This window comes from Plectropomus leopardus, chromosome 9, assembly GCF_026936395.1.
Source record: "Plectropomus leopardus strain MGB_pleo_1.0 chromosome 9, ASM2693639v1, whole genome shotgun sequence".
In the NCBI taxonomy this organism is placed as follows: Eukaryota; Metazoa; Chordata; class Actinopteri; order Perciformes; family Serranidae; genus Plectropomus; species Plectropomus leopardus.
The window spans coordinates 29,363,067-29,430,500 of record NC_142184.1 but is presented as its reverse complement, the minus strand read 5'-3'; the positions used below and the strand labels follow the sequence as shown (position 1 = coordinate 29,430,500).

Below are 67,434 nucleotides of genomic sequence, written 5' to 3'. Positions count from 1 at the left end.
AGCTTTATGTCAGACAGTGGTTACCAATGCAAAAAATAAGTTGCTGTAAACAATGGGTCTACCACTGCATCAATCAGTTAGCTTGTGTTATTTTGGCTTTAAAATGTTATGTTGGGATTCAGCAAAGTCATACTAAAACACAAACTAACAGACTGATCAGAACAGAAGCATTAGTAGGCAAGCAGCTCCAGTGTTCAACACACTAAAATCGTGTTTTTTTCTGAAAGGAGTGGTGGCTTTGATGAGAGCATAGCTGGAGAACTGTAGCCATTAAAAGCTTCCCTGCTGAATCAAAATGTCTGAGGGAAAGATGAAGCGGTGAAAATACTTTTAATAGAGTGTACACTTAAACTAATATGGATTTTTTTTAGGTAGGATATGTTTTGGGTGGTTAAAATATTTTTGTGGCTGAACCCATCCGAAGTGTTGGACTCCAGTCTGCTTCTCCAAACTTGTGGCATGCTGACTGCCATCTATGTTATACACTGACAGCGGATAAGCACCCATCATTTCACAAATTTCTTTGACAAGGTAATGTACCAGCTGACATTTTCATTCATATAAACAATGGTATTCTTTGAAAAAATCTATGTATATATTAAAAATACTAAGATTATTGGGGAAAATGACAGCAGTATGATCCTTCAGTGCCTAGATGAATGAGGGTCAGAGGAGACAAGGATTTCTCAGATCACTGCATCAGCCAGAATGCTGACCAGCTGCTGCTTTGTCATCAAAAGATCATTTCTGCTTTCAACAAATAGGATTTCTTATTAGAATCTTACAAATTCAACAAAACAACACAATGCATACACCCTCTGGTCATGCTAGGCCTCATGGGCCACTTCCATGAAGAAGTGGCACCTGAGACTTAATGAAAACATTACCTCTTTGACTTACAAATCACTGTATCTATTTAAGCTTCAGCCACACATCAGACTTAAATCCGACATCATGATCCCTCAGCAAGGCCTCTGACAGCAAGCCTGGGCATGATGTTTACATATCATACAAGGGCTGCTGCTTACAAATTAGTCCCTTTGGTAGTATCGTTGGCTCTGTGATCTCAGTGGCCCTTGGCTAACTCCTGACTAAACATGTGAGGCTCTAGCAGGTCTGTGGCTCTCTTAAAAGCAGCACCAGTGTGTCTGTCAGTCCCTTACGGATGGCTTTACTCATGTTAACATTTGTAGAGAGCAGCTGCTTTCTCCCCATGTCTCGACCACTGGGGGGAAATGTTAAGTGTATTAAGTATGCACAAGTAATTATAGAGAATGTTCAAGTGCATGGAGATGAAACTGTATTCGAAATGTTCAGAGCAGAGCCAGAGTGTTTTTGGCTTTGTGTGGTAAATGCCGAGAAAGTTCACAACAGTGCAATAATAATAATTCAACAAACTAAAATATAGAAAATAAAAATAATCAGAAAGCTATAAATTGCATTGTTAAAAATAAGACCAGCAGGGAATTGCAAGCAATTTTGAGTCCCTCCACAAATGATGTCTTGTGAAGAAAACGGCTTATTGTGCTGTGTATCAAACTATATATGACATATATAACATACAGTTTGATACTCAACATCTAAGCCATTTCCAAAACTCTTAGGCATCATCAGACACAAGTACAGGATAAGTCTTTTAAGTATTTACACAAAGAATCTAATATGTATGTATATAAGTGCTGTTAACACAAGGGACACAATGCCACATTATACAGTAATTGCAACATAGCTTATGCTATGATGCACTGACTGAATTTAATTCTGAAGTTAATGAAATACAATATACATCATCTTTACAAGAACTTAAAAAAGAAAAGCAAATTATATAACACACCATGAAAGAGATCATATAAAGATTTTTTTTTGTTTTGTTTTTGTATGGTTGAATTAAGTTAAATGAACAACACATACGCTTTTGTTGAAAACACTAACAATTAAAAAAACAACAACATTGAAATTATGACATTTTTGCATGTTATATAAGAAGATGATAACAATCTTATATCTGTGTGGTAAATATAAAGTTGCAGCAGTACTGGGAGATAGTTAGCTTATCCCAGCACCAAAGGTGGGACCAAGTCATTGTTTTGCAAGTCACTTGTAAGTTTCAAGTCTTTTTACTCAACTCTGGGTCTCGAGTCAACCCCGGAGACTTTAACTCTGGGCTTAAAAAAGTCATAATGTAACCATCAAACGTAATGCCCTTTTAACAACAAAGTGACAATATATTAATTTTACAAAACTCGTCATTACTTTCTAAAATTTGTATTTATTTGTTAAAACAAGCTTGTTAAAAAGTAATTTACCTATTAAGCTAGTGTTAGCTAAGTATTTGCTTTTAAACAATTTTATTAGCCTTAACTTCCTGTTGTTAATGCATTAGTCATCCTCTGAAAACCTGCACAATTTACTTTCTCATTTCCAGTCTTTATGCTAACTATGCTAACCAGCTGCTTGCTGTAGCTTCATATTTTCCATACAGATGTGAGAGTATTGTTCTTCTCACTGAACATTCTGCAACAATTCAATTCAGTTCTGCAAAGTTATACATTCTCACAAAGGCTATAAACTTAAAAAATATACAATGTAACCATGTGTAAGTAAGACTTAAGATTGCTATATCAGCTGTGTTGATTTGTTTAACATTTATTTCATTTCTGCTGTCTCTGTGCTTTATGGAGCTTATTTATGCTCTCACAGGCCTTTTTCGTAGATGATTGCAGCTGATAACTGACAAACTACTGCAAAATCAAATTTCATAAAAAATATTGCATAAGTCACAGAGGCTCAGCTACTGTATATACACATCGGATTAAAAAAAAACATATGATTATAAAACATTCTGCACATATTTCATTCAAGCCATGAAATCAACAGCAGGCAGTAGAATTTTAGAACAAAAAATAAAAGAAAGAGAAAGCAAAAAAAAAAAAGTTATTTTATCCCCCTTGGTTTCTATCACTCTAATTTTGTACATTTGCAGAGACAGGACCATTTACTTCCTGTGAACACTTTTGAGGCCAACACTTTTGATAATAAACACTTTTGTATAATCAGTGATATAACAAATTTAATGGCACTGAAAGGATCACAAATCAGCAGTGCGCCTTCAAGTTGTGTATACCATACATAGAGGGAACTTCTCAGACTCTGAAGCATGTCCTTTTTTTGTGCAATCTTGTCTGATATGAAATGGTCATTACTTCAGATTATGCAGAACTATTGTGTTATTTTTTTGCATTGTAATTCAATCATTGATTGATTGATTGATTTTTGAGGATGTCAGAGTAATTTTGAGCTAGGTTGTGGGGAGTACTGCTTTGCCAGACTGGAATTAATATCAGTTGAACCCAGTTTTGGCTCACCCATCTTGGCCTGGGACCAGGTAGTCATCATCCCCCTCCACTAAATCTGGAGGTGGTGCTGTGTCGCTTTCAGGTGCTGTTTGTGGACTTTGGTGGATTTCAGCTTCAGTCTGAGTGATTTCAGGGCCAGCTTCAATGTCATCATAATTCTCCAGTGGGTCATCCACCTCGTAGGTCACCCCATCTGTTAAAAAAACAAAACAAAAACAAAAACAGTTGCATATTAAAAGTTTGCCTTGTCAGATTACTGTCAATGATAATTTGTCAAAGTAGTTGCATGGGAGAGTGAAAAAGATTTGATTCTGCTGGTTCAAGACTTTCCTTCGCTTTGATCGAGGGCAGCCTCACGGACGTTGTCTCCTGAAGCACCAGCTGTGGCAGCCTTAGAGGTCAGCGGGTGAGTCTCAAGCATGCCATCAATATCGTCGTAAGAAAGAGAGGAAGAGCTCTGCGCGCCGTTCTCCATGATGACTTCAGACTCTGATATGAATTCTGCATGAACAAATGTGCAAAAGAAATCCAGTAGTGCAACTCTGGCAGCTACATAGTGTGCTATATGTAATATGAATAATATTTATGTAATGTTAATTTTTTTTTTAATGTTCCTGTGCAAATTCCACATGTGCAATATTTTACCATTTATTGTGCAATATCTATATAATTATGTTACTACAATAAAAATACTTTGCACCATGTGTGAATTACTGTTATCCTGTGCAACTATCAATGGTAACCTCGTAAACATACAGTGTCTATGAGTGAAATGTGTGTATAGCAATTTTATATATATATATATATATATTTTTTTTTTGTAATATGTTTTTATCCATTTAGCGCTCAATAACTGTTTTTGTTTTTCTTTTTTTTCTCTTTTCTCTTATATAGATGATAATAATATGATATAACCTAAATATATCAATATAAATACAACCGGAGCAATATAGTTGCAATGTAGTATCATCCTATTATAGTAATTAAAATGGGATAATGAAATGTAAAATAAAATACTGTTATATGTAAGTAATACTAGTGATATAAAATTGAGGTGCAGCCTGCAGATAGGATTCACTCTTCCACAGGACATCACAAAAAAAAAAGAAATTCAAAAAGTATAGAAATAAATGCATAAATAAATAAACGCAAATAAAATGAAAATGTATGACTATGTGAATATATGAAAAATGAATATATTTTGAGACTCACTGCTTCGGTTCAAGTCTTCCATTTCATTTGCTTTGCTCGTTACATCCTCGTAGTCGCCACTCTCAAACTCTACTTCTTTTCTTGAGAACATTCTCACTACATAAAAAGCAGAGCATTAGACATCTGCTGGAACATGACAGCTAAAGGGATAGAGAACAGCACACGAGCAGGAAAAATAGTACAAAGCACATGCATACATTACACTCTTAAGATTGTGTTCCAGTTTTGTACATGCATTTTTTTTATGTAATTATTGGTCGGTGGCACTGATGTACTGTTACTGAAATTTCAGAAGCTTCAAAGCTGTGATATAAATGCTGGACAAAAGCATCAAATATATTTTATATTATATATATAATATATTATTATTATATATTATCTATATTTTTACTCAGCAGAAAGACTGACCTCTTGTGGCAAAAGGCTCCTGTACACCTTTTCATTACACTATGATGATCTGGATGGTAAGGAACTGTACTTTATTTTATCAAAGTAGCAGGGTTGGGTTTTTTTTAATGGATTAATGAATTTTTTTTTAATACCATGACCCTCCCAAAGCTACAAATATTTTTTCCTTGAGCCTCCCCGAATGACTGGAGTAAATACATGATGACACATCCTCTACCATAACTTATGATATTTCAGAGTTTCTGTCTATGATAAGTGGTCTGATGTTGTCATTGAAGTCATGTTGTTTTTAAAGACAACATGACTTCAAGGTTTGGGGGGTTTTCAGGATATTTAAAATAAATTAAGTCAAATGTCCCTCCCCTAAGCCAAATTGAAAACAGAAGTCCTTCCCTAGCGCTTAAAAAAATACTGCCTCCACCATTTTGTACCACCCTAATCTGCTCTTATAAATAATAAACAGTCCCTTAAATTGATTGTGTTTTGTTTTCAGTCTGGTGGAATACCAGACTGTTTCAATGCAACTTATTAGAATTAAATCAAAGTATCAACCAGTATTTAATGTTTAAACGAAGCGGTAGCAACAAGCAGAGGATGGGCGTAATGTAATAGAATACTCACATGAGGCGTTCTTGGCTCTCCTGGTTTTCTTGACGATGCAGATTCGAATAAGTAGAACAATCACTATCACCAGAACCAGAAAAAAGCCAACTCCCAGGATGATAGGCACTATGAAGCTCTTATCGGTAATTGTGACCTCCACATACTCTGGAATCAAACACAGCCACATTGCCTTATCTGCATTAACTCACGCTCTGGGATCATATTCTGTGCCACGTTAATCAAATTAGAAAATGGTTTCATTGTAAATATGTTCAAATTTGACAGAATACAAAAAGCTGATTCCCAAGCAAAACAACTGAATGAACATTTTGGGAACCAGCCTGACCTATTGGGAACAGAATCATAGTTTTGGTTACTTTCACAGTAGATCTCAGCGGCACGGGTTTTTTCACAAGACTTGTACTTGACACAGTAATTGATGTCCTGAGTTTCTTCTGCACACTCCAGTGTTATGTTCCACTTGTCCTAGAAATTTAAATGTAAACTTGTCTATATAGTGACACCCTTTTTCATGCAGCCAAACAAAAGAATAGAAAGTGCAACAGCTAAACATGAGGACTGAAGGACTTATTAAGACAGCATTTAATACCACAGAAAAAGAGCCAGAAAAAACACAAACAAACAAAAAATTTCATCCAAAGACTTACCTTAGGTACATCTTTAGCTGCCTCTATGTTACTATTGTAAGTACCACAGTTGAGCTTGTTACACAGGTCTTCCCTAAATCTCTGGGTAAATGACTGTGAAAAACACACTTTTTCCCAAACACCTTGATAGTTGACTTCAATCTGACCTCCACAATAGCTTGTGGTATTGAAATTGACACCATCTGTAAACACAACAAAAACAGTGTATATATATATATATATTAAACTTATTCAGCTTCACCATAATGTATGCGTGTAAAAATGATGGCCCATTCTTACAGTACTCCAAAATACAACAAAACACCGTAAAGTTTGACATCAGCTTACATAAACCATAGATTGTTAGTGATTTTACCACATTATTCAGATGTCACACACCAAGTGCGGAGAGGCAGGCTGAAGTCTGACACAGAAGCTTTGCAATGTATTGTTGTGGAAGGGCAACAAAACGTATTTTAGCCACCTAAAAAAAGTTACGTGCGAAGTGTATGCTAAATACTGAACATTTCCACTGCTCTAACTTAATTTCAGATAGCGATGAATGTAAAAATGAAGCTGTTAAATCATTCTCTCAGAAAAACAAAAAAAAAAAGATTTAACATTGCTGAACACAGGAGTTGCTGGTCTACCACTTCCTTCTGACAGTTCGTTTTTTTTGGTCCAAAGTCACACAGTAATACAAAATAGCTCACTGATCAAAGCAGAAGTAGAGCAGCAGCGCCCGTGTATAGGGAGCTGAAATGACTGTTTTTCCCGATGAAGTCTGGTGGCTTAATGAGCACATAGATGGAGATCTGTAGTGGTTAAGAGCTTATCTGTTGTGCTGCCTGAAGGAAAGGTAAAGCAGTGAAAATACTCTCAATATACCATACGCTTGAAATGATATTGATTTTTTAAGTGGGATATTTTTTAGGTGGCTAAAATACATTTGATGTTGCTGCCATCTACAGCAGTACATTTCTTAGTTTCAGTGTCAGACTCTAACCGGCTTCTCTACATTAGGGGCATGCTGACTCACATCTACTGTATGTAATATACTGACAATAGCTGAAAACCCCATACAACTAAAAAAAAAAAAACCCCAAAAAAACTGAACAATCCCTTTAATATGCCTCCTTTTTTGGACATATTTCCATTTATTTTCATTCAAAATATGATGATAATGAGTTCCTGACAAAGGGTTACAGGAGGATTAGATGAATTCTGTGCATTTTCAGCAACACAAATATCAAATACATGTATATACTTACTAACACAGGAAACAGACACCAAATTTCCCTTGCACTTTTCCTCATATCTCTTGCACTGGCCAAGTTCATAATGGTTTTCCTCACACTTGACATTGTAGTAGTCCACAGATCGGTCAGCTTTTGTAACACTGGGGACACCATCAATAGCGTTGCCACACTTCTTTTGCTGGCAAACCAACTTTGTATTGATGTCTTTCCAGTGACTCGCACACACCTTAGTGCCATTTATGCTTACTTCACCTCGACAGTAATTTGAAAGGGTGATGTTGGGCTCACCTAGAAAGAAAAGCAACAAAATAACAAAGACAAAGTTGTGGTTTTCTGGAGAGCTTTGTGCTGGAATATTGAGTTATATATATTTGGGAGCATAATTCTGTTCCCAGGTTCCTGTTTTTTGCAGCTCAATATCCTCTTTATATGACTCATTAAAGGTAACTTTAAGGATTGTTTTTCGTTGTTGTTGTTGTTGTTGTTGTTGTTGTTGTTGTTGTTGTTGTTGTTGTTGTTGTTGTGAGCAATGCTTTTTTTCCCCCTTGGTCAAATATTTAGTGTGTGTTTCCTTTGGTGAAAATGTTGATTTCACCCACATACCAACAGTTATGACTTTTTCTTTGTCTAGGCAAATTTGTCATAATTTATCATCTGTCATTCTATTTTTTTTATTTTTGATAATAAGACATAGCATGCCATTTTCATTCAATAAGTTTCCATTATAAATTATTAATATCCAGACCAAGCTTATAGATTTTGCTTTTTGAAGCAGTTGTGTCATGTCATTTGCTTAAGCACCGCAAGGCACCAATGGAGTGTGCATTTTCACACATGGTAAAATTGTTTAAAGGATATGTGATCACTGTTCCTACATATGTTAACATACATTATAAAACAATGTTTTGCTACCTTTTTATCGGGTAAATTATAACTGACAAAAAAATAATTGAACTCACCATGCTGCCATCAGCAACTTTTAAGCTGGAATGTTTTCTTGTGTGTTAACCACTGCATTGAACCTACACACTTAAAATGTTTTACTGTCTCCCATGTATTTCAAAAAGGTGAATGAATTTACATTTCCTAGGAGAGCAAAGTTACGACCTTCCCTCCCCTCCCTTGGATTGGCTAGTACTCATTACCTTGGATGGTTGGGTTGGTTAGGTTTCGGCAAAGACCGTGAAATTGGTTAGGGTAAGACTGTCAGGGTAAGCCAATCAGACACAAAGTAATTCAAAGTTGGGCAGGTCGTGTCTTCATCATCCAAATTCACTCAAACAGCACTACACCTGTTTATAAGGGCAGGGAGAGGAGAGAGTAACAGGGATACTAACCGTGCAAAGAAATTTTGGATTCCTTGTGACATTTTGCATTGGTATGTAGTGATACAGCCTACCAATGCGGTAGCATATATCAGGTAAACAATGAGGTCATGCACACGAGATAGAAGATAAGGCAAGACAATAGCTAATTTATATGCACATGCCACCAACTGTCAAGCTTCTTGAAAGTTACTGTACATTGTGTTTCTAATATGTTGATGGACAGCCTTCAGATTTTTTGAAACTCAAAATTCTGTCAGTGATTAATGCCATCTACAATTTATAGCCTACTTACTAACCCCTTGAAACCTATAACATTTGCATGATTTTTAACATTGATACCTCCATAGTGGAGATGACAGTGATGACAATGTAACTTTATATATGGAGGCATAAATAGATACTTGTAAATCTTTTAAATTACTAGGAAAATAAAGGTGGGGGTTATGTATTATATCTTAAGGAAATATAGAGTTGGGGAACATAGGGGTGACCCCCAAAAGGTCTATGTCATAACAGCCCAGAAATTATTATCAGGGAATTAATGAGCTTTAGAGGTGTGGCAGTAGATTTTGTCACCGTGTCTTCAATAAGAAGGATCCTGATGCAAATTTTATGATCACTTGACTGTAGTCTCTGGGATAAAGATTTTACCGTCACATTCAATGATGAGCTGATCCACCTCTCTCTCATTTGGGGGTGGCTTCTCACATGTCCAGATGTTTTGCTGATTCTCAAATGTACCGTTACAGTTGAAGTGTGAGGTCCATGGAGAGGAGGGTAAGGATGGAATCGAGAGTGTCTTGTTTCGGGCTATTACGTATTTGCCGCAGTTTAGATCCCGACAAAGTATTTTCCCTTCATTTTCGCCCCAGCCTTTGCGGGAGACAGGTCTTTTTTGCTCCTGCTGTGAGTGAACAGACACAGCTCCGCTACAGGCCTTGCCGGCTCCTGTTAGCTCAATCTTCTGCCAGCCTAAAATAAACATCGGAAAAGAGTTGAAAGAGTCAGCATATACAACACTTGTAACTAGCAGGAACTCAAACATGCAGATTAGATGATGTGGGCAAAAAGTGAACTTACGCTGTCATCCTCAATTCAGTTCAATTTCACAATGACTCTGTGTTAATGTTTTAAATGTTGGGCAAACAAAATGACCTTGATTAACATTTGCATTGATGTTAGAGGAATGGTTCAGCATTTGGGAAAACATGTTTTTTTGCTTTCTTAGTGATAGTTGGGAACAAAATCAAGAGTGGTGCAGGAGGAATGATTTGTAAAACATAGAATTGACTTAACATTTTAGCACTCCTGGTTTCCTTGTCTCATAGTCAGTGAGTTCTCTGAATGGGTTTTTGGTTAGATGCCCTAAATAAGTTCTGTTGTTAACAAATGCATATGAGGTTTTCATCATTTGGTCTTCAACATAATCTACGCCATCAAACACCCCATTCATATATTTGGAAGGCTTTTTTTAAATCGTTAAATGAGACAGAAATATAGATGATCAACACGTGAACATGGTTGTAGTTTGTTTACAGTTAGCTGACGTTAACATTAGCTTTTTACTTCTGGTGATTGTATTTACTTTTCAAAAATCATCAAAGTAGCGTTCATTGGGAAGATGTTTTGCTGAACATAATGTAAATATCTTAAACTTTTGTTTGAAAAAAAAAGACTTTTTGACAAGGGAACCAGGGCAACAATAGCTTCCGGGTTGGCCTACAACTTCATCTTTGCAACAACGCATACCACACACATCTTTATGTTTATTGGAAGCTATGTTCAGAAAACAGTTAGCTTAGCTTAGCGCAAAGGCTTTGACTTGAAGACTACAAAACCAAGAAGAAAACTGTCAATTAATTCGTGAGTTTTAGAGTTGGTGGAAGGAATACTTTTTTAATTGTTGGATGGAGCAATTCTTGCTGTTTATGTTGTTTTTATACTAAGTTGAGCTGACATTCGTCTGGCGAAAGCTTCAAATTTTCTTACATATATGAGAGTGGCATCTAACTCTGACCAAGAAAGTGAATAAGCATTTTACAAATATTCCCAGCTGGAATGCTGAAAGAAAAACTTCATATGTATTTTGCCTGTCCTCTATTCTGACCATACATCCTGACTTTTCCAGCATGAAAAGATTAAATAGAGAAAATAAGACAAGATACAGGCTGTTGTTTGACAAAGATACAGTTTAAGGGTAATGATGACATTTGGAAAGTTTGGAAAGTCAATTCAAGACATTACACTTACCGGAGCATTGGAGGCCAACAGGATTACAGTCGTCTGGAGGAGTAGCAGGAGTGATCTCACATGCCTTTAATGAGCCATTGGCACTTGGACAGTTGATTTCTGAGATGACATGACTTTCTTGTGACTTTGGTCCAAAGTAGTTAATAAGTTTGTCAGCTGTACCACAGCCCAGCTCCTGACAGATGATGCTTTGTATTTTGCTGTTTTCAAGGGCTTTTCTGCAAACTGGCAGCAACTTGCCTTCATACAATACCCTAACATTTCCAGAACATTTGTCTCTTGAAAGGTCCATTTTGAACACGACACTACCTGCAACACATCAATGAAAAGCACAGAGTTTGAATGTCATGCTATTTATGCCATTGGTTGCTTTAATATAACTAACAAGACTTGTATAATCTGGATCAAAATACATGTGGATGGGGAATATTGTTATCTTAGTATGTAGAACAAATAAATTTTAAGACAGATTTTACTGGTGTCTTGGATATTTTCAGATAGCTACCCTGCAAACAGATAAACTGCAAGATAACACTAAAGATATCACCTCTTTGGTAAAGGTAATACAAGCAAAATCAACTGAAATTTGGAAACAGAAAACATTACCCTTCAATTCAGATCACAATTTACATATTCTTTGGAATATATTAATTTAAAACAATCCATTACCTGAACAAACAGCATAGGCTGGTTTACACTCGATATCAGTGTCATTATTAATGATGAAGTTGCACTGGGTCAGGTTGGCCATCTTGTTTGAACCGTGCACACTTTTGAACATCACTTTGCTTTCAGGGGGTTTAGAGATAGATTTTAATGCTTTGTCCCCACAGCCCAGTTCTCTACACAGCATGCCAGACTTTGCAGGTGTCCAGGTGTCTTTACACACTCCTCCACATTTTGTGCCCACGCAAAATTCTACAATCCCCCAACAGCCATTGGACAGATTCGCTTTGACTTCTCCTGTATTGGGAACCGAAAAATATATACAGTGTATGTAAAATAAATATTGAAACAGAAAAGAACATGTTTTCAACTAGAGTTCAATATTTCAATAAAAAGTCACTATACCGGTGCATTTCACAAAGGCAATGGGGTCACCACTCTTGTATTGCAGTGGGGGTTTTTCTTCACACTCAAACAGAGATGAGTAATTGGATGAGCATTTGTAAGATTGGATCTGGGGGCCTTTCTTTTTATCAGCCTTAATTTTACGTGTGCCATGGTCCTTCATGGTTCCACATTGCATCTGCTGACACACTGTGTTTGCCGCGTCACTGGTCCATGTCTCATTAGACCCAGAGAGCCAGTAGTTTTTTTCACCTTCTGCTATCCTCACCATGCCAGAGCAGGGTTTATCTCCCACTAGAAATATGTCCCTATGGCCTAACAGGAACAAAAAAAAAGACAGATACACAGTTAGGATGATATTGTGATTGACTGGCAACTTGTCCCAGGGTACCCCATCTTCCTCTACAATGCATGCTAAGACAAGCTCCACACAAGCTGGTTACCAAGCAGGTTACTTCTGCTTAAGAATCCTTAAAACAGTGATTCCGAAAATATCTGTTCTGAAAAACAAAACACATAGGCACGTGGCAGATTTTATATATATAGATTCTTCCTGCTGTGGCGTGCAATAGCTATGTTAATGATCTTTTGTCCTTCTTTTTTTTTTTTTACCTTTCCTCTCAAACCTCAAACAGTGGGAGGACAGATTTGGGTTCACTTGAGTGCCTTCTTACACACAACTCTAAGTGACAGTATGTATACAAGACACCGTCAAAGAGAAAAATTAAATAAACACTCACCCTCACAGGTTATTCCCTTTGCTCCCTGTGGCTGCCGGGTAGTGGCATCTTTGAAACATTCAGCTATGTCATTGCTGTCATCCTGGCAGTTTATTCTTTTTGACAGAAATTCACCTGAACCCTGGCTGAATTTCTCAGGAGTGGCAAGTTTTCTATTTTTTCCACAACCCATTTGTTTGCAAACAATGTCTGAATTGGTATCTGTCCATTCAGCTTCACCAACTCTTTGCCATTTGCCTTCATACTGGATCTCCACTCTCCCAGCACATTTTCCAAGTCCATCTCTCAAGGTCACATTCACACTATCTGTTCCATGACAGCAAAAGAATTGTCAAATGTATGATATTATTGCAAACATTTGGGCAGAAATATACAACATTTCACATCACAAAATGGTATCACACGACTGTCGTGCTGTTGCTTCCACCATAATGTCAAAGTTAAAAAAATAAAATAACTGGAATAAAGAGCACCATTTGATTCCTGCCATATCTCACCTGAACAGACTACGTAGGCGATTGAAGAACACTGTGGAGGCTCATGCCTGGCTCTACAGTGCCACAGTGAGGATTCTTTGCCTGAGCATTCCACGTCGTCCATTATCCCTTTAACCCGCTCTGTCCTGCTCTCTTTACTAACCACCTAGAAGAAAGCATTTGTTACCATTTGGATATCGTGTCATTCATTTGTGTCAAACAAAGGATGTTGACTTACTCAAAAAGAACAGTACATCACAAAGATAATGAAAAAAAAAATAATAATAATAATAATAAAAGTCATAAGCACTCGTGGATAAGGGACTTAAAGGAAATTTGCTGAAATTTTGGGCAATAAGCTTATTTGCTTTATTGTTAAAAGGCTAGATAAGAAAATGGAGAACCACTTTTATCTCTTTGATCAATTTGAAGCTACAGCCAGGAGACAGCTAGCTTAGCTTAGCAGGAAGACTGGAAACATGTTATATCCAAAGGTCAAGGGTCAACTAAAACATGGTTTCCCAGATGACACATGGATGGAGGGATTTATGTGGGTATGGACTAACAGACAACCAGAAAACACAATGCCTCCATCCTAACTGTTGCTGGTATGGAGGCATGATAATCTTCTCCCTTTGTTTTCTTTTTTCTTTTCTAAGCTAAGATACTATAAATAATCTTCTTGAAAAATTAGGGAGGGAAAAAATGTCAAAGAAAAGAAAAAAAGCTAGGGAAAACTGTATGTATAATTAATATAATTACAGACTTGAAATTTCTTAAAAAATCAAATCAGGTCACTTTCTTGTAATTTCCATTTTGTTGCTTCTTTTGTCTTCTTCTTTCTCCTCATGTTTTTAAAGAAATCAAGCCAGCCAAGTTACTCTGGTTTCAAAGGGTTAATGTGGCTAATGTTTGGCAATATTAGCAAACTTAGGACATTTTCGTGTAACTAACTTGATGGGGTCAGTTTGTTGATTTTATGACTCTTTGTTTACTTGTGCCACTGATACATTTTGGCATTTTCCTGTAATTGTCAAAGTTATATCGACTTCTTTCATTTGTTCAACTGAAATATGATACTGAAAACTTACTTTCCCGCAATTAAGAGCGCTACAAACCACTTGAGCGTCTTTTAGTTCCCAAGAGGAGGCACACACGGGATGACTTTTATTATTCACTTCGACATACACTTTACCATAGCACTCGCTGGATTCATTGTTGTCCATCAGAACCACTCTGACATTGTCTGTGGGAAATAAAAATGATGGAAGTTGTTCTCATTTTCATGATTTTGATTTTTCAAGTGGCTCAACTTAGTGGGTGAGTGAAAAAGAAAGACTCTTTTGATCAATAACTTTGACCACTGAAAAAATGATCCGTAAGACAAAACAAGATCATGATTAAAAGAGTTCTTTTGATCTGACAATACAACAAAATAGTTACTTTAAAGTTGCTTAGTATGGAAAATATGGTTGAATATTAATTAGCTGACTTACCTGAGCAGTTCAGTATGCCATTGTCAGATAAACTGACTTCTTTACCACAGTGCATATTCTGGCACATATCAAGACTGGTTTTGTTTTTTGTAACATTTTTCCATTCGAGACCCTCCTCTTCTTGCAGCTGCCCAGAACACACGTTGGAATTGTCTCCTTGGAGTTGCAGTCTCTTATACTCTGTTTATGAACCATTTTCTTAAGTCACTGATGTGTTCAAACACTTGAGTAAACTTTGTGACCATATGCATGTGAAGATGTGTTTTACCTTTGCATGTGACAGAAGCAGGACTTCGGCATTGTTCTGATAACCCGGTGACACACTGCCACAGATGATTTACTCGTTTAATGCCATTACACTTGACCTTCATCTTGTCTGAGTCTTTGAAACGAGTCAGTACTGTAGAATCCAGTTTGGGTTTGTTGGATATGGACTCACCACACCCAAGATTTTTACACAATTGATTGGCTTCAGTATCATCTTAATATGAAAGGAATCAAATATGCATTGTTTAATAATCATCATCATAGTACTAAACATGTCATAATACATGATAAAAATGTTAGCAAATACAAAACAATTAAAATGCATTATTAAATGCAATACAAAATCAAAAGCACAGTAATGCTGCTTTAAACATTTGGTAACTTTTACGTAATTAACTTTTAGATCTGAGAGAAATACATTAGACAGTCTGTGAAAAAAAAAGATGTCCCTCAGGATAAAATTTTATATAAATAAGATGAAGTGCTGCCTCTTCCCCTCAGCCATCTGAAATAGTAAAATGCAACTTACACATGAACAGTATAGGGATTCAATAATACAGCAAGTTTTAAAAATTTTGCTTGAAATTTTAAGTACTGTATGTTTACAGTGTCTGTATAAACTGATATACTTTTACTTGAGCAGTACTTTAAATACAGGGCTGAGTGGTGTTTATCTTGCAGCTATCCCACTGTACTTCAGGGGCAGGTCTTTCTTTAGGCCACATAAGCAGCCACCTATATTGGCTTTTTTTGACATTTAAAAAATCAAATTGTCGAGTAAAGTGTATGAGGAAAGCTTAAGAGTAAAAGTAAATAAATTAATTTGTTTGCTTTTATTATTATTATTATTATTATTATTATTATTATTATTATTATTATTATTATTATTATTATTATTACTATAGGAAAATGAATATAGAGTGCCCGCAGCATTCACACCCAATAATCTAGCAGCATACATGAACTCGCACACTGCTAACATTTAGAAATACTGAATCTTTCAGTACTGAATTTTGAAATGTACTGTATGTAACTCTTACCCCAATTGTCAGCACAAAAGTAACCTGATTTTGTTTCCCCTTTAGCTGTTATTGAGTAGTTGGCAGCTCCCGCACATTTAGGTCCATCCAGGCCTATTTTGATTTCATCTAGAAAAGCAAAAAAAAGTCAAATACAACAAAAAAATAAATAAATAATCAGACAATATTATCATCATCATCATCATCATCATCATCATCATCATCATTGTGCAATTTTCTATATTTGGGATTACTTTTAGCAGCCCTTTTGCGGCACAGAATCTGACTATTTTGTACAAGGTGTACTTTCAACAGTGCATTTCATATATATATATATATATATATATATATATATATATATAGATATATATATATATATATATATATAGGTGTAAATACTGAAATTTGGCCTTACTTTCGCATGTAATGGTTCTCAGATACCCCTGATAATGGTCGCTGATGTTCCAACCAGGATGTTCACAGCTCCAAAGATTTTCCGAGGTTTTACTGCAGTTCAGGTTATTCAGCCAGACATTCTTAATGGAGTTTTGCATAATTTGTATTGCGCTTCCCACACGATCCCCGCAGTGGGTACTTTTGCACACCACTTCTTCAATTTTGTCATCCCAGGTCTGATCTCCAACATAGCCCACTTTATCTTTGTGGGTGATTTCAATGTAGCCTTCACATGGGTTGTTCTTCTGTTCGCTCTTCAGAATCAGCCTATTCCCATCTAGTTACATGGCAGGAGGGTAAAAGTATGTAAAAATACAAAGTTTCAAACAGGGACAGATAACATCACAAAAAAATGTGCCAAAATACCACAACGGACCCAAATGACACATGAATCCAGGTCTAAAAAGAAATAATGGCAAATTTAATTACAATGAAATCAATTTTGACATTTCACAGGAGTTGATGACATGAGTACTATGACCATAGGTTAATGTCTTTATACTATATACTGTATATCTATTTATTTTACTTTTAATTGAGTCAGACTTTATAGAAATGTTGCTTAAGCTTGTGAGCTCTGCCGTGCTTAAGATTTTTTTTTAACTTGAAATCTGACTACCGTGTAATATATTTTTTTCCATTTGATTGTGTTTTCACGTGTTTCTATTTAAACTACCGCCATTTCAAAAGCTTTAGCTTTATTTTCATGCATATAAAATAAATAATTGCAATTACATTTTATCTTTAATATCCAAAAAGGGAAAAAATAGAATTTGAATTAGAAAAATATAATTTGATACTAATAAGTAAAAAAAAAAATAGCAATATCCTGAATTTAGCATCAATTGTTGGAAACTTTATTCACTTTATTACACTTTATGTGTAATTGTATTTTTGCTTGTCCACCTTTTCACATGATAGAAAACAATTCACAAAAGAAAAAAAACAAGTTTAGGATTTATTTGTCTTTTATGTAGTTGCAGTTTTTTTTTTTTGTTTGTTTGTTTTTTTTGCCATGTTATTTCTTATTTGTTTTCTTTCTTTATCATATCAAAACTCATTTTGCAAAGTAATGACGTTTTGCGGAGCAGTCAACTCCGGTATTGGACCACTGGGACATATTTTCCTGATTTAGGCTCTACTTTGACTTTGATTACAAATAATCCCCAAGTGCTACATCCTTGAAAGTTTCACTGAAATATATGGGAAGAATCTTTCAGCTGCAACCTGATTTAAATTATTTAATCCAAAATGATTAAAGATTACTGTTTTTAAATTTAACCCAATTTTCTATACATTGCTTTTACATGTATTTTAGCAATCCTTTTTTTTAAGTTGAAATACATAAATGTTGTAATTTAACTTTCATATCAAGAGACCTTACTACCTTACTAATTTTAATCGACTTGACTTTTGATAATTTTCACATAATTTTCATCAAAAATCAAAATTTGTGAAAAATTTAAAAAGTTCACTTTTTTCATAGTTGAAGACTTACTATACATGGCATTGCTCTCTAAAAGGAGTACAATCAAATGATCAATGATTTTTTTTTTCTTATTATTATTCAGTTAAAGAGAAGAATAGTCAATTCAGTTTTTAAATCTTAAATAAAGAAAGACTCCACTTCAAAGAGTGGATGGATTGTTTCAAATCAAACTCTTTATGAGTGTGATCAGCCTTTTGTACTTTATGACTGAACTACCAGACCGGTAAAACAGGTATAATATATTCTGCGTAATCTTTTGATCAAGCTTTTGCCGTCCAGAAATTTCAAGATTCAACCGAACACATCCTGCATGATTATACTTTCCCCCCAAAACTCTCCTTGGCTAAATGCTTTATCCTAAAAAAAAATAAATAAAATATAAAAACCCAACTTAAAAATACCTCAAAATATATCAAATCAGACATGTTGTCACACACTGTTAAATTTTAATCACAAATGTAGAGCATTTAATGTAAAGAGAATATTTGTAACTTGCCTTGTGCGATCACCAGCTCAACGTGAGCTATGTAGAGGAGAAGGAGGAGGAACCACATCTTCGCCACAGCTCATGACTAGAGAGTGAAGCAGATGAATGATCAGCTCAGCTTTATATTGCCCAGGATGCACCCACCAAAAGTGGATATCAGTTGTTTCATATATACAGTGTGTATATATATATATATATATGTATATAGATAGATAGATAGATAGATAGATAGATAGATAGATAGATAGATATATAGATATATAAGGAAAAATGTTATTGATGATGAAGAAAACACACACACACATATATGTGTGTGTGTGTTTTCTTCATCATCGATAACATTTTTCCTTTTTTTACTTATTACACCGAAAAGGGGTTAAAGGGGCCCGAACACTCATTTACATTTTAAATTGTGAAATTGTGAAAATTGTGAAATTCACTCTTCTTCATTCGGTCAATGTCTCCACAGTGCTACAAGACAGGAGAAAATACTGTTAGAACTTTCATTTTGAATTTTTATTCCCCAGTCAAGAAAAGCATAATTGACCCTCAACATTCAACCACTACAGAGAAATCCGTTCTGAATATTGCTGGAAGCGTATATCTTTTTCTTTTGCTTGTTTTTCAATTTTTTTCTTCATGCACAAAACAGACCCTATTTAACTACTTAATATCATTTTGTGAGGTGGACTTTCTACGACCTAAAAGCATGAAAGACCATTTAAAAAATATAGAGTAGTCCTTATGAACATATGGCTGTAAGTTTGTTTTTTTTAAATTTTATTTTATTGATATTTATATTTTGAGATTGTCAAATTGATGTCTATTTATAAACTGTAATAAAGTTTAAAGCTCATGATATTATGTATGTTCACTTTCATAAAAAGGTTGCACTGGATTAATTTAAGTGTTTACATGTTACTCTCTGTGATGTAGAATTTTAATTATGATAGAGACTTGAATGAATGTCCATTAACATATATCAGACCCATTTAAATTCTTCTTATATCTACCTCAGCTAGCGAAAGGCACATTACATCCTATATATCTGGAGAGTGACGCACAGCGAAAAGCTCCGGTCTTAAATGTAATCCATTCCATTTGCATCTGATTAAGATAACAATTTGTGCTACACTTGTCTTAAAATAGATGCAAATGTGGTTAATCTATGATAACTTTTCAAAGCATCTGTCAATTATTTTAAGTATGAACCTCATACACTAATTCTGACATCTGATAAAAAAGTCCTTAAGTACAAAGACTCAACATTAAGGAGCAATACACTCGGCAGTCATCAAGGGAGCCAAATGTCAACTTACATCAGGGAAATGTCAAGCTATTAATATTCTTGGAAACAAAATATTATTTTACTGAGAGTAAAAGAAAAACAACAACAAAAAAGTATTGCTAGCTTTTATCAAAAAAAACATCTAGAAACTATAATGAGCTCAGCTTGTGATACAAAAAAGAAAAAATCTAGCTTCCTAAAGCGAGTGATAAAGTCTTCCAATAACATAACAGATGCTATAGTAATTCATTAATTTTAAATTCTTATTAATTATTCAAAAGTAACCCACCATTTAGCTACGCATTACAGTTGTCTGATTTGACATTTATTTTATTGTATTTTAACTCAGGCATGCTATTACTTTTACAGGTCTACTGGTTTATCTATTATTTTATCACATTTTGCTGTGTTATCAACTTTTATTGGTCTGTTTATTCTATTTTAAACACAGTGCCCTATAGAGCAATGAAATAATTTTTATTTATTTCTTTATGTATTTACCACTGGTACTGATTAAATTAACATAGAACTTAATGTTCGAAAAGCATGGAAACAAAATCATATTGGTATGATGCAGAACAGTTTAGAGACATGATGCTGCATATTTTAAAGATTTGATTTCATGAATTTTGGAAAATTGTAGTTTTTGCTGCGTTCTATTTTGTAAGAGTTATTGAAATCCATACAAACACATAGACATACATGCGCACATACATTTATCATGTATCATATTGTTTTTCTCTAATATATATCTTATGTTGCTATTTGTGTTCATAATCGTGTGGATTATATTTTTTTTAAATGCTTTACTATGTGTTGACAGTCATGTTTAATATTGTGTTTTTAAATGTGAACCCCAGGAAGGATAACTATGCTTAAAGGCACAGCTAATGGGGATCCTAACCAATAAAAACGTAAACAAATTTAACTGTTTTTAGTTATTTTGCTTATTTTATTAATTTGTGTTATCCTCTTTAAAATGTTTTACTTTTAATATTATAATTAATTTATTATTAACAATGCTTTATCAGTTCTGACTCACATGTCTTTGTTTCTGATATTGGTTTATTTCTCATCTTGACCTTTATTTTATGAGGTATAATTCTTAATTTTAAAAGATGATTCACTTTTGCAGTAGGTTGCTGGCTTTGTTTTGCGTGTAAAACTTGTACCTTGCACTTTGTGCAGCACCTATTGCTTCCATCTGGAATGAAATGTGCAATTTCAATGAAGTTTTGCTTGCTTGCATTTATACTTGTTGCATTTATACAACCTGGACACATTTGTATAGAAAATGGGTGTGTTTAAGCAAAATTTAGGTTAAACAATAAAAATAAAAAAAACTACAAAGAAACAACAAAACACATCAAACCCCCTTCACCCCAATTAACACCCCACCGACAGATAGTCAAATGTTGCCAAGTAGTGAATAACTGCGATGAGTGTGATTTAGAAAGGTGAAATAAACTAGAGCCACTCTCAGAGCGTAACAAGCATTCACTCCAAACATGTCACTGGGTGCATTTGCTTCTGATATTATCAGTAAAGGGAACCCAAATCTTAAAAAGGAAAAGACAAGTAGCACAATCTCCTCTAAATATAGACTGAAAAATATGTGATTAAGCTACTACCTCATACAAAGAGGGGAGGTTGATTTCATCCCCTCAAAATAACTTTATTAATTCTTTTAATGGAAACTGTAATGCTGATTTAACAAGCTATTACGAACTATCAGTGGATCCCTGGTGATGGTATTTTTAGAGAAGTACAATTCTGACATACTTTCCTACAATATTTCAACAAAAAAGGCAAAGATTAGATGAAAGTCCGGAAACAATAAAATGAAATTTTTGAAGCAGAGTTTTTTGTCTTCTTAATCTCATAAACTCTCAGCTTTAGGGGGGGCAGGCCCCTTGTCAGGAACCACTGATGAAATCACAACTATAAACATTTTTTTAAAACATCATATATAGTCACAGGAGCCATTTTTTCTGCATAATCTGAACTTTCTTTTTCTTTTTAAACTTTATGTACATTTTGCTGGTAATAAACAGTATATGCCTTGAATGCAATAGTTATACTTTTGTATAAAGTATTTTTTACCTTGTTAGTATTTATTGGTAGTTTTACCTCAGTAAAGGATCTAAGCTCCTGTTCCATCAATAATGATCCCTCAGTAGTCCATGCATTTTGCTTGAGCTGAAGCAAGATGTGAGTGTTTAATAGTTTAAAAAAATAAATAAATAAACATGCTGTAGTATAATTGTATTTCTTTAAAATGTCCTTATAACAAAATAACTTTCAGCCATGAAACAAAGTCCTTCACTGGAGTAATGACGGCTCTATGTGCCTGTGGTCATATTTTTTAAGTCTGCCTGGATGTGGACTGTGGTTACAGGTGCAAACTGAAAAATCTAACAGAGTTGCAAAGGGCTGTGGTTTTGCGGTGTTCAGACTTTCCAAAGCTAAAACACACCATTAAGCACAACTTAACCTCATTTAGTTACAAAATGCAAAACAGCAGAATGACTCCCATGATACACTTTATTTAGGTGCTAAAATGTGACAGTAAAACTTTGAGGGGTTGAAGTAACAGAAATTAACTGATAAAACTTGAGGTGATGAAAACGCATGTGAATTAAGGAATATAACAGTAAACATGGATGTAAAATAAATAATTAGTGAACAATTATTGAGTGATCTAAGTAACTGAAAGCTGATTTGATTAATGTATCAAATGCAGAAAAATTACCCCTTTGAAGCTACTTAATGTCATTATCAGCACTATTTCTTTAAGCAGTATCTAACTTGAACATTGTCAAATTAAGTTAGTTTCTAATCCTTTAAATACTGTTTGGTAGTTAAAACCACAGTTACTCTATGAGTTGATATAGGCTATTTTATATGTAAATTACAGTTTTGAAAGGGTTTTAATTGCCATGTGCTCTAATTTTCCAAAGCAATATTTTTGAACTTTCACTGGAATAAATTGTTGGCATGTTGCAAACCACTGATTAGACATTGTACTACATTGAATAGTAGCATATCAATATTTCTACGGTGACATCGTTCAGATAACATGTGAATGAGCTAAACAATTATATATTTGTCAACTATAACTCCTCCTGTGGGCACCCATGAGTGAAGGCTGGCGTTAAAAAAAAAGCCCTGTAATACAATAAAAAAAAAAATGAAAACAGAGAAAGAATGTGTATAAAGATATATGTACAAAACTGCTTGTATAATGTGTTAAAATTATGTATATACAGCATATGCTTTTATTTAATGTCCAAACTGTTTGCCCTGCTTGTTCATTAATCTAGTTATTGATCAAATGCTTGTATAATGCTAAGAGAAGCAAAATTGAGGGGATTATAAATATGTGTTCCTGATTAGACCTATATCTGAAATGTATTATTTTTTTACAGCCTTTTGCCATGCTATGAAAAACACATCTTGCTTCACTTCAGTTTAGTTCTCTATGATGTAATTTATGAATATCTTTACTAAAATCTAAACCCCAATAATTGTCCCTTAATACATTATATCCTTTCTCTTATCTTTAAAAAAAAAGGTAATGGGTATTTTTTTTAATACATATGCATTCAGTAAAAGATGTAAATTGATGAAATAATCTTTAGATTAAATCAAAACCTGTATTACAGCTATTTTAAAGAAAGTTAAAATATGAATGTGTACCAAAAAAGGTATTTTTAATGAATTTATGTATGAATATTATATATATACTGTGTATGCTTGAATTTATGTTTGCCTTATTTGCAGCTCATTCATTTAGTTACTTTTACAGGTGTAATAAGCATGGTTCAAGCTCATAAAGTGTGTGCTTTTTTAAACATCCTCGGAGCATGAAACTGAGATGGAGATGTAATGTTTTAACTAAGGATTAGATAGATATATTCTTAAGTCAAGCTACAGTGTATGCATATTTGTAAAGTATGACGATGCTTACTGTAAGTATGGAATAGGCAATAGGCTGCCTGTTTTAAACATGGAAAATCTATTTAGATATTTCTGTGTGTTCCAAAAGGGAAAAAACACACACACACATAAAAAAACAAACCTTCCCCCGTCTGTCCATTTTACATAGGCACATACCGTATATGCAGCCCAATATTTTAAAGTTCACTAAATAAAAACTCTCTTTATCATGTAGTAAACAACTCATTTTTGAGATTCATTGTGGTCTTAGTTAAATATGCATGACCGAAAGAAGAATAGTTATAAAATAAAAAGAAAATTTGGGTCATTAATTTCCCCCCCACCAAACAGCTGAATATTACAGCAGAACATTCTCAACGTTTGATCTCAAGGCAATGCGTATCACTCTCTTACTCATGCAGAGAAGCTTTGACCACAAATTTCATATTTATCGGTAAGGCGATCAGAGATTAAGTATAACTGACTCACCCACTGGCTTGTGAGCGGAGCTAGCTGAGCAGAAAAAAAGCCACAAACTCTCTGGGTTGTGTTTTTGAAACCAAATCTTCTATCTAGGCAGGAAACAGTGATATCACACTTGTTGCTGCTTCAGATGTATTCTCAGGAAACATGAATGTATTGACTCCTAACTCTGTTTTTTAGAGTTTATTTGAAGAAAAATAGCTGCCAACATAGACTTGAGCTTTCATCGGTCTATAGTGTTCTACTATTTCACTGTTTTATTTTTTATCCATCTTTATCAAAGTAAATGGAAAGTTTAGGGGCACTCTTAACAACTGCCACACCTGTATTAACTATATGGTCTCATGGTGTGACTGAAATACATAACGCGCAACATGACAGTCCCCACCCTCGCAACACTGTGATCACAAACAAGACAGTATGACATTTATAGAGACCACAACATACTTCATCCCCGTGGAAATTCAGTGCACAATACGAGAAAATGCGTCGGTGTTGATCTACTCCTAGAGTAAAAAAAAGAGCCGCTTGTGACTGATGATGTCCACTCATGTTTAAAAAAATCATCCAAAACATCATAGTACAGTATGTCGCTTGAAAATCTTCCATTATGTCATAGTAAAGTGTGTTGCTCAAAAATCCTCAAAACCATCATAGTATAGTATGTTGCACAAAAGTAATCTAAACCAAATAAACATAATCTAAAGACGTTTTCAAAAAAACATTTTTTGGGAAACTTTTAGGGGTACGCTGCCTGGAGGCAACACTGCACCATAATGGTAAGTTATGAAAAACAGATTTATTTCTTAAACTTTGAACAAAATTTAGTTTTAAACACCTGGAAAACACTCAATAACCTCAACAGGTTACAATGCATACCATTTGAAATGTAAAAAAAAAAAACAACAACTGTTTTTTAAGATTTCATGTCTGAATGTTGCCTGCAGGCATTGTTCCATTGTGCAACAACCTATTGGAATGAATGCTTTTCAGGGTGTATCCTGCCCTCCGCCCAATGACAGCTGGGATTGGCTCCAGCCCCCCCGCGACCCTTACGAGGACAAGTGGTTACAGAAAATGACTGACTGACTGACTCATAACCTTCTGCAAAATAAGACAGTTATGTCAAATTTAAGTGTTTCACCACTTGTGCTTCATTTGAATGCTTGTTTTCAGTTTCATGAGTTTCAATCCATTTTCATTATGTACTTGTCAAATAGCGCCGCTCTGTCAGTGCTTTCAGTGTACAAGTGTGACGCCAAAAGCCTACTTTCAGATGAGAACGTCATCTGCCTGAACGCGGCAGGACAAAACCGGTCTCGTGCACCCGAAATGCTAAAGGACAGCGTAAGGTAATACTGCTGCTGGTAACCACATAACATAAGGAGTGCAGGGGTTCACGTTTGTGTGTGTGTGTGTGTGCCTTTTTTGCCTAAATCTCCCAACCATTGTGACAGTCTGCACTGTTGTATAAACATAAGGACCATGCTGCTTAATCCCACCATGTGCATTTGTTGACATCAACATAACGACATCCCGGAGCGTAAACAGCTGACACAGGAAACCTTAAACATCATAGGTTGACGAGGAGGGTCCTGTCAGTGTCACCATGTGACAATTTCAGAGTGAGAACGTGTTGTTCTGTCACTTACCTGTGTCTTTTCTGACACAGCTAACATCAAATTGATGCAGGTATATATTATGAAATTATGATGACTGGTATGCTTTTGAACAGTATATATACCTACATGCACAATACTAAAATGTCATGGTGTCATGGTGATTATCATAATCATTCAATGTTGCCTCAAGGCAACATTTGCATTTCCATTACTTAAATAGCAAATAAAGTACAATAAACTATTAGAAATTATGCTTTACTCTTATAGTATTGTGATTAATTTTTTTCCAGACTGAAAAATGCCAGGAAGTGACATTTTCAGACATTTATTGTGGAGAGAAATCACTGAGTTGATTTGTTAAAGAAAGTCTGCAAAAAAAGGGATTCAGCATGGCCTCCAGAGAGTCATATGACAAATTTAAACACTGCTTTAGGTCCCTTACAGTCCTACCACTTTTTCAAAGTTTTGCATCATAACTGGGGATGTACTATGTGAATGTAAAAAACCAAAAATTGATATGTTGCACAGGCAACATTGTGCCATAGAAGTGTTTTTGGTTGTTTTGTTTTTTTCAACATTCTGTACTATGACTTATCTCAACATGCTATTTTATGTGATTTTCAGCTGTTTTTGGGACATGTCATATTTAGACATCTTTATGGCGTTTATGGTCATTTTTGCGACGTGCTGAATTATGATGTTTTTGGCTTTTTTGGCCTTTGTTTCCACTTTTTATACTATGACGTGTCTCTTCAGGCTATAATATGTCATTTTCAGCCATTTTTATGACGTGAAAAATTTTCAGCATACTGTACTATGGCGTTTTCAGTCACTTTTTCAAGATTATGACATTTTGGGTCTTTTTTAGCCTTTGTTTCTGCTTTGTATACTATTTACCCTTTAGTATATAGTCTCTGTGCTCCATTCCTTCTGTGCCAGTTCATCTTGGTTTTCTGTCAGCTTCTTGGCCGTCCTTGTGTAAGTTTCATGAGCCTTTTTCAGACTTAGACCTGTTTTGTGTTTTTTTGCACTCTGTCCTTTCCCTGTGGATTTTGTACCTCAGACTGAGCTTTGTTTAGATCTTGTGTACCGTTCTATTTTTGGATGTCAAAGAACTGATAGTTAATTCTTCCCACACGGTGTATGTCTCTGCATTTGGGTCCAAGCCTGTAGTGCAGTGTTTGTGACACTAGAAGATGTTGTGTTTTCAGCCCATTTTTTGACATTTTCAAAATATTATACTATGGTGTTTTCAGCCATTTTTTTCGACTTGCTATATTATGACATTTTGGGCCTTTGTTCCCACTTTGTATACCGTGACGTGTCTCCACAAGCTATAATATATTGTTTTCAGCCATTTTTTAAACATGTCTAAATTTGTCGTTTTTGAACATACTATAATATGGCATTTTTGGCCTTTGTTCCCACTTTGTATACTATGTTGCCTCTCGAGAAGCTATAATATTTTTGTTTTCAGCCATTTTTATCACATTTCAACATGTGATGTTTTTGAAATACTATACTATTGCATTTTCTGTCATTTTTCAGTGTGCCAAATATTGATGTTTTCGGACTTTTGGCCTTTGTTTCCACTTTGTATACAATGATTCTACAGGATATGATATCTCATTTTCCGCCATTTGAATGACGTCAAAATTTGACGTTTCTGACATACTGTACTATGGCGTATTTGGCCATTTTTTCAACATACTAAATTATCATGTCTTTGGCCTTTTTTGGCCTTTGTTCCCACTTTCTATACCATGACACATCTCTGCAAGGAATAATATATTTCGTTTCAGACATTTCTTTTTCACATATCAAAATTTGACATTTAATGACATACTATTGTAAACTATTTTATCGTACAAAAGCGTTAAGCTGGTTGAATTTCAGTTTCCTAATATTAACAATTTAATTTCCGGGAAGGTTTTATTTTGAAGGTCAAAAAGCGGAAGTACATTGTTTTTGTACTGTTGTGAAATTGACCGGTGGGCTGAGTAAAGTTTGGACGTCTCGGTCATACACCGTCATTCCGTTTTATTATTTTCCTTTGTATTATAAAGTATAGGCGCAGCGATGGGATTGCTTCCTGTTTTTACCCGCAAGTTAAAGGAGTTATAAGAGTTATACAAGGGAGTTTGTCAAAGTATCAGCCCGTCAGCTAATGTTAGCACCCTGCTAACTCTGTTTAGCCTAGCTTTGCACAATATGTTGTTAACACGTGTTGGAGGTCTGCGCATCGTTTTACGAGCAGACTTCGACACATGCGGCTCAACATATAGTTAAAGAGAACAGATTACTTTTATGAAAGAAACAAGACGCCATTGGGTGGAAATATGACAAGGATCCGTTCAACTCCAGAGAGCGATGCGGGCAAAGATCGTTTGCCAGCAATGTGAGAACTGAGCTCCCGCCATCATTCATTGGGGAGGAAAAGCTGAGTTTCCCTGCTGGGCCAGGCAGTATGAAGTGACTGTGAAAGCGTCGTCAGAGGCAATGGAGGTGACTATGACCATGAAGTGGCCAGGATTTTGCCAACACGACCAGTTAAAGCTGCTTTTCTCTTGTGGGATAGCCTGCCAGCCGCCATACAGTCTGATTATTCTGCCATCAAAGCAAAAGCTTCAGGAGGCTTTTGGACAAAAACATTTACTCCAGTGTTTCAGAGCTAACCTCGCTGCCCGCACCCGTGCTCCAGGTGAGAGTTTGGTATGCAGCAGAAATAAGCAAGCTAGTTCAGGAAGCATTCACCGTCTGTGGTGACAGAACTCCAAAAAAGGAGAAGTTTTGCAGATTCCTGGCTGGGCTCGACCCTCCTTTGAGAGCTAAATGTCAGGAGCAGAGGGGTACTGATTTAGAGGAGGCCCTGATTAAAGCTGGCAGATGCGAAATGGCTAGAGAGACTTTAAAGATGGACTATACTAACCCCCATGTACGTAAACCTCACAATGGCTGGGGCTTTAGCCATGGTGTACTCCATATCCAGTGGAGGGAGATTCTATAAAACCATGGACCGGCTTACTGAGGACATGAGAGAAATGAGGATGGAAATGAGACGATAATGGAGGAAACAACACACTCAGCCAGTGACCGGAAAGCTTCTCACCCCATCTCTGCAGGTCAGTGTTAATAATACCCACCTGATCTGTGTGTGTGTGTGTGTGTGTGTGTGTGTCAGTGTGTGAACTTCAGAGTGATTTTATATTTTCATGCATATGACAATGTCCAATTTAATGTTGATCTAGGGTGGTCCTCTTGTCAAGCCCCTTGAGGGTTTTTAGGACCTCCTTGCATATTTCCCATTTTTATGATAATTGTAATGTTGACTTTTAACATGTGCTAAATAATAAACAAACAAACAAAGTGTCGCCGGTCACGTCGACCCTGGGGGGAGCAGAGAGGGCGCTCACCCGACTGCTGGCATGAACACGGGGTAGAGAGAGGTTACGAAGGTAATCCGGAAAATCCAGCCGCCCCTTCCCCAAGACCAGCGATCCAACTCTCCAAATCGGTGAAGCCCAAAACCTGCTAGAGACCCCTTACAACAACGATACAGAAAGACGGAGAGGAGTTAATTTTCTCTCTCCGAAAAGGGAGAACCCTGCCAACCAGTCAGGAAAAGAGATGTAGCTGATGTTGCGGCCCAAACGCCAGCTATGACATCTACAGGCCCTTGGGAAGAAGAACTGTTTACCCCGAAGCATGTGAGGTAAAAACACATAAAACATCGAAGCTTCAGCGTGTCTCATTTGTAAGAGAGAGTATTGAAGGAACAGAAATCTCCATGTTAGTGGACTCAGGTGCAACAGAGTCATGTATGTGTCATTTATCAACCCGTAGGCCCCTAAACGCTGACTTCATCGCTGCACGTGCTGTAAATGGCAAGATGCTAGACACATTAGGCATCATAACAGCTACCCTGCATCTTGGTAATGAGTCATGGCAGCAAGTTTTCTTTGTACTTAGGGGGTCTACACAAGCCGCGCTGCTCGGCCTGGACTTTCTTGTCGCTAATCATGCACTTTTGGACTTTGCCCGTGGAGAACTTCAATTATGGGACAGTAGTATTCCACTCCTGGCAGCTAAATACTTAATTCCTGAGTGCTGTACTGTGTCTATTGTAACTGCCATGACACTGTCGCTGCTCAGTGAAATCCTGGTGCTTTTCTCCAACCAGACCTGTCGACTGCCTTCCTGACTCTGTGGGCTACTTAGCACCTAACTCTCAGACAAGAAGTGAGTGTGTTGTGGCTCATACAGTGACATCAGTGAAGGATGGAGTTACTACAGCCTGTGTGATGTAGCCTACAAGCTGGGATATTATTCTGCAAGAGGGCATGCACCTGGGGGAGTTTTTCTTTGTGGATGAGTGTGAAATTTTTGAACTTTTTCCAACTAATCCCCAAGAAGTGTCACCTTGCTCAAGATCATGTTGTGGTTTTGGGGCATGTTGTTTCTTGCCATGGCCGACAGCCTGACCCCCGAAACACAGAAAAAGTCAGATCTTTGGCGTACGCCACGTATCCCGACAGAGGTGAGAGCTTTTGTAGGCCTGTGCTCTTACTTCAGATGTTTTGTAAAGGACTTTGCTCAGTTGGGATGTGATTATTTCAGTATCTCAGAATTCGATTCTTGGGGTCACGATACAATTCAGAATCAATTTCGATTCAAACAGATTTCCGATTCAAAACCGATTCCCGATTCAAAATATAGGACTTGTAATTTCAGGATCTACTCCAGCCTGTTTTGCCAGTGTCATATTATCTAATGAAAGCAAAGTATGTATGAAATTATGGAGGTTTTATTATGTACAAGCTTTTTTTTTGTTGTAGAAAACCTTTCTCCAAGTGTTGGGAATGAGAAAGTGAAAAAATAAACATTGTAAGTATTTTAGTTAAAAAAATGGAGACACTTTTCCAAAAAAAGTTTTTGCAGTTGTTTGTGTATCCCATTATCTGTGCCATTCTGCAGAGCAGCTCCTCTCTGTGATGATGCAGAGGGCCACATCACACTCCTGACATTTCAGAGAGGGCCCTGATTCTCCTGCCTGCTCCGCCTGCAGTCAACACAGAGTTTACATCCATATGAGGCCCTGCTGCTTGTTACACTGTCTCCTGATTTACCCATGTCTCATTATTATTATTATAGGGGCTACCAGAGTTTATTTTAATTTATGAGGCACTACCAATAACACAGAACGATAGATACAGTAGGATTAGGCCAATCATAGTGCAGTTTGCTCCAGATCACATGTGGCATACATAAGCAGATATAAAAGTGTCGGATCATCTTCCGATTGTTGGCATTTGGTATCCATGCTGATTTACTTTTATCATCGAAAAATGGACGAAAGACAACCAATAACGGCTCTATCATGATGGATTTATTGAACAAGGTCCAGTTAAACCACCTGAATTCCCAGGCTGGATACTGAGGCCGCTAAAATAGTTACGATGCATCAGAGGCATCCCTCTGAACAGCACAGCCGTCAGCTTTTACTGGCAAAAAAAGTAAGGCGATTCGACAAACAGTCTCAAAATTATTGAGACTTTTCTAAATGCTAAAAATTCCTGAGGGTTAAGAATAGATTATATTTAGTATATATAGTCTTTTATCAATGTTTAGGATTTTTGAATCGATTCTGAATTGTTAAAAGCAAGAATCATGATTCTTATGTGAATACATTTTTTTCCCCCAACCCCTATTGCACAGCATGCTGCTCCCTTGCACCGCCTCACATGTAAAGACACACCCGTTCAATGGACAGCTGGGTGTGATATAGCCTTTGAATATCTTAAGGGGGTGCTCTCCTCTGTCCCAGTTGTCACTATGCCTGACTTAAACATTCCCTTCAAGGTCTATACTGATGCCTCACTGGAAGCTGCGGGGCTCAAGAAAAGGATGGACTAGAGAAGGGTGGTGGTGTATGCCAGCCAGGTGCTCACCGCCACCGAAAAGTGCTGGTCCATGTTCGATTGAGAGCCGTGGGCTGTCATGTGGGCTGTACGTCAGTTCAGACATTACATCCAATCAGCTGCATTCACCATTATAAAAGACCACGAGCCTCTGTTAGGTTTTCGCTGAATGGCTGTTGACAAGAATCAGACCGGTAGAAGAGCAAGATGGATAGCGCCACACTAATGCTGATGCTCTGTCACGCTGACCTCGGGATCCTGAGCTTAATGTTGTTAACTACACCTCACAGAAACCTACCTCACAGGTGAATACCATAGGCTGTTACCTCGACCCCCCACTGCTGGGGCTGCTGGTGGTAGCAAACGGTGAGTCAGGCGACTTGTCTTTCATGCATGCACTTACAAATGATGGGTTTGGAGTGAAAGAAATGCAACATGAAGATCCAGATATCTGTAAGTGTTGAACTGGATTGAGAGAACTGGATCTCGACCAGCAGTTCTCGGTGGCTTCGAAAACATTGACTGAATATCCTCGTCTCTCACTGGTGAATGGACTGCTCTGTCGAACAGTGAATTCTTTTCTCGCGGGTGACACTCATTGTCAGGTAGTAGTGCCCTCATCCCCTGTATAGGAGGTACAGCAACATCTTCACGGTGGCCCTGCTTTAGCACATTTCTCAGCAGAGCGAGTTTGGGAGCGGGCGAGACATACTTGTTACTGGCGCTCTGTGTTTAAAGACATTCAGCAGTGTGTGTCGTGCCAAACCCGCAGGTCTCCGGTGCCTGGACATCGCGCAGCCATGGGGGGCTCAACATCTACTCGGCCAGTCCAGAGAGTGGCTGCTGACATTCGTGAACTCCCCTGTGACTTCAAAAGGTAACAGATATGTGTTTGTAGTTGAAGACTACTTTACAAAGTATGTAAATCTGTATGCTCTTCCTAACCAAACAGCCCAGTCAGTCACACAGTGATTGTTTGAGGACTATGTGCTAGTTCATTGTAGGGCTGGGCGATTTATTGAATTTCAATTTCGATTTCGGTTGGGTTTTGATTTGGCTTTCCCACGATCATGAAAACAAGATAATCAAGACAAAACGATTATTGCGCTGCATGCATGCTGTGTGTTGCTTTTGATTTGTCTTGTGTCGTAAATGCAGTGTAAATTTACGACACAATTTTTCCTCCACGGCGGTGCGCTGCTGCTCCTCCCCCTAAACTCCAAACATTTTCATTTCATGTAGAGAAGGAGTAGCGAGCTTCTACTAGTGCGGCGCGTCTCTGCAGCTTTTAACAAGTTTTGCTACTGACACATGAGTTAGAAACTAGTAGAGGATGGCAGAAACAGAAAGGCAGCCCTTGGTCGAGAAAAAAGGTAAAACAAATTCAGTCGTCTGGAAATACTTTAGTTTTGAGGAGTCTGACTCGGAACAAGCAAAAATAACGTGCAAACTTTGTGACATTCTTGCATCTGCTTCATATGGCAACACAACTAATTTGTTTAATCACCTGAGGTCAACTCACAAAGTTGTTTATGAACAAGCAGTACAGGAACAAAAAACACAAAAAGTTAAAAGCTCCTTAGTTCCTACTACCACAGGCCTGTGTTGAAGGCACTCTTTTCAGTACAACTGCCCATCTACTCCGTTCCCGGAGTCATGAGGAAATAACAAATGCCATCACGTTAGTGCTTGCTAAAGATATGTGCCCAAGCAACACTGTTAGTAACTTGGGGTTAAGAAAACTACATACACACTTTGGACAAGCGTTACATTTTGCCATCGCGTCATCATTTCAGCAGAGTCACACGGCCTGCCCTGTATGAGCAATGCCGTGAAGAGGTTGCAAAATATGTACAGCGGAATGTTTTGCCACCACAACGGACCTTTGGTCAAGTCCATGGAGCCGTATATAAGCCTCACGCTCCATTTCTCGACGTGGATCTCACAATGAAGACGAAATGTCTCCAAACTGCAATTTTCCCCGCTGACCACAAAGGGCAAAATTTTGCAGAATGCTTGAGGCAAGGGATGGCTGCATCAGACTTGGAAGAGGAGAACCTCGTCTGTATCACCACAGACAACGCATCCAACGTGAAGCTGGCGGCAGAAATCAATGGCTGGACGTGGCTTCAGTACTTCGGGAAGGACTCCACTTGGCAATAGATGAGTATGTTTCCTCCCTCCTCATTGTGTAACATGTACGTTCTGTTATTTATTAATATTAAGATATTCACATACCTCTCTATAATACCCCCCCATCACCCACAAACCCCCCACCCAAACACACACACTCATTCATATTATAATATCTTAATAATTACTATATAACAGCCAAATGATACTTTGATGAAGATTATATGATGATCATCATGATAATAAATGTGCAAATATATGTTTTATCTAATTTTAGAGAATGTAATGAAGGACCGAAGGATTGACCGAGCAGTCAGGCTCTGCAAGAAGCTGGTCAGCACCTTCTCCTATAGTTGGAAAAAAAAGGCGGGAGCTGACAGAGGCCCAGAGGAAGCTCAGTCTGCCTGAACACTCTCTTAAAACTGAGTGTTGAACCAGGTGGGGATCTCAACAGGCCATGATCAGCAGGTCCTTGAGCAGCAGAAGGCCATTACCCAGTCTTCTCAATGACCGAAAAGCTAGACACCTCACCCCCTCGTGGCAGGACATTAATGTACTAGAGGACATCAACAAGTCACTGAGCCCTCTGGTTGAATTTACAGATGCACTTTCTGAGGAGAAATGATGTGTGTGTGTCTTTCATCAAGCCAACTCTCCACCTTTTCAACCATTCCATATTAGCAGTGCAAGAAGATGACACGGACGTCACCAAATTCATCAAGGAGAAGACAGTGGACTATCTCAATGAGAAATATGAGGATGCACCTACACATGGGCTGCTCGACATGGACCTGGACCCAAGGTTCAAGCTCAGATATGTGAGTGAAGGTCAATCGAAGCCAGACTGACATCGGAGATGAAGTCTGTCGTGGTAATTATAATGATAATAATAATAATAATAATAATAATAATAATAATAATAATGAATGAAAGATTCAGATTTGCGACTAAATAAAATGTTATGTAATGTAAGTAAAACTTATAATGTAATTCTAGGTATGAATAACCATTACCATTTAGTCAGATTAAACACGTAATTCATTCATATTTTTTCACAATATTTATCCTCTCCAAGGAGAAAGCCCCTCTAGCAGTGATGCCTGCTGGGGATGCTGCTGGTGGTGCGTTGAAGAAGAAGAAGGCCCGGGGCAGCTTCTTCAAGGTCATTGAAGGAACAGCTTCACAGCCTGCTCCTCTACAACTAGACCAGGCCATAGCTTTTGAACTAAACTCCTACCTCCAGACAGTGCCACTGGACAGTGAGGAGGACCCACTGGAGTGGTGGAAGGGATCCCAGGAGCTGTACCCACGGCTCTCTAAACTAGCAAAGAAATATTTCTGCATCCCAGCCACAAATGCCTCTCCAGAGAGGGATTTCAGTACAGGTGGAAGTATTGTCACCTGCCTGCGGTCATCTTTGAAGCTAGACAATGTGAACAGACCAGTGCTTCTGGCTAAAAACCTTAAAGCGGGTGCAGGAGACAGACTGTGAGGAGCTGGGGTGAGGGAGTATGGGACTGGATGGCTACTACTTAAAAAATAATTAAGTTTTAAAAAAAGTTTTTCTTTTTTTACAAGTGATTTTTTCATGTGATTTTTTTGTGTGACTTTTTGTATTTCTTGTGTCAATACTCAATGGCCACAAAAGTGCACCACTATGTCAAAAATATGTCAAAAATATACACTACTGTAGCAGTTTGCACTACAGCATAGTGGTGATATTTATTTTTATACATCATTTGTTTAATTGTTTCACTTATTCATGAATTTATTCTTGTTTTTTTGGTTCATTTTCGAGATATTTAAAGTTCACTTCTAAAAAGAAACACTGGTGTTTATGTTTAATAAATGCATGTGTTCTCAAATCAGTGAGTAATCGTATTTAACAATTGTGAAAATAATTGTGATTTCAATAACCATTGAAGTAATCGTGATTATGATTTTTGTCATAATCAAGCAGCCCTAGTTCATGGCATCCCTGAAGTCATCCACAGTGATCAGGGTCGGCAGTTTGAGGCTGAAGGTGTTTCCGAGACCGTGTCAGCTTCTTAAAATCAAAAAGACCCACACCACTGCTTATAATCCTAAATCTGACAGCATGGTTGAAAGCTTTAACCATACACTCATTGACCAGCTTGCTAAGTCATGTGGCTTTTGCCTGTAACACCTCAGTTCATGCGAGCACTAGCACTATCTTGCTCATGGGCGGGAAGCTCGTGTTCCGGTGGATGTGTTAGATTCCTCTCAGATGGTGTAAATCTCATTCTCATACTGACTTTGTGACCTTTCTCACTGGGAAGCTAGAAACAGCTTTTAAGGGTGCCAGGCTGTTTGGTGCCAGCGCCCATGAGAACCAAACTTCATCATGATGGAAGAGTCCGTCATCAGCCCTATGCAGTAGGGGATCTGGTATGGCTGCATAATGATGAAGTTTTGGTTCTCATGGGTGCTGGCACCAAACAGCCTGGCACCCTAAAAAGATGTTTCTAGCTGTTTCTAGCTTCCCTTTAGGGTCCTGGCTGTGTTGGGTTCTCAGGGGGGAAACAGGACTCACCTATCAGATCGACAATCCTTTGCACTCTGACAGCCAGGAGCAGGTTGTCGATTATGATAGACTGAAACCATACACTCTGTATGTGTCCTCCCTTCTTCTCCTCTTTGTGCTTCCTCGCTGCTGGACGAGGGGCCGCTGGAGGAGTTCTGTGAGGCCGAGGGGCCGCTGGATGCTGATGGCATGGAGACGATGGATATAACAGATGTGGGTGAGCCATGACAAACTGTGTCCCGTTATTAGGGCTGGGTATTGTCAAGAACCTCACAATTCAATTCAATTTTGATTCTTTGGGTCACGATTCGATTCGATCTGATTTCGATTCAGTTCTATATTGGTCCAGTTGCTTTGATATCGATTCAGTTATGTGTGTTGATGTAAGAAATACCCAAATATTTCATTCGAATACCTTCAGATGTGTTCAGTAAAGCATGCATTATCTGTGTTGATTTAGTGCAAACTGACACCAAAACTTATTTTGCCATCACATTATTTTTTATTAAATAAAGATTAAAACTAAAATAAATTCAAAGTACAGAAGAGTTAACATTTTTTCTGAGCCGAACTTAACTAAAGTAATAAACATTCATGCAGGATTTGTCTACCTGCGTTTGTGTGTGAGCCACAGCTTTAGGGTTAGCAACAGGTTGCAAAACATCTAGATGTTGTCGGCTCAAATGGTTACGTAAGTTTGTCGTATTGTTACAGTGTTTTAACACTGACTCACGAGGCTCACACACGACGTAACTACTATCAACTTTGTGTATCCAGACATCAGCTTTTAGTATTGACATTAGTTTGGACTCTGAACAACGTCAATCACACTCCATCGGCACTCACACTGCCCCCACGGGAGGGGGTGACATTACAACGGAAATAATTGATTTCAGGATTTTATGAATTGATATTGAATTGGCAAAAAACATATTGCAATACACTGATGAATCAATTTTTTTACCCAGCTCTACCCATTATGGACGTGTGGTAAAGCTACCAGGGCATCTTATGGACTCCGTTACTTATGGGTAGCCGAGCTGGTGTTGAGTTATTGTGCTGACGTGTTAATGTTTAGTAAAAAAAAAATAAAATAGATGGAGAAATTTTTGCTTTCCTGCATATCGTGTACTCTATATTTGCAGTGTTGTGTGTCTAAGCAGTGGTGCATCAGCATTAGCTGGTGTACATGAGGTATTGTTGAGGCATACTTGGAGGGTGGTGTACAGATGTGATGTAGGGGAATGTTTTTATTGTTCACATTTTATTTTATCTTCTATGGCATTTAAATGCTATCTGCACTGTTATTATATGCTTGTTGCATTAACAATATTTTTGTTGAGAAATGGGGACGTTTATTTTCGGAGGAGGGGAAGTATGAAAGCTATTTTATTGTATGAAAGTGTAAAGCTGGTTTTAATTTTAGTTTGCTACTATTAACAATATGATTTCTGGGAGACTTTTATTTTGAAGGGTGAAAACCGAAAGTACAGTGTTTTTGTACTGTTGTGCAAATGTGCCGAATAAATGTGGACTGTCACGCTCCTGTACCATCATTCTGTTATTATTTTCTTATGTTTTATAAAGTACAGGCGCAACAAAACCCTGGGTTACACTATTTTATGGCGTTTTTGGTCATTTTTTCAACATACTAAATTATGATGTTTTTGGTCTTTGTTTCCACTTTGTTTACAAAGCACTATGACTTGTCTTTACAGGCTATAATGTGATGTTTTCAGCCATTTTTATGACATGCTAAATTATGAGGTTTTTGGCCTTTTTTGGCTTTCATTCCCACTTTGTATACTATGACACATCTCTACAAGCTTTTCTATGTCATTTTAAGCTGTTTTTAGGAGCAGTAAAAATTTGACTTTTTTCGAATACTATACTGTTGCCTTTGTGGCCATTTTTTGACATGATAAATTATGAGGTTTTTGACATTTTTTTGGCCTTTTTCCCACTTCGCATACTATCACGCGTGTCTACAAGTGAATCTATGTCGTTTTCAGCTGTTTTTAGGAGCCAGTGAAATTTGACTTTTTTCGACATACTATGCTATTGCCTTTTTTTAAAATTTTTTTGACATGCTAAATTATGAAGTTCTTGGCATTTTTTGGCCTTTATGACCACTTTGCATACTATGATGCGTCTGTACAAGCTATTTTATGTCGTTTTCAGCCATTTTGAGAAGCAGTTAAAATTATACTTTATTCGACATACAGTACTATTGCTTTTTTTGGACCTTTTTTTGACATGCTATATTACGAGGTTTTTGGCCTTTTTTGGCCTTCAATCCCACTTTGTATACTATGACGCATCTGTACAAGCTATTCTATGTCATTTTCAGGCCGTTTTAGCACCTGTCAAAATTTGACTTTGTTCAACATACTATACTGTTGTCTTTTTTGTCATTTTTTTGACATGCTAAATTATTGAGGTTGTTGTCCTTTGTTGGCTTTCATTCCCACTTTGTATACTATGACACATGTTAACAAGCTATAATATGTCATTTCCAGCCATTTTTAGGACATTTCAAATTTTGACATTTTTTGCCATACTATTTTTAGCCATTTTTTTCAGCATGCTAAATTATGATTATTTTGGCCATTTTTGGCCTTTCTTTTCACTTTGTATACAATTACAGGTCTCTACAAGCTATAATATGTCATTTTCAGACATTTTTGGGACATGTCAAAATTTGACGTTTGCCATGCTATAGTATGCAATTTTTGTCCACTTTTCAACATGCTAACTTTTGATGTTTTTGGCCTTTTTTGGCCTTTGTTTCCACTTTGTATATGATTACCCGTATCTGCAAGCTATAATGTGACGTTTTGAAACATTTTTGTGACGTCTCAAAATTTGAAATGTTTGCCATGCTATAGCCTTGCTTTTTCAGTCATTTTTTCGACATGCTTTTTCATAGTGATTTTGGCTGTTTTTGTACCATTCTGTGCTATGATGCTATTTCATGCTGGTTTGAAGTGTTTTAAACTCATTTTGGGACATGTCATATTTTGACAATTTTACCATACTATAGCCTTGCCTTGTTGGTCATTTTTTCAACATGCATTTTTATGTTTTTTTGGTCGTTTTTGCAATGCTCTATGCTACGGTGTGTTAACAGGCTATTTTTTTGCGTTTTTGAGGTGTTTTAAGCTATTTTTGGGACATGTCACATTTTGACATTTTTGCCATACTATAGCCTTGCTTTTTCAGTCATTTTTTTGGACATGCATTTTCATGGTGTTTTTGGCTGTTTTTGCAGCATTCTATACTATGACGTGTATTGGCACGCACTTTTATACTGTTTGAAGGTGTTTTGAGCTATTTTTGGGACATGTCACATTTTGACATTTTTGCCATACTATAGCCTTGCCTTTTCGGTCAGTTTTTCAACATGCATTTTCATGGTGTTTTTGGCCATTTTTTAAGCATTCTATGCTATGGCGTGTCTTGGCACTCTCTTTCATACTGTTTTGAGGTGTTTTCAGCTGTTTTTGGGACATGTCTTATTTTGACATTTTTACCATACTATAGCCTTGCTTTTTCGGTAATTTTTTGGACATATATTTTCATGGTGTTTTTGGCTGTTTTTGCAGCATTCTATGCTATGGTGTGTCTTCGTGCGCTCTTGTATACCGTTTTAAGGTGTTTTCAGCTATTTTTGGGACATTTCACATTTTGACATTTTTGCCATACTATAGCCTTGCTTTTTTGGTCATTTTTTCGACATGCATTTTTATGGTTTTTTTGGCTGTTCATGCAGCATTCTATGCTATAGCGTGTCTTGGCACACTCTTGTATACTGTCTTAAGGTGTGTTCAGCTATTTTTGGGACATGTCACATTTTGACATTTTTGCCATACTATAGCCTTGCTTTTTCGGTCATTTTTTCAACATGAATTTTTCTTTTGTTTTAGGCCTTTTTTACAGCATTCTATGCTATGGCGTGTCTTCGTGCGCTCTTGTATACCGTTTTAAGGTGTTTTCAGCTATTTTTGGGACATTTCACATTTTGACATTTTTGCCATACTATAGCCTTGCTTTTTCAGTGATTTTTTGGACTTGCATTTTCCTGGTGTTTTTGGCTGTTTTTGCAGCATTCTATGCTATGGTGTGTATTGGGATGCTCTTGTATAATGTTTTAAGGTGTTTTCAGCTATTTTTTGGACATGTCACATTTTGACATTTTTGCCATACTATAGCCTTGCCTTTGTGGTCAGTTTTTCAACAAGCATTTTCATGGTGTTTTGTGCCATTTTTGCAGCATTCTATGCTATGGCGTGTATTGGCACACTATTTTATGTTGTTTTAAGTTCTTTTAAGCTGTTTTTGGGACATGTCACATTTTGACATTTTTGCCATACTATAGCCTTGCTTTTTCGGTGATTTTTTGGACATGCATTTTCATGGTGTTTTGTGCCATTTTTGCAGCATTCTATACTATGGCATGTCTTGGCACGCTCTTTTATACTGTTTTAAGGTGTTTTCAGCTGTTTTTGGGACATGTCACATTTTGACATTTTTGCCATACTATAGCCTTGCTTTTTCGGTCATTTTTTCAACATGCATTTTTATGGTCTTTTTGGCTGTTTTTGCAGCATTCTATGCTATGGCGTGTATTGGCACACTCTTTTATACTGTTTTAAGGTGTTTTCAGCTATTTTTGGGACATGTCACATTTTGACATTTTTGCCATACTATAGCCTTGCTTTTTCGGTCATTTTTTCAACAAACATTTTTATGGTCTTTTTGGCTTTTTCTGCAGCATTCTATGCTATGGCGTTTCTTGGCACGCTCTTTTATACTGTTTTAAGGTGTTTTCAGCTGTTTTGGGGACATGTCACATTTTGACATTTTTGCCATACTATAGCCTTGCTTTTTCAGTGATTTTTTGGACTTGCATTTTCCTGGTGTTTTTGGCTGTTTTTGCAGCATTCTATGCTATGGTGTGTATTGGGATGCTCTTGTATAATGTTTTAAGGTGTTTTCAGCTATTTTTTGGACATGTCACATTTTGACATTTTTGCCATACTATAGCCTTGCCTTTGTGGTCAGTTTTTCGACATGCATTTTCATGGTGTTTTGTGCCATTTTTGCAGCATTCTATGCTATGGCGTGTATTGGCACACTATTTTATGCTGTTTTAAGTTCTTTTAAGCTGTTTTTGGGACATGTCACATTTTGACATTTTGCCATACTATAGCCTTGCTTTTTCGGTGATTTTTGGACATGCATTTTCATGGTGTTTTGTGCCATTTTGCAGCATTCTATACTATGGCATGTCTTGGCAACTCTTTTATACTGTTTTAAGGTGTTTTCAGCTGTTTTTGGGACATGTCACATTTTGACATTTTGCCATACTATAGCCTTGCTTTTTGGTCATTTTTCAACATGCATTTTTATGGTCTTTTGTGGCTTTTCTGCAGCATTCTATGCTATGGCGTTTCTTGGCACGCTCTTTTATACTGTTTTAAGGTGTTTTCAGCTGTTTTGGGGACATGTCACATTTTGACATTTTTGCCATACTATAGCCTTGCTTTTTCGGTCATTTTTTCAACAAACATTTTTATGGTCTTTTGTGCCATTTTCTGCAGCATTCTATGCTATGGCGTTTCTTGGCACGCTCTTTTATACTGTTTTAAGGTGTTTTCAGCTGTTTTGGGGACATGTCACATTTTGACATTTTTGCCATACTATAGCCTTGACTTTTTGGTCAGTTTTTCAACATGCATTTTCCTGGTGTTTTGTGCCATTTTTGCAGCATTCTATGCTATGGCGTGCATTATACGCTCTTTTATACTGTTTTAAGGTGTTTTCAGCTATTTTTGGGACATGTCACATTTTGACATTTTTGCCATACTATAGCCTTGACTTTTTGGTCAGTTTTTCAACATGCATTTTCCTGGTGTTTTGTGCCATTTTTGCAGCATTCTATGCTATGGCGTGTATTGGCACACTATTTTATGCTGTTTTAAGTTCTTTTAAGCTGTTTTTGGGACATGTCACATTTTGACATTTTTGCCATACTATTGCCTTGACTTTTTGGTCAGTTTTCAACATGCATTTTCATGGTGTTTTTTGCCATTTTTGCAGCATTCTATGCTATGGCGTGCATTGGCACGCTCTTTTATACTGTTTTAAGGTGTTTTCAGCTATTTTTGGGACATGTCACATTTTGACATTTTTGCCATACTATAGCCTTGACTTTTTGGTCAGTTTTTCAACATGCATTTTCCTGGTGTTTTGTGCCATTTTTGCAGCATTCTATGCTATGGCGTGCATTGGCACGCTCTTTTATACTGTTTTAAGGTGTTTTCAGCTATTTTTGGGACATGTCACATTTTGACATTTTTGCCATACTATAGCCTTGACTTTTTGGTCAGTTTTTCAACATGCATTTTCCTGGTGTTTTGTGCCATTTTTGCAGCATTCTATGCTATGGCGTGTATTGGCACACTATTTTATGCTGTTTTAAGTTCTTTTAAGCTGTTTTTGGGACATGTCACATTTTTACATTTTTGCCATACTATAGCCTTGCTTTTTCGGTGATTTTTTGGACATGCATTTTCATGGTGTTTTGTGCCATTTTTGCAGCATTCTATGCTATGGCGTGTCTTGGCACGCTCTTTTATACTGTTTTAAGGTGTTTTCAGCTGTTTTTGGGGCATGTCCCATTTTGACATTTTTGCCATACTATAGCCTTGCTTTTTTGGTCATTTTTTCGACATGCATTTTTATGGTTTTTTTGGCTGTTCATGCAGCATTCTATGCTATAGCGTGTCTTGGCACACTCTTGTATACTGTCTTAAGGTGTGTTCAGCTATTTTTGGGACATGTCACATTTTGACATTTTTGCCATACTATAGCCTTGCTTTTTCGGTCATTTTTTCAACATGAATTTTTCTTTTGTTTTAGGCCTTTTTTACAGCATTCTATGCTATGGCGTGTCTTCGTGCGCTCTTGTATACCGTTTTAAGATGTTTTCAGCTATTTTTGGGACATTTCACATTTTGACATTTTTGCCATACTATAGCCTTGCTTTTTCAGTGATTTTTTGGACTTGCATTTTCCTGGTGTTTTTGGCTGTTTTTGCAGCATTCTATGCTATGGTGTGTATTGGGATGCTCTTGTATAATGTTTTAAGGTGTTTTCAGCTATTTTTTGGACATGTCACATTTTGACATTTTGCCATACTATAGCCTTGACTTTTTGGTCAGTTTTTCAACATGCATTTTCCTGGTGTTTTGTGCCATTTTTCAGCATTCTATGCTATGGCGTGTATTGGCACACTATTTTATGCTGTTTTAAGTTCTTTTAAGCTGTTTTTGGGACATGTCACATTTTTACATTTTTGCCATACTATAGCCTTGCTTTTTCGGTGATTTTTTGGACATGCATTTTCATGGTGTTTTGTGCCATTTTTGCAGCATTCTATGCTATGGCGTGTCTTGGCACGCTCTTTTATACTGTTTTAAGGTGTTTTCAGCTGTTTTTGGGGCATGTCCCATTTTGACATTTTTGCCATACTATAGCCTTGCTTTTTTGGTCATTTTTTCGACATGCATTTTTATGGTTTTTTTGGCTGTTCATGCAGCATTCTATACCATAGCGTGTCTTGGCACACTCTTTTATACTGTTTTAAGGTGTGTTCAGCTATTTTTGGGACATGTCACATTTTGACATTTTTGCCATACTATAGCCTTGCTTTTTCGGTCATTTTTTCAACATGAATTTTTCATGGTGTTTTAGGCCTTTTTTACAGCATTCTATGCTATGGCGTGTCTTCGTGCGCTCTTGTATACCATTTTAAGGTGTTTTCAGCTATTTTTGGGACATTTCACATTTTGACATTTTTGCCATACTATAGCCTTGCTTTTTCAGTGATTTTTTGGACTTGCATTTTCCTGGTGTTTTTGGCTGTTTTTGCAGCATTCTATGCTATGGTGTGTATTGGGATGCTCTTGTATAATGTTTTAAGGTGTTTTCAGCTATTTTTTGGACATGTCACATTTTGACATTTTTGCCATACTATAGCCTTGCCTTTGTGGTCAGTTTTTCAACAAGCATTTTCATGGTGTTTTGTGCCATTTTTGCAGCATTCTATGCTATGGCGTGTATTGGCACACTATTTTATGCTGTTTTAAGTTCTTTTAAGCTGTTTTTGGGACATGTCACATTTTGACATTTTTGCCATACTATAGCCTTGCTTTTTCGGTGATTTTTTGGACATGCATTTTCATGGTGTTTTGTGCCATTTTTGCAGCATTCTATACTATGGCATGTCTTGGCACGCTCTTTTATACTGTTTTAAGGTGTTTTCAGCTGTTTTTGGGACATGTCACATTTTGACATTTTTGCCATACTATAGCCTTGCTTTTTCGGTCATTTTTTCAACATGCATTTTTATGGTATTTTTGGCTGTTTTGCAGCATTCTATGCTATGGCGTGCATTGGCACGCTCTTTTATACTGTTTTAAGGTGTTTTCAGCTATTTTTGGGACATGTCACATTTTGACATTTTTGCCATACTATAGCCTTGCTTTTTCGGTCATTTTTTCAACAAACATTTTTATGGTCTTTTTGGCTTTTTCTGCAGCATTCTATGCTATGGCGTTTCTTGGCACGCTCTTTTATACTGTTTTAAGGTGTTTTCAGCTATTTTTGGGACATGTCACATTTTGACATTTTTGCCATACTATAGCCTTGACTTTTTGGTCAGTTTTTCAACATGCATTTTCATGGTGTTTTTTGCCATTTTTGCAGCATTCTATGCTATGGCGTGCATTGGCACGCTCTTTTATACTGTTTTAAGGTGTTTTCAGCTATTTTTGGGACATGTCACATTTTGACATTTTTGCCATACTATAGCCTTGACTTTTTGGTCAGTTTTTCAACATGCATTTTCCTGGTGTTTTGTGCCATTTTTCAGCATTCTATGCTATGGCGTGTATTGGCACACTATTTTATGCTGTTTTAAGTTCTTTTAAGCTGTTTTTGGGACATGTCACATTTTTACATTTTTGCCATACTATAGCCTTGCTTTTTCAGTGATTTTTTGGACATGCATTTTCATGGTGTTTTGTGCCATTTTTGCAGCATTCTATGCTATGGCGTGTCTTGGCACGCTCTTTTATACTGTTTTAAGGTGTTTTCAGCTGTTTTTGGGGCATGTCCCATTTTGACATTTTTGCCATACTATAGCCTTGCTTTTTTGGTCATTTTTTCGACATGCATTTTTATGGTTTTTTTGGCTGTTCATGCAGCATTCTATGCTATGGCGTGTCTTGGCACGCTCTTCTATACTGTTTTAAGGTGTTTTCAGCTATTCTTTGGACATGTCACATTTTGACATTTTTGCCATACTATAGCCTTGCTTTTTCGGTCATTTTTTCAACATGAATTTTTCTTTTGTTTTAGGCCTTTTTTACAGCATTCTATGCTATGGCGTGTATTGGGACGCTCTTGTCTACTGTTTTAAGGTGTTTTCAGCTATTTTTGGGGACATGTCACATTTTGACATTTTGCCATACTATAGCCTTTGACTTTTGGTCATTTTTCAACATGCATTTTCATGGTGTTTTGTGCCATTTTTGCAGCATTCTATGCTATGGCGTGTATTGGGACGCTCTTTTATACTGTTTTAAGGTGTTTTCAGCTGTTTTGGGGACATGTCCCATTTTGACATTTTTGCCATACTATAGCCTTGCTTTTTTGTTCATTTTTTCAACATGCATTTTTATGGTCTTTTTGGCTTTTTTTGCAGCATTCTATGCTATGGCATGTCTTGGCACGCCCTTTTTTACTGTTTTAAGGTGTTTTCAGCTATTTTTGGGACATTTCACATTTTGACATTTTTGCCATACTATAGCCTTGCTTTTTCAGTGATTTTTTGGACTTGCATTTTCCTGGTGTTTTGTGCTGTTTTGCAGCATTCTATGCTATGGTGTGTATTGGGATGCTCTTGTATACTGTTTTAAGGTGTTTTCAGCTATTTTTTGGACATGTCACATTTTGACATTTTGCCATACTATAGCCTTTGACTTTGTGGTCAGTTTTTCGACATGCATTTTCCTGGTGTTTTGTGCCATTTTTGCAGCATTCTATGCTATGGCGTGTATTGGCACACTATTTTATGCTGTTTTAAGTTCTTTTAAGCTGTTTTTGGGACATGTCACATTTTGACATTTTTGCCATACTATAGCCTTGCTTTTTCGGTGATTTTTTGGACATGCATTTTCATGGTGTTTTGTGCCATTTTTGCAGCATTCTATACTATGGCATGTCTTGGCACGCTCTTTTATACTGTTTTAAGGTGTTTTCAGCTGTTTTTGGGACATGTCACATTTTGACATTTTTGCCATACTATAGCCTTGCTTTTTCGGTCATTTTTTCAACATGCATTTTTATGGTCTTTTTGGCTGTTTTTGCAGCATTCTATGCTATGGCGTGTATTGGCACACTCTTTTATACTGTTTTAAGGTGTTTTCAGCTATTTTTGGGACATGTCACATTTTGACATTTTTGCCATACTATAGCCTTGCTTTTTCGGTCATTTTTTCAACAAACATTTTTATGGTCTTTTTGGCTTTTTCTGCAGCATTCTATGCTATGGCGTGTCTTGGCACGCTCTTTTATACTGTTTTAAGGTGTTTTCAGCTGTTTTGGGGACATGTCACATTTTGACATTTTTGCCATACTATATCCTTGACTTTTTGGTCAGTTTTTCAACATGCATTTTCATGGTGTTTTTTGCCATTTTTGCAGCATTCTATGCTATGGCGTGCATTGGCACGCTCTTTTATACTGTTTTAAGGTGTTTTCAGCTATTTTTGGGACATGTCACATTTTGACATTTTTGCCATACTATAGCCTTGACTTTTTGGTCAGTTTTTCAACATGCATTTTCCTGGTGTTTTGTGCCATTTTTCAGCATTCTATGCTATGGCGTGTATTGGCACACTATTTTATGCTGTTTTAAGTTCTTTTAAGCTGTTTTTGGGACATGTCACATTTTGACATTTTTGCCATACTATAGCCTTGCTTTTTCGGTGATTTTTTGGACATGCATTTTCATGGTGTTTTGTGCCATTTTTGCAGCATTCTATGCTATGGCGTGTCTTGGCACGCTCTTTTATACTGTTTTAAGGTGTTTTCAGCTGTTTTTGGGACATGTCACATTTTGACATTTTTGCCATACTATAGCCTTGCTTTTTCGGTCATTTTTTGGACATGCATTTTTATGGTCTTTTTGGCTTTTTTTGCAGCATTCTATGCTATGGCGTGTCTTGGCACGCTCTTCTATACTGTTTTAAGGTGTTTTCAGCTATTCTTTGGACATGTCACATTTTGACATTTTTGCCATACTATAGCCTTGCTTTTTCGGTGATTTTTTGGACATGCATTTTCCTGGTGTTTTTGGCTGTTTTTGCAGCATTCTATGCTATGGCGTGTATTGGCACGCTCTTGTCTACTGTTTTAAGGTGTTTTCAGCTATTTTTGGGACATGTCACATTTTGACATTTTTGCCATACTATTGCCTTGACTTTTTGGTCAGTTTTCAACATGCATTTTCATGGTGTTTTGTGCCATTTTTGCAGCATTCTATGCTATGGCGTGTATTTGCACGCTCTTGTCTACTGTTTTAAGGTGTTTTCAGCTGTTTTTGGGACATGTCACATTTTGACATTTTTGCCATACTATAGCCTTGACTTTTTGGTCAGTTTTTCAACATGCATTTTCATGGTGTTTTGTGCCATTTTTGCAGCATTCTATGCTATGGCGTGTATTGGGACGCTCTTTTATACTGTTTTAAGGTGTTTTCAGCTGTTTTGGGGACATGTCCCATTTTGACATTTTTGCCATACTATAGCCTTGCTTTTTCGGTGATTTTTTGGACATGCATTTTCATGGTGTTTTGTGCCATTTTTGCAGCATTCTATACTATGGCGTGTCTTGGCACGCTCTTTTATACTGTTTTAAGGTGTTTTCAGCTGTTTTGGGGACATGTCACATTTTGACATTTTTGCCATACTATATCCTTGACTTTTTGGTCAGTTTTTCAACATGCATTTTCATGGTGTTTTTTGCCATTTTTGCAGCATTCTATGCTATGGCGTGCATTGGCACGCTCTTTTATACTGTTTTAAGGTGTTTTCAGCTATTTTTGGGACATGTCACATTTTGACATTTTTGCCATACTATAGCCTTGCTTTTTCGGTCATTTTTTCAACATGCATTTTCATGGTGTTTTGTGCCATTTTTGCAGCATTCTATGCTATGGCGTGTATTGGCACTCTCTTGTATACTGTTTTAAGGTGTTTTCAGCTGTTTTTGGGACATGTCCCATTTTGACATTTTTGCCATACTATAGCCTTGCTTTTTCGGTGATTTTTTGGACATGCATTTTCATGGTGTTTTGTGCCATTTTTGCAGCATTCTATACTATGGCGTGTCTTGGCACGCTCTTTTATACTGTTTTAAGGTGTTTTCAGCTGTTTTGGGGACATGTCACATTTTGACATTTTTGCCATACTATAGCCTTGACTTTTTGGTCAGTTTTTCAACATGCATTTTCATGGTGTTTTTTGCCATTTTTGCAGCATTCTATGCTATGGCGTGCATTGGCACGCTCTTTTATACTGTTTTAAGGTGTTTTCAGCTATTTTTGGGACATGTCACATTTTGACATTTTTGCCATACTATAGCCTTGCTTTTTCAGTGATTTTTTGGACTTGCATTTTCCTGGTGTTTTTGGCTATTTTTGCAGCATTCTATGCTATGGCGTGTATTGGGATGCTCTTGTATAATGTTTTAAGGTGTTTTCAGCTATTTTTTGGACATGTCACATTTTGACATTTTTGCCATACTATTGCCTTGACTTTTTGGTCAGTTTTCAACATGCATTTTCATGGTGTTTTTTGCCATTTTTGCAGCATTCTATGCTATGGCGTGCATTGGCACGCTCTTTTATACTGTTTTAAGGTGTTTTCAGCTATTTTTGGGACATGTCACATTTTGACATTTTTGCCATACTATAGCCTTGACTTTTTGGTCAGTTTTTCAACATGCATTTTCCTGGTGTTTTGTGCCATTTTTGCAGCATTCTATGCTATGGCGTGTATTGGCACGCTCTTTTATACTGTTTTAAGGTGTTTTCAGCTGTTTTTGGGACATGTCACATTTTGACATTTTTGCCATACTATAGCCTTGCTTTTTCGGTCATTTTTTGGACATGCATTTTTATGGTCTTTTTGGCTTTTTTTGCAGCATTCTATGCTATGGCGTGTATTGGGACGCTCTTTTATACTGTTTTAAGGTGTTTTCAGCTGTTTTGGGGACATGTCACATTTTGACATTTTTGCCATACTATAGCCTTGACTTTTTGGTCAGTTTTTCAACATGCATTTTCATGGTGTTTTTTGCCATTTTTGCAGCATTCTATGCTATGGCGTGCATTGGCACGCTCTTTTATACTGTTTTAAGGTGTTTTCAGCTATTTTTGGGACATGTCACATTTTGACATTTTTGCCATACTATAGCCTTGCTTTTTCAGTGCTTTTTTGGACTTGCATTTTCCTGGTGTTTTTGGCTATTTTTGCAGCATTCTATGCTATGGCGTGTATTGGGATGCTCTTGTATAATGTTTTAAGGTGTTTTCAGCTATTTTTTGGACATGTCACATTTTGACATTTTTGCCATACTATTGCCTTGACTTTTTGGTCAGTTTTCAACATGCATTTTCATGGTGTTTTGTGCCATTTTTGCAGCATTCTATGCTATGGCGTGTATTGGCACACTATTTTATGCTGTTTTAAGTTCTTTTAAGCTGTTTTTGGGACATGTCACATTTTGACATTTTTGCCATACTATAGCCTTGCTTTTTCGGTGATTTTTTGGACATGCATTTTCATGGTGTTTTGTGCCATTTTTGCAGCATTCTATACTATGGCATGTCTTGGCAAGCTCTTTTATACTGTTTTAAGGTGTTTTCAGCTATTTTTGGGACATGTCACATTTTGACATTTTTGCCATACTATAGCCTTGTTTTTTCGGTCATTTTTTCAACATGCATTTTTATGGTCTTTTTGGCTGTTTTTGCAGCATTCTATGCTATGGCGTGTATTGGCACGCTCTTTTATACTGTTTTAAGGTGTTTTCAGCTGTTTTTGGGACATGTCACATTTTGACATTTTTGCCATACTATAGCCTTGACTTTTTGGTCAGTTTTTCAACATGCATTTTCCTGGTGTTTTGTGCCATTTTTGCAGCATTCTATGCTATGGCGTGTATTGGCACACTATTTTATGCTGTTTTAAGTTCTTTTAAGCTGTTTTTGGGACATGTCACATTTTGACATTTTTGCCATACTATAGCCTTGCTTTTTCGGTGATTTTTTGGACATGCATTTTCATGGTGTTTTGTGCCATTTTTGCAGCATTCTATGCTATGGCGTGTCTTGGCACGCTCTTTTATACTGTTTTAAGGTGTTTTCAGCTGTTTTTGGGACATGTCCCATTTTGACATTTTTGCCATACTATAGCCTTGCTTTTTTGGTCATTTTTTCGACATGCATTTTTATGGTTTTTTTGGCTGTTCATGCAGCATTCTATGCTATAGCGTGTCTTGGCACACTCTTGTATACTGTCTTAAGGTGTTTTCAGCTATTTTGGGGACATGTCACATTTTGACATTTTTGCCATACTATAGCCTTGCTCTTTCGGTCATTTTTTCAACATGCATTTTTATGGTCTTTTTGGCTTTTTTTGCAGCATTCTATGCTATGGTGTGTATTGGCACGCTCTTTTATACTGTTTTAAGGTGGTTTCAGCTATTTTTGGGACATGTCACATTTTGACATTTTTGCCATACTATAGCCTTGACTTTTTGGTCAGTTTTTCAACATGCATTTTCATGGTGTTTTGTGCCATTTTTGCAGCATTCTATGCTATGGCGTGTATTGGCACGCTCTTTTATACTGTTTTAAGGTGTTTTCAGCTGTTTTTGGGACATGTCACATTTTGACATTTTTGCCATACTATAGCCTTGCTTTTTCGGTGATTTTTTGGACATGCATTTTCATGGTGTTTTGTGCCATTTTTGCAGCATTCTATGCTATGGCGTGTCTTGGCACGCTCTTTTATACTGTTTTAAGGTGTTTTCAGCTGTTTTTGGGACATGTCCCATTTTGACATTTTTGCCATACTATAGCCTTGCTTTTTTGGTCATTTTTTCGACATGCATTTTTATGGTTTTTTTGGCTGTTCATGCAGCATTCTATGCTATGGCGTGTCTTGGCACGCTCTTCTATACTGTTTTAAGGTGTTTTCAGCTATTCTTTGGACATGTCACATTTTGACATTTTTGCCATACTATAGCCTTGCTTTTTCGGTGATTTTTCAACATGCATTTTCTTTTGTTTTAGGCCTTTTTGCAGCATTCTATGCTATGGCGTGTATTGGCACGCTCTTGTCTACTGTTTTAAGGTGTTTTCAGCTATTTTTGGGACATGTCACATTTTGACATTTTTGCCATACTATTGCCTTGACTTTTTGGTCAGTTTTTCAACATGCATTTTCATGGTGTTTTGTGCCATTTTTGCAGCATTCTATGCTATGGCGTGTATTGGGACGCTCTTTTATACTGTTTTAAGGTGTTTTCAGCTGTTTTGGGGACATGTCCCATTTTGACATTTTTGCCATACTATAGCCTTGCTTTTTTGTTCATTTTTTCAACATACATTTTTATGGTCTTTTTGGCTTTTTCTGCAGCACTCTATGCTATGGCGTGTCTTGGCACGCTCTTTTATACTGTTTTAAGGTGTTTTCAGCTATTTTTGGGACATGTCACATTTTGACATTTTTGCCATACTATATCCTTGACTTTTTGGTCAGTTTTTCAACATGCATTTTCATGGTGTTTTTTGCCATTTTTGCAGCATTCTATGCTATGGCGTGCATTGGCACGCTCTTTTATACTGTTTTAAGGTGTTTTCAGCTATTTTTGGGACATGTCACATTTTGACATTTTTGCCATACTATATCCTTGACTTTTTGGTCAGTTTTTCAACATGCATTTTCATGGTGTTTTTTGCCATTTTTGCAGCATTCTATGCTATGGCGTGCATTGGCACGCTCTTTTATACTGTTTTAAGGTGTTTTCAGCTATTTTTGGGACATGTCACATTTTGACATTTTTGCCATACTATATCCTTGACTTTTTGGTCAGTTTTTCAACATGCATTTTCATGGTGTTTTGTGCCATTTTTGCAGCATTCTATGCTATGGCGTGCATTGGCACGCTCTTTTATACTGTTTTAAGGTGTTTTCAGCTATTTTTGGGACATGTCACATTTTGACATTTTTGCCATACTATAGCCTTGACTTTTTGGTCAGTTTTTCAACATGCATTTTCATGGTGTTTTGTGCCATTTTTGCAGCATTCTATGCTATGGCGTGCATTGGCACGCTCTTTTATACTGTTTTAAGGTGTTTTCAGCTATTTTTGGGACATGTCACATTTTGACATTTTTGCCATACTATAGCCTTGCTTTTTCAGTGCTTTTTTGGACTTGCATTTTCCTGGTGTTTTTGGCTATTTTTGCAGCATTCTATGCTATGGCGTGTATTGGGATGCTCTTGTATAATGTTTTAAGGTGTTTTCAGCTATTTTTTGGACATGTCACATTTTGACATTTTTGCCATACTATTGCCTTGACTTTTTGGTCAGTTTTCAACATGCATTTTCATGGTGTTTTGTGCCATTTTTGCAGCATTCTATGCTATGGCGTGTATTGGCACACTATTTTATGCTGTTTTAAGTTCTTTTAAGCTGTTTTTGGGACATGTCACATTTTGACATTTTTGCCATACTATAGCCTTGTTTTTTCGGTCATTTTTTCAACATGCATTTTTATGGTCTTTTTGGCTGTTTTTGCAGCATTCTATGCTATGGCGTGTATTGGCACACTCTTTTATACTGTTTTAAGGTGTTTTCAGCTATTTTTGGGACATGTCACATTTTGACATTTTTGCCATACTATAGCCTTGACTTTTTGGTCAGTTTTTCAACATGCATTTTCCTGGTGTTTTGTGCCATTTTTGCAGCATTCTATGCTATGGCGTGTATTGGCACACTATTTTATGCTGTTTTAAGTTCTTTTAAGCTGTTTTTGGGACATGTCACATTTTTACATTTTTGCCATACTATAGCCTTGCTTTTTCGGTGATTTTTTGGACATGCATTTTCATGGTGTTTTGTGCCATTTTTGCAGCATTCTATGCTATGGCGTGTCTTGGCACGCTCTTTTATACTGTTTTAAGGTGTTTTCAGCTGTTTTTGGGACATGTCCCATTTTGACATTTTTGCCATACTATAGCCTTGCTTTTTTGGTCATTTTTTCGACATGCATTTTATGGTTTTTTGGCTGTTCATGCAGCATTCTATGCTATAAGCGTGTTTTGGCACACTCTTGTATACTGTCTTAAGGTGTGTTCAGCTATTTTTGGGACATGTCACATTTTGACATTTTTGCCATACTATAGCCTTGCTTTTTCGGTCATTTTTTCAACATGAATTTTTCTTTTGTTTTAGGCCTTTTTTACAGCATTCTATGCTATGGCGTGTATTGGGACGCTCTTGTCTACTGTTTTAAGGTGTTTTCAGCTATTTTTGGGGACATGTCACATTTTGACATTTTTGCCATACTATAGCCTTGACTTTTTGGTCAGTTTTTCAACATGCATTTTCATGGTGTTTTGTGCCATTTTTGCAGCATTCTATGCTATGGCGTGTATTGGGACGCTCTTTTATACTGTTTTAAGGTGTTTTCAGCTGTTTTGGGGACATGTCCCATTTTGACATTTTTGCCATACTATAGCCTTGCTTTTTTGTTCATTTTTTCGACATGCATTTTTATGGTTTTTTTGGCTGTTCATGCAGCATTCTATGCTATAGCGTGTCTTGGCACACTCTTGTATACTGTTTTAAGGTGTTTTCAGCTATTTTTGGGACATGTCACATTTTGACATTTTTGCCATACTATAGCCTTGCTTTTTCGGTCATTTTTTCAACATGAATTTTTCTTTTGTTTTAGGCCTTTTTTACAGCATTCTATGCTATGGCGTGTATTGGCACGCTCTTTTATACTGTTTTAAGGTGTTTTCAGCTATTTTTGGGACATGTCACATTTTGACATTTTTGCCATACTATATCCTTGACTTTTTGGTCAGTTTTTCAACATGCATTTTCATGGTGTTTTTTGCCATTTTCGCAGCATTCTATGCTATGGCGTGCATTGGCACGCTCTTTTATGCTGTTTTAAGTTCTTTTAAGCTGTTTTTGGGACATGTCACATTTTTACATTTTTGCCATACTATAGCCTTGCTTTTTCGGTGATTTTTTGGACATGCATTTTCATGGTGTTTTGTGCCATTTTTGCAGCATTCTATGCTATGGCGTGTCTTGGCACGCTCTTTTATACTGTTTTAAGGTGTTTTCAGCTATTTTTGGGACATGTCACATTTTGACATTTTTGCCATACTATAGCCTTGCTTTTTCGGTCATTTTTTCAACATGAATTTTTCTTTTGTTTTAGGCCTTTTTTACAGCATTCTATGCTATGGCGTGTATTTGCATGCTCTTGTCTACTGTTTTAAGGTGTTTTCAGCTGTTTTGGGGACATGTCACATTTTGACATTTTTGCCATACTATAGCCTTGACTTTTTGGTCAGTTTTTCAACATGCATTTTCATGGTGTTTTTTGCCATTTTTGCAGCATTCTATGCTATGGCGTGTATTGGCACGCTCTTTTATACTGTTTTAAGGTGTTTTCAGCTGTTTTGGGGACATGTCACATTTTGACATTTTTGCCATACTATAGCCTTGCTTTTTCGGTCATTTTTTCAACATGAATTTTTCTTTTGTTTTAGGCCTTTTTTACAGCATTCTATGCTATGGCGTGTATTGGGACGCTCTTTTATACTGTTTTAAGGTGTTTTCAGCTGTTTTGGGGACATGTCCCATTTTGACATTTTTGCCATACTATAGCCTTGCTTTTTTGTTCATTTTTTCAACATACATTTTTATGGTCTTTTTGGCTTTTTCTGCAGCATTCTATGCTATGGCGTGTCTTGGCACGCTCTTTTATACTGTTTTAAGATGTTTTCAGCTATTTTTGGGACATGTCACATTTTGACATTTTTGCCATACTATATCCTTGACTTTTTGGTCAGTTTTTCAACATGCATTTTCATGGTGTTTTTTGCCATTTTTGCAGCATTCTATGCTATGGCGTGCATTGGCACGCTCTTTTATACTGTTTTAAGGTGTTTTCAGCTATTTTTGGGACATGTCACATTTTGACATTTTTGCCATACTATAGCCTTGCTTTTTCAGTGATTTTTTGGACTTGCATTTTCCTGGTGTTTTTGGCTGTTTTTGCAGCATTCTATGCTATGGCGTGTATTTGCACGCTCTTGTCTACTGTTTTAAGGTGTTTTCAGCTGTTTTTGGGACATGTCACATTTTGACATTTTTGCCATACTATAGCCTTGCTTTTTCGGTGATTTTTTGGACATGCATTTTCATGGTGTTTTGTGCCATTTTTGCAGCATTCTATACTATGGCATGTCTTGGCACGCTCTTTTATACTGTTTTAAGGTGTTTTCAGCTGTTTTTGGGACATGTCACATTTTGACATTTTTGCCATACTATAGCCTTGTTTTTTCGGTCATTTTTTCAACATGCATTTTTATGGTCTTTTTGGCTGTTTTTGCAGCATTCTATGCTATGGCGTGTATTGGCACGCTCTTTTATACTGTTTTAAGGTGTTTTCAGCTGTTTTGGGGACATGTCACATTTTGACATTTTTGCCATACTATAGCCTTGCTTTTTCGGTGATTTTTTGGACATGCATTTTCATGGTGTTTTTGGCTGTTTTTGCAGCATTCTATGCTATGGCGTGTATTGGGACGCTCTTGTATACTGTTTTAAGGTGTTTTCAGCTATTTCTGGGACATGTCACTTTTTGACATTTTTGCCATACTATAGCCTTGCTTTTTCATTCATTTTTTCAACATGCATTTTTATGGTCTTTTTGGCTGTTTTTGCAGCATTCTATGCTATGCCGTGTCTTGGCACGCTCTTGTCTACTGTTTTAAGGTGTTTTCAGCTATTTTTGGGACATGTCACATTTTGACATTTTTGCCATACTATAGCCTTGCTTTTTCGGTCATTTTTTCAACATACATATTTCTTTCGTTTTAGGCCGTTTTTGCAGCATTCTATGCTATGACGTGTGTTGGCAAACTCTTTTATACTGTTTTGAGGTGTTTTCAGCTATTTTTTGGACATGTCACATTTTGACATTTTTGCCATACTATAGCCTTGACTTTTTGGTCAGTTTTTCAACATGCATTTTCATGGTGTTTTTTGCCATTTTTGCAGCATTCTATGCTATGGCGTGTATTGGTACACTCTTTTATACTGTTTTAGGGTGTTTTCAGCTGTTTTTGGGACATGTCACATTTTTACATTTTTGCCATACTATAGCCTTGCTTTTTCGGTCATTTTTTCAACATGCATTTTCATGGTCTTTTTGGCTGTTTTGCAGCATTCTATGCTATGGTGTGTATTGGGACGCTCTTGTATACTGTTTTAAGGTGTTTTCAGCTGTTTTTGGGACATGTCACATTTTGACATTTTTGCCATACTATAGCCTTGCTTTTTCATTCATTTTTTCAACATGCATTTTTATGGTCTTTTTGGCTGTTTTTGCAGCATTCTATGCTATGCCGTGTCTTGGCAAGCTCTTGTCTACTGTTTTAAGGTGTTTTCAGCTATTTTTGGGACATGTCACATTTTGACATTTTTGCCATACTATAGCCTTGCTTTTTCGGTCATTTTTTCAATATGCATTTTCATGATGTTTTTTGCCATTTTTGCAGCATTCTATGCTATGGCGTGTATTGGTACACTCTTTTATACTGTTTTAAGGTGTTTTCAGCTGTTTTGGGGACATGTCACATTTTGACATTTTTGCCATACTATAGCCTTGCTTTTTCGGTCATTTTTTGGGCATGCATTTTCATGGTCTTTTTGGCTTTTTTTGCAGCATTCTATGCTATGGCGTGTATTGGGATGCTCTTGTATACTGTTTTAAGGTGTTTTCAGCTATTTCTGGGACATGTCACATTTTGACATTTTTGCCATACTATAGCCTTGCTTTTGTGGTCAGTTTTTCAACATGCATTTTCATGGTGTTTTGTGCCTTTTTTGCAGCATTCTATCCTATAGCGTTTCTTGGCACACTCTTTTATACTGTTTTGAGGTGTTTTCAGCTGTTTTTGGGACATGTCACATTTTGACATTTTTGCCATACTATAGCCTTGACTTTTTGGTCAGTTTTTCAACATGCATTTTCATGGTGTTTTGTGCCATTTTTGCAGCATTCTATGCTATGGCGTGTATTGGCACGCTCTTTTATACTGTTTTAAGGTGTTTTCAGCTGTTTTGGGGACATGTCACATTTTGACATTTTTGCCATACTATAGCCTTGCTTTTTCGGTCATTTTTTGGACATGCATTTTCATGGTGTTTTTTGCCATTTTTGCAGCATTCTATGCTATGGCGTGTATTGGCACGCTCTTGTGTACTGTTTTAAGGTGTTTTCAGCTATTTTTGGGACATGTCACATTTTGACATTTTTGCCATACTATAGCCTTGCTTTTTCGGTGATTTTTTGGACATGCATTTTCATGGTGTTTTTGGCTGTTTTTGCAGCATTCTATGCTATGGCGTGTATTGGGACGCTCTTGTATACTATTTTAAGGTGTTTTCAGCTATTTTTGGGACATGTCACATTTTGACATTTTTGCCATACTATAGCCTTGCCTTTTTGGTCAGTTTTTCAACATGCATTTTCATGGTGTTTTGTGCCATTTTTGCAGCATTCTATGCTATGGCGTGTATTGGTACACTCTTTTATACTGTTTTAAGGTGTTTTCAGCTGTTTTTGGGACATGTCACATTTTTACATTTTTGCCATACTATAGCCTTGCTTTTTCGGTCATTTTTTCAACATGCATTTTTATGGTCTTTTTGGCTTTTTTGCAGCATTCCATGCTATGGCGTGTCTTGGCACGCTCTTTTATACTGTTTTAAGGTGTTTTCAGCTATTTTTTGGACATGTCACATTTTGACATTTTTGCCATACTATAGCCTTGCTTTTTCGGTCATTTTTTCAATATGCATTTTCATGATGTTTTTTGCCATTTTTGCAGCATTCTATGCTATGGCGTGTATTGGCACGCTCTTGTGTACTGTTTTAAGGTGTTTTCAGCTGTTTTTGGGACATGTCACATTTTGACATTTTTGCCATACTATAGCCTTGCCTTTGTGGTCAGTTTTTCAACATGCATTTTCATGGTGTTTTGTGCCTTTTTTGCAGCATTCTATCCTATAGCGTTTCTTGGCACACTCTTTTATACTGTTTTGAGGTGTTTTCAGCTGTTTTTGGGACATGTCACATTTTGACATTTTTGCCATACTATAGCCTTGACTTTTTGGTCAGTTTTTCAACATGCATTTACATGGTGTTTTGTGCCATTTTTGCAGCATTCTATGCTATGGCGTGTATTGGCACGCTCTTTTATACTGTTTTAAGGTGTTTTCAGCTGTTTTGGGGACATGTCACATTTTGACATTTTTGCCATACTATAGCCTTGCTTTTTCGGTCATTTTTTGGACATGCATTTTCATGGTGTTTTTTGCCATTTTTGCAGCATTCTATGCTATGGCGTGTATTGGCACGCTCTTGTGTACTGTTTTAAGGTGTTTTCAGCTATTTTTGGGACATGTCACATTTTGACATTTTTGCCATACTATAGCCTTGCTTTTTCGGTCATTTTTTGGACATGCATTTTCCTGGTGTTTTTGGCTGTTGTTGCAGCATTCTATGCTATGGCGTGTATTGGGACGCTCTTGTATACTATTTTAAGGTGTTTTCAGCTATTTTTGGGACATGTCACATTTTGACATTTTTGCCATACTATAGCCTTGCCTTTTTGGTCAGTTTTTCAACATGCATTTTCATGGTGTTTTGTGCCATTTTTGCAGCATTCTATGCTATGGCGTGTATTGGTACACTCTTTTATACTGTTTTAAGGTGTTTTCAGCTGTTTTGGGGACATGTCACATTTTGACATTTTTGCCATACTATAGCCTTGCTTTTTCGGTCATTTTTTGGGCATGCATTTTCATGGTCTTTTTGGCTTTTTTTGCAGCATTCTATGCTATGGCGTGTATTGGGATGCTCTTGTATACTGTTTTAAGGTGTTTTCAGCTATTTCTGGGACATGTCACATTTTGACATTTTTGCCATACTATAGCCTTGCTTTTTCGGTCATTTTTTCAACATGCATTTTCATGGTCTTTTTGGCTTTTTTTGCAGCATTCTATGCTATGGTGTGTCTTGGCACGCTCTTTTATCCTGTTTGATGGTGTTTTCAGCTATTTTTGGGACATGTCCCATTTTGACATTTTTGCCATACTATAGCCTTGCTTTTTCGGCCATTTTTTCAACATGCATTTTTCGGTTGTTTTAGGCCTTTTTTACAGCATTCTATGCTATGGCGTGTATTGGCACGCTCTTGTGTACTGTTTTAAGGTGTTTTCAGCTATTTTTGGGACATGTCACATTTTGACATTTTTGCCATACTATAGCCTTGACTTTTTGGTCAGTTTTCAACATGCATTTTCATGGTGTTTTGTGCCATTTTTGCAGCATTCTATGCTATGGCGTGTATTGGCACGCTCTTTTATACTGTTTTAAGGTGTTTTCAGCTGTTTTGGGGACATGTCACATTTTGACATTTTTGCCATACTATAGCCTTGCTTTTTCGGTCATTTTTTGGACATGCATTTTCATGGTGTTTTTTGCCATTTTTGCAGCATTCTATGCTATGGCGTGTATTGGCACGCTCTTGTGTACTGTTTTAAGGTGTTTTCAGCTATTTTTGGGACATGTCACATTTTGACATTTTTGCCATACTATAGCCTTGCTTTTTCGGTCATTTTTTGGACATGCATTTTCCTGGTGTTTTTGGCTGTTGTTGCAGCATTCTATGCTATGGCGTGTATTGGCACACTCTTGTATACTGTTTTAAGTTGTTTTCACCTATTTTTGGGACATGTCCCATTTTGACATTTTTGCCATACTATAGCCTTGCTTTTTCATTCATTTTTTCAACATGCATTTTTATGGTCTTTTTCGCTGTTTTTGCAGCATTCTATGCTATGCTGTGTCTTGGCACGCTCTTTTATGCTGTTTGAAGGTGTTTCCAGCTGTTTTTGGGACATGTCACATTTTGACATTTTTGCCATACTATAGCCTTGATTTTTCGGTCATTTTTTCAACATCCATTTTATGGTGTTTTTGTTCATTTTTTGCAGCATTCTATGCTATTGAGTGTATTGGGATGCTCTTGTATACTGTTTTGTTTTCAGCTGTTTTTGGGACATGTCACATTTTGACATTTTTGCCATAGTATGGCGTTTTTGGCTGTTTTTGCAGCATTGTATGCTATGGCGTGTCTTGGCACGCTCTGGTATACTGTTTTAAGGTGTTTTCAGCTATTTTTGGAATGTATGGATTGTATGAAATGTACACAAAATGTGTACATTTCATACAATAATAAGAGTTAGAGTTATAATAAGCTTTAGTGTTTAAAAATATATTGAGTTTATAAGGTATATTTTAAAACTAAATTATATTACTACACTATAGCTGTCTGAAGGGCAATAACTAAAACAAACAAACAAACACACAAACAAACAAACAAACAAACAAACAAAAACTTTAGGGTAGGGCAGTAGGGTTCTGCATCATGTCTCCACTGGAAGAGCACCCTTGAGCACACTTACATATTTGGAGACCACAAAGGGCAGTTTTTCATGTTTTGTCTACCACAGGAATGTCCCAACACAGATAAAAGGAAGCTGTTGTCATTTCGTTATATAGTTTATCTATGTTGTGCATTATGCATTAGGCCTGTTCCTTGAAGACAACATTTGGCCTTGGATTTCTGATTTTGTTTTGTGATTTGACCCAGTGAAATTTTGGCCATATTCCGAATTCAGTGTAACGTGATATATGATATGATATGAAACTTGTGTTTTCACTTTTGGTCTATGTTGGGGATTAGTAAACAACTTGTAATTAAACTGCTATTGTAACTACATTCTGGTAGGCCTAGCTTGCTGGTAAATCATAGTGATTCAAGAATGATACAATTTTTTGTGTTCTATGTGTAGTTAACTAACATAACTATAACTACTATAACAATTTAATTCGATTTAATAGTTACCACTATCTACAGGTACACTGCTGTATTGCACTAGAAAGGTTGTTTAAGAGTGCTATTATTTATCAAATCTACTCCACTTTACTATTTACTTTGCAGATGGGGGGTTTGCGTACAAAACATATGACCAACACTTAAAATATGACGCATTGTGCAGGATTAATTTGCCCACATAATATAAGCTAATGCAAATGAAACCCATCTCTACCAGAAACACCATTAAAACACTCTAAAAAATGAATGCATTGATAAAAACAGTGCAATAAGACAATATGTAATGGTCATAATGAGCACTTTCACCCTTTTACTTTTAGCACATGTAGCTGATAATACTTTGTGTGTGTGAGCAGGTAATACTTGGATACCAAACATGCAGACTTGAGTTCTGATGTTGAGCAGGATGGTGCCTGCACCACTAGGTGGCAGTAACAGACAACTGCTCAAAATTGTGCCACTCAAGAGAAGAAGCATTGTTTATATCAATCACTTTTATCACCAAAAAAAAGAAAAAAACGGAAAGTAAAGTAGTGAGACAATAAAAGATTATTTTAGGGGGAAAGAGTAAAAAAGTAATTTATACTTTGAAAATGCCTTGTTTTGACTGTTTGCGAGAATCAAAGCAACCCCTGCACTGTTTGATTTGTTATTGCTAGGTAACTGAAGAAAAACATGGTGCCACTTAATTTTCTCTAACCTCCTGCCATAAACTACTTCTGCTTAATTTAATTTCTGTAACCTTTCATGGCTTTTCTTAGCTTGATGTCAGCCTTGTTAAACATCAAGAGAAAAAACTGTGGGAGCCGGAGATAACAGGAGTTGGTGAAATTCAAAGCGACCCCCTGATCAACTTCCATCCCTAATGGAGCCGGAGTGGAGCAGAGGAGTGGAGGCAGCCTGTGCTTGCGGATTCTATAAATGAACAGTGATGCTCTACAGGGCCTCTGTATTAGTCATATATCCACACTCCCAGCAGGAAAAAAGCTGAAAAATACCACTCACACTCGCACCCCAGGGCAAAAAATGAGAAAAAAAGAAGGGGTGGGGGTTATTTGAAAGGTTTCTTTCATGACACCTGCAGGTTTATATACAAGTTTGCCTGTATAGTCCAGATGTGGTGCAGAGGATGGTTTGAGCCGCTACAATAATCATGTCATCATGCTTGAAGTGCTGTGGCTCCTGTCTTTGACACATCCTGTATTATCAAATACATAGACATGCATTAGTTTTGCTACATTGGTTTAACTATTTCTGAGTCATGCACCTAATGGTCCCATCCACTAAAGACCACAGTAAAAAGCAAAAGTTCCTTTTGGCACTAAAAACTTGGCAAAAAAACAAATTAAAAAAACCAAACATTAAAAACATTTAACAAAGTTATTTACCCTTCTTTCTTTCTTTTTTGGCCAAGATTTCTATGTACGGAAAAAAATGCACCTTTAATCTGCAATAGAATCTAAAAATGAAAAATTCACAGTTGTGCTTTAAATGGATGCTTTTAATAATTATTGGTAGTATCACCCTACATTTACCTTTTTTTTGAAAACTTTTTAAAGCATATGTAAAAACCATACTAGCATGATAATCTGAGCAAATTTATGATAAAATAACATTTGATGCATTAAACTTCTTGTCCTCTTGTATTTCAGGGCACGTTTCAGTTGTTTCTTTTTGTTGTTATTTTTTTAAGAAAATAGCAATACTGCCATTTTTATCATTCTGTTAGTACGTAAAGCTTTATACATAAAGCTCAAACCAAACAAGAATATAAAACATCAAGGTCATCTATAGAAAATCTTGCATTTAAAGGTAGGTTTTTGGTGGCCTTGTAAAAAAAATCCAAAGTTTTCAATTTGATAGATTAGAGGGGATGGTTCCAGAGGAAAGGGGGTAAAAGAGCAGATGCACAATCCCCTTTTGTTTTGCAGTTGGAGCAGGGGATGGACAGAAGGCCAAGATTTGAGGATCAGGGTGATCAAGAAGTAGAATAAGGAATGAGGAGAACAGAAATGCAACCGGAGGGCAAGGTTGTGCAGTGTCTTATATGTGTCTAATATAACAAGATATTGCTGCTTATTCTGAATAAATGCATGTAATGTGTGACCAACAGTTAGTTTTAGTAAAGAGTCTGGCAGCTGCGTTTTGACCTAGTCATAATCAATTTAGAGCAGCTTGAGTGAGGCATGTCACATTGCAATATAACCTAGAGGGGAAAAAAATAGAAGTGTGACTTAGTAGCTCAAGATCTGCAGACAACATAGAAAAAACATCTGAGTTTTGCAATATTTACTTATTTACTATTTTTATTATTTATTTACTAGACTATTGTTGTAACAGAATGGTCAAAAGTCATATAATTTGATTAAATGATGATACCAAGATTCTTAGCGATAGGTTTGATATTTGAGTGAGGTGGGCCAACTAAATCATCAACTGCTTTGTCAGAGTTTACATGGAGGAAATTAAGCGACATCAAATCTTAGGTGGCGGCTAAGAGATCATGGAGGGAGAACAGCTGATACAGGTTACAACAGGATACAGGGTTGACGAGAAATGGATCTGTGTATCATCAGCATAACAGTGATCAAACATATCTTGGAGGCAAGTGGACAAATAATCAAGAGGAAGGATGTATAATGAGAAGAGGAGTGGTCCAAGGACAGACCCCTGAGGAACTCCACAAAGCAGGGAAGTTGAGGAGGTCACATGATTGTTGAGATATATTTTTGTCAGATAAGAATGAAACTGGTTTGTACAAGTTGTACAGTAAATGCCAACCCAGTAGTGCAACCAACTGAGTAAAATTCCATGATTGATGGTATGAAAGCTGGCAATTAAATGAAGCAGAAATAAAGAGGAATATTCATTGTCGTTGGTCACTCTTGGTAATTAAGAGTGACAAACGACATTAACATTTAAATCAAAACCCAAAATCTCAAACCTTACTACAGGGTATCAAAACCAAAAACTATGGAGAAAACATTTGAAGGGTTAAAACTTGACAATTAATTTCCATCCTAATCTCTAAGGTAATAATTAGTTGCATTTGTGTTGAAAAACATTATCAAGACAGACCTGATGACTAAATATTTATGTTGTCTATGTTGATATATTAGATTGGTGTATGCACATTTGCCTGCACCTACAAATTTCAGGGTACCTTACACACTGTGTCCGGTACCGGTACGTGATGTGTATATGATGTATTTGGGTACACCGTGCTAAACAAAACATAACAACCAGGCTCTGTACAGCTGAGATCTTACAAATAGCTTCACGATGCTGTGGGATGCAGGAAAAGAATAACAATGTGTCTTGGATGAAAGAATTTCACCCTCTGCCAGCACGTTCATCAGACCCGGAGTCATGATTTCCTTGTGTTTATCTGCTTTGTTTCTCTGCCTGGGCAAAAATAATAAGGTTGCATTAGTCAGACAGCGACTAAAATTGGCGTGCATGTGTCACATGAGAAACAATCTTCATTATTCTTGTCACTAGCCTTTAAAAATTGGGACCAAACAAAATATTAGTGCTTTTTAATATCACACTGTGATCCATAGGCCAAACTCAAAGTCAGGTTGTGCTCTACCTTATTTTTCCAAATTATTCATCTTCCGTATGGCCTATTGAAATCTAAATAAACATCTTCAATGATGTGTTTATCATCCCCATAACGTGACATAATTGGAATAATGCTAATTATGTATCTGTGTCAGACCAGACACCAGGGACTACCTGGCTGAAGGAGGTGATGGGATGATCATTAATCTTTAATTGCTTATCATCATGAATCATTTGTGTACCTCTCACTAGGCAGCCTAATGCTGCGTCTTGAGCTGCAGCAAGGCCACAAAGAGCTGCTTTGGAAATGTTTTTTTCTAATTTGTGGTGCATCACAACGCCTGCTAAAAGTAACTGAGAGCAGCGCTCATCCATTTAATTGCCTTGCCCTTCAAGTCAAGTTGGTCTAACAATGGCTCAGCAGTTTCTGCGGGGGTGTTTCTTTTTCACTTGTTGCTCTCTGCTGTCACTGTCACCGTACCATATTTGCTCAGCAGCTGATGATGAGATGAGGGTGAGAAAATGGTTTCTACTGAGCAGACTTTTAATTGCAAATGCGTGTTTATCATCATTTGATCTCTCCTGCTGCAGCATCTTCTTCATTTGATCAATTGATGAACGAACTTTTACAAACTCCTTACCAATGACAGTAGCTAGCAGGAGCTCCAAAAGCATGCATTTGAATATATTCCTTACTTTTCCACGATGGTGTGAATAAGTCGAAAATTTGTCACTAGTTTTTAGTCATGAAGAGTCTAAAAAGTCATTACATCTAGCAAGAAAGTCACCAACTTGGTATTACCAGTAAACCATTCTGTTAGCATGTCCGGCGAATTAGTGTGCAAAACATCAAGGCTGTGCCCTTTTTTTTTGAGAATAGAAAGCTGAAGAAAGATTAACACACATCAGTATAATCAGCACAGTTTTAAGGTGGATACCCAAGATTAGCTCCAAGCATTGAATAATGACGTGAAAATTGTTTTTGCAAAGTTGATCTTTGAATTTCTGGTTCCATAATGTGATCACTTCATCATTTTATCTTGCTTGAAATTTGTGTAAAATTTTGTCATAATTAGTGGAAGAATTCTTTTTCTTATGACCATGTTTTGTGAGGTCAACAGAGACCTTTGACCACCAAATTCCAATGAATTCATCCCTGAGTCAAAGTGAATACTCATGCCAAATTTGAAGTAATTCCCTCAAGCTAATTTTGAGAATTTTGAGATTCTCCAGAATGACATGGAGGCCAGGTCAGGTCCACCTTGACCTTTGACCGACAAAATCTAATTTGTTCATCGCTGAGTCCTAGTGGACATTTTTGCCAAACGCCTTCATGTGAATGGGACAGACTTAGTTGTTTATGCTAATGTTAACAGCTATGTCCTGCTCTTACATTGGATTTATGATGTTTACACTCAAGCAACTTCAGCCAACATATAGCCAGAGAGTGCATTAACAAATCTGTTAGTTACTCTTGCAAAATACATATGCATTTGGGCTTAGCAACAATACAGAGTTATATGTCAGAAACACGGCACTCTTGAACTTGTCAATTTGTATAGCAAGGGCTTCAGCCAATTATTCCAGTGTTCATTAATGTTTTTTTTTATCGTTTTGATAAATCATTTGCTCTGTAAAATATATTTTTTTTAATAAACCATAATATTTTTTGTAAAGGTCAAGAAATTTAAGATATTGCAATTCCTATCAATTTCCACGCCACAATATACTGTGAACATTGAGCTTGTACCGTTCTGCAGTAAAACAAAAAATGCAGCAATTAATTTGCAATTAATGGTGGTTAGCAAAAGGTTTTAGCTTATTGCTTAGCATGCTGAAATGCTTTGTAGTCGTCTGAAGATGTAGGAAACACCCTGAAAGCATCATCACATGCATCATGGTGTTAACGGCTGTTTTATGAGGACTGCAGCTTGTATTTAATATGACGCGTATGCTATGTGACAGATTGTTCTCTTGGAGAGTGTGACGAAGAGAGGAGATTCATCTGGAGACTCAG

The 67,434-nt window shown here is 36.8% G+C and overlaps 2 protein-coding genes across 5 annotated transcripts; one reads left to right on the top strand and one right to left on the bottom strand.

Moving 5' to 3' along the window:
- Positions 1 to 1,702: 1,702 nt before the first annotated feature.
- LOC121947558 (scavenger receptor cysteine-rich type 1 protein M130) lies at positions 1,703 to 18,698 on the bottom strand. Its single transcript, XM_088082466.1, has 19 exons — positions 18,574 to 18,698; positions 16,548 to 16,865; positions 16,154 to 16,261; positions 15,115 to 15,327; positions 14,847 to 15,026; positions 14,442 to 14,596; positions 13,372 to 13,516; positions 12,875 to 13,180; positions 12,135 to 12,449; positions 11,733 to 12,026; positions 11,064 to 11,372; positions 9,465 to 9,785; positions 7,498 to 7,773; positions 6,248 to 6,429; positions 5,957 to 6,065; positions 5,598 to 5,744; positions 4,569 to 4,664; positions 3,689 to 3,857; positions 1,703 to 3,551 (listed from the first exon to the last, which is right to left on the bottom strand). The coding sequence occupies exons 1-19, from the start codon at positions 18,629 to 18,631 to the stop codon at positions 3,362 to 3,364; spliced, it is 3,891 nt and encodes a 1,296-aa protein (XP_087938592.1). The 5' UTR covers positions 18,632 to 18,698; the 3' UTR covers positions 1,703 to 3,361.
- Positions 18,699 to 27,880: 9,182 nt separating this feature from the next.
- LOC121946482 (E3 SUMO-protein ligase ZBED1-like) lies at positions 27,881 to 38,035 on the top strand. 4 transcript variants are annotated; one of them, XM_088082463.1, is made up of 6 exons: positions 27,881 to 29,018; positions 32,587 to 32,691; positions 33,826 to 33,981; positions 34,225 to 34,385; positions 34,629 to 34,765; positions 35,023 to 38,035. In XM_088082463.1, the coding sequence occupies exons 5-6, from the start codon at positions 34,733 to 34,735 to the stop codon at positions 35,437 to 35,439; spliced, it is 450 nt and encodes a 149-aa protein (XP_087938589.1). In that variant the 5' UTR covers positions 27,881 to 29,018; positions 32,587 to 32,691; positions 33,826 to 33,981; positions 34,225 to 34,385; positions 34,629 to 34,732; the 3' UTR covers positions 35,440 to 38,035. The 4 variants fall into 4 exon arrangements, with proteins under 4 accessions (XP_087938589.1, XP_042346987.1, XP_087938591.1 ...); XM_042491053.2 differs by having other exon boundaries at positions 34,225 to 34,765; XM_088082465.1 differs by having other exon boundaries at positions 34,225 to 34,818.
- The last annotated feature ends 29,399 nt before the right edge of the window (positions 38,036 to 67,434 follow it).

Excerpts from the sequence above, each read along its gene's own strand:
- LOC121947558 (XM_088082466.1), bottom strand. The coding sequence starts at position 18,631 with ATGTGGTTCCTCCTCCTTCTCCTCTACATAGCTCACGTTGAGCTGGTG. Across the intron at positions 12,450-12,874 it reads AAAGGGAATAACCTGTGAGG|GCCATAGGGACATATTTCTA; the intron begins GTGAGTGTTTAT and ends TGTTCCTGTTAG. Across the intron at positions 9,786-11,063 it reads TGTTGGCCTCCAATGCTCCG|GCTGGCAGAAGATTGAGCTA; the intron begins GTAAGTGTAATG and ends TGTTTATTTTAG.
- LOC121946482 (XM_042491053.2), top strand. The coding sequence starts at position 34,550 with ATGCACTTTCTGAGGAGAAATGATGTGTGTGTGTCTTTCATCAAGCCA. Across the intron at positions 34,766-35,022 it reads CAAGGTTCAAGCTCAGATAT|GAGAAAGCCCCTCTAGCAGT; the intron begins GTGAGTGAAGGT and ends ATCCTCTCCAAG.